This window comes from Scomber japonicus, chromosome 14 (genome assembly GCF_027409825.1).
Source record: "Scomber japonicus isolate fScoJap1 chromosome 14, fScoJap1.pri, whole genome shotgun sequence".
NCBI classification, from domain to species: Eukaryota; Metazoa; Chordata; class Actinopteri; order Scombriformes; family Scombridae; genus Scomber; species Scomber japonicus.
In genome coordinates this window covers 8,907,369-8,979,457 of record NC_070591.1, presented here as the reverse complement: position 1 = coordinate 8,979,457, position 72,089 = coordinate 8,907,369, and the positions used below count along the sequence as shown (strand labels likewise).

Genomic DNA, 72,089 nt, shown 5'->3' with positions numbered 1-72,089 from the left:
AGAACTGTAAAAAAAAAAAGAAATCAAATCAAAGTCACAACAGCTTTGTAAAAATAGGAGCTTGTCCAAACTCTATGATAGTTGTGTGTAGGTGTCACTATTTAAAAAAAAAAAGTGTATCTCTGTATGTGTGTTGCAGAGAAAATGCATGCATGGATCAAAGCTTGTTTTTTCCACCAGGGTTTCATAACGTGGTCGATCCTTGTCCTCACAGAGGGAAGTGAGTGTATGAAAAAGATCAGAGATGTGAGGAAGCACTGCAGCCATCTGACGCTCAAACACTGCCCGTCCTCAGCTGCCAAATCTATTGATCAATTCAAAGTAGCCGTTCGGAGAGTCGGATCTGAGCACACACAGGCTTTACACCATCTCTAACAGTAGAGGATGTCTTGTGTTGTCGACTGTCTTAATGTTAAAATCACTAATTGGAAGTTTCTAGAAGTTTTGTAGAAATGATCCGAAATATCAGCCAAAACGCCTCAACCATATCTCCACTGGGTTATTAAAACTCCAATTTATTGTTGTCAAGTTAATTGCTATTGACTGAGGGAGATGACAATGCTCATTTCCACACATATTTGCTTTCATTTATTGCTAATTGCAACATTCTGTATGGACGGCACTCTGTTAAAAATAATCGGCTGATTCATGTTGTGCAGCTCTGGTTCATTTGCAGTCAGAGCAGCAGAGTAAGAGTCCCTGCTCCCGCAGCTGGTGCAGGCGTGCACTCAGGAAAATGGAAAGAGCTGATTTGATCTTCCCGCTAATTGCGAATGCAGGTTTTTAATATTTGAGATGCTGACATTGAGATCGTTATCCCAAAACAAAAGCTCTTAAAGTATCATATGCTTTGGGGTTGTCCTTTCCCAGCCTCTGTAGCCATGTGCTTCCTACTTCATACTCAGTCACTCCACATATTAATACCAAATGGCATAGCAACATTCCTCTATTCATCCTTGGGTGTCCTTGTTGGTTGAGTGTACTACTTTTGAAACAGATATGAAGAGGAAAAGTCTGTTGGCATTGGTTCTGTTCCTTCAAAAGGTCAAGTTCACAAAGGTTGAGCTGAATGTGAAAGCACCACCGGAAACAAGGTTCATTGGTTGTGGCGATTCAATTTATAAAAGGGACACACATGGTGTTTTGTGTGATTTTCTGTAATCTTTATACCTTTATGATGTTGGATGTTTATGTTAAATATGGTCAAAGCTCCAAAACCTTTGGTGAATGTATGTAAAATGCTCCCTGTAAGTCAAAAATCAGGGCTTCAGCCTCCTCTGAATCCTTTGCTTTCAGTGTTACCTTTACTTTCTCCTCGTGTTAACATCAGATTGTTTGACCATGCCCACAAACAAGCTTTCTTCTTTGTTGCTGGAAGTCCATTCAGAACAGAGTGGGCTCAAGGAAGGGGGGACTTAACGAGACAGGAGCTTAAATGGCCTGTTTCAGAAAGAGGCTGAACTGAGGGGCTGCATAAAGGACCAGTATATGATAAATAAGGAGTTTTTTTTAACTGTAAATCATGCAAATGTATTCCAGTAGAGCTCCAGAATATAAATATAGAAATGTGATATGATTTGTCCCCTTTAGGTTAACTAACTTAAGTATTTATAAATTCTGTACATGCAACATCTATTGCATATCTGTCTGCCCTGGAAGCAGCATCCCTCCCCTGTTCCCCTTTGTGAGATTTCTTCCAATCCCTTCCTGTTTTTCCTTGTTCAAACAAGGCTCTAATTATAGAGGATGTGCTACACCTGCTACTGCTACATCACCTGCTTCCCACACTGTGTCTCCCTAACTTGTTGCCACTCCCCCAGTGGCTCTCTCCCTCTCTCCCCCCTGTGTGTGTGATCGTTTGAGTGGAGACAGGTGTGCTGGACTCGGACCAGAGCCCCACCGGCTGCAACGCACTCTGTAATCAAGACCTCCATGAACACTCAGCCAGCCTGCCAGATCTACACTGTTAGATCATAGCCTCTGCTCATCCAGGCCACACTTGCAGCCATTTTTGCCTGCAGTTACCCAGTTATCCTATCATGCCTGTTTTCCCTAGCCTGATGCTGTTTCTCCTCTCCCCTGTAGTTCCATCAGTCCTGTCTCCTGTCTGCTGCCTCGATAGACCTGCTTCCCCACCCTGGACCCCCCAATCTACTTAACTTCCTCAGATCCTAATCTGAACCTGTTTACCTCTGCCCTAATCTCCCTTTGCCCCTGCAACGGCCTCAGTTCCTGTTTCCCAGATATCAGCCTGAGCTTCCCCTGGGCTGTACCCCATCTTCTCCACCCTGCTTTATAATAAAAAACCTTATTCACCATGTACCTACCGCTATAACTGAGTCTGCACTCGGTTTGTCTTGCTCCACCCAATGTAACAGAGTGTTGTATTGCTTTTTATGTAGTAATTCAGATAAAATACCAACAAATGCAGCAGTTATATATTGCATTAGTCCATGAGAGTGTAAAGCCCCCTGAGGTGATAATTTCTCTATGCAAATATAATGGACTAGTACAGCCATAATGCATTTCTTTGTTGTTGATCTCTACTTCATTGAGCTCTGGAGCAGGAAAACAGGTGGCATTTCTTTTATATTGTGAAAAAACTATACCATCCTCCACAAAAGGAACAGGCCATGCACCTTTCAAACTTACAAGGATGAGTGTTTGAAAGTCAAGATAGATTTTCAGTGGAGTATTTTAATATGGGAGAAATCCACTTACCTTGCACATAATGGTTTGATTTATACCATTTATTTAACAGATCAATTATTTCCTCCTGGAACATTTCTACAATGATTCAGGCTTTAATATGTATGACTCTTGGAGAAATAATTACCAGCAGTCATCATATAAATGAGCATCAGGGTAGCTGTCACACAGAGACTGGGGGGGGGGGGCAGACAAAGTTCAGGGTTCTGGCTGACAAATCAAAAGTCAGATCGTGACACTTCTGTTTACATTGAGTCAATGGGCGGAAGATTACCACTGAGCCTCTGGGATGGGGCCATGGCATGAAGACAGTGTCTGTGGATTTGACAAAGAAGGAAGCTCTCAGTCAGCAGCTCCCGTGGGAGCGGGACGCCGCGACAGACTGAATGCTGAGAGGTATTCAGAGAGTCAGACACCTCTGGCACTTTAAACACTGACTGAACAGCTGCTCGTGTGTTCGTATCACATCGCATCACACTGATAACTGTGTGCAGTGTAGTGATTCATTACTCCTCCAACACAGCAGGAAAACTGAACCACACAATCATTTATCTATATTGTATGTTTGCTGTAGAATCTCACCTTACAGATGTTATGCTCTTATTTTTAAGTTTTTATTAAAATGAAGAAAATTAATGTGAGGGGGAATGCATAAATTAGATGTACAGAAAGAATGTAATATATTTAGGTGACGCTTGTATTTCCATCTAAAAGGAATACTGCACTAAATCTTGTGTTGCACTAAAAGTGTTTGGCTTGTTTTTCGGTTTCTGGGTAAAGGTGAAATAAACTGGTAAAGAAACTGTTCAACATTTTCCTTTTTTTGAGAGAGTTTAATAAGATGATAAGAACATTGATACCACTCTCATTGTCTAATAGCATTATCATGTCTGTGCACCAAGTATGGAGTTGGATCTATTAGGCGATTAGCTTAGCATAGCATAAAGACAAGAAGCAGCTAGTATGCCTCTTACTGTATCTCCGTATCTTTGATTTATACAGAAGCAGAAATGTAAAAACGTCACCCACATTTTTCTAATGTGAATTACAATTAACTTCTAACGTCTAACAAAGGCAAAAGGAAACTAAAGGACAGTCATTACATTTTTTTAGAGGTTAATAACTGTCTAAATTTGTTGAAAAATGTTGCATCTGCAGTCTGCATAAAAGTACATACACTGCTGATAGACAAGACACACGCCTGATGTGTTTATGCATGTTGTGTTCATAAATGCATCATAGAAATCTCTTTAATCTTTACCTGAATCTGCACCAAAACAAACCTGCTGAGATGGAGAGATCTGTTATTTCTTGGCCTGCTGTTGAACTTTCCAATAAGTTTAATTAAAAATGTGTTCAGTTGAGAAATCCTGCTAACAAACAAATAAACAAACAGAAATGACCGGTACCGAAAAACATAGTCCCCTTGGTGGAAGTAATAACTGTTGAGTGAAGCTGAGAAAATGGGCTTCATGGGCGTCGTTTGTCTTTCCAGCCAAAATCAGTAAGTATCAGAAAATGTGTTGATTTGCTCACTGAGCCAACAGAGGTTATTGTTTATCCTTTATCCTGCTGAGTGCTAACACACTGATTAACAAACATGACAAAACTAATTTTAGACTAAAAATAAAAACTAATGCTCATTTCTCCCCCTGCAATATAATGAAATAACACTTTCACCATAATGAAAAAGTCTGAGATGAATGAGAATAAACAAATAATGCTCAGGTGAACTGACTCTGATGTTGTTGTGGCTGCAGGTGCAATTTGATGGGAAGCTGTGGACATGAATTGTGTCCATGGTGCAGAAAAGGTATTAATAAATGCTGGATTGTGTGGATATATACGCACAATACGTTTCCTTGTCACATAGAGACAATGCTTCCTGTCAAAAGAAGCCAATAAAATAGAAGAATTCATTTGATGCAGCAGAATTGTAAAATCTTTGCTGAGTGTGAATTTTTCTGTGTCGTATCTGGAAGTCTGGTTTTAAAACAAACCTGTTCTTTGATAAATTTGCAGCCTCTGATCTGTAGCAGTTTTATGCTCATATCAAGCTGTCTTGATGTTATGGAAGCCCTGCGGAGTTCTGAGTTGTGCTCAGTAAAAGTCATGGAGAATGGAGTAAAAAAGAAAAAAAAGAGAAAAGATAAGAACAGAAGAGAAGAGAAGAATAAAGAAAGAAAAGTGAACCACAGCACAGCTGGAAAATGTGTGCAGTAGTGGTTATTGGAGTATGCATTCATTTTACAGTATTCAGGCTGAACTGTGAATGAATAAAAGAAAAAAAAAAGAATGCCTCAAGCTAAAAACTAAGTGTTTTCTTCTCAGTGTGCTTACAAAGAGATTTCCCTAACTAACCATGTGGAATGGTTTATTATTTAGATGCAAGGAAGATAAAACACAAGCAAGACTCACACATGAGATGATGCAAATGATGAGAGTAAACACACAGTGCAACAACAATGGATGCAGGTGTTTTCACTTTCCAAAACTACACAGGTGAACTGACAGGTGTGAAATAAATTGAAACTCTTGACCAGAAGGCAAGTGTTGAGCATCTCACATAAAATATTAAATTAGTGCTGGATTCAGGAAACTTTAACACAGTACAACACACAGTCCATGTTCTTACCTATTTGTGTCCTTGTGGACTTTTGCAACATCATCATTAACCAAGTACAGTAAAACAGGAGGTGTTCTTGCTTTGCCTGACTTGGGGTAGCCCTGAATGCATTTCATACCAACGGGTGGCAATAGTGGAGATACTGAGACTAGAAACTGTTAAAAATGTAATCCAAGCACTGCTATTGTCGTTAAAATAAAAGAAAGTGACCATTTAGATGATTAAATACTTGATTCACTTATTCAAATAATGCCTGTTTGGAAATTTGCTCTGACATTTTCAGAGATTTGATGACTCAGTGGTTAACGTCCATCGTCATACCGAGGAGAACAGCCTTATCTCCTAAAACATGTCTGGAGGGAGTCTTTAAGCAGCGGTCTAATGCTGTGTTCATGTCATATCGGCATTACCATAATTCTGAGTTTCTGATGTGTAAATACTGTTTACGGGAACCTCTGAGTCGTATATTTGCCTGGAAAACAGATTTTTCTGAAAGCTCAGATATATTCGACTAAGCACTTTTCAAAAAAACCTGAAAACCAAGCAAAAATGGATGCCTCATGTCAGTCAAAGTCTGTCTTTTAATAATATTAAACCCAAATTTAAAGGATAGAAATATAATTTTTTCAACGTTAAAAGTAATTTAAACCCTCAGTAAACCAATTCAGTTATCATAAAACCTTGATGAGTTGTCAGATGATGTGAACGCTCATAAGTATTTATCGCTAATTGTTCTGATCGATCGTGCATAGTGTGAACATGACAATATCTGTATCTATAGTAACTGGTTATCCAGTCAGCGCCAGAATGTGCTGACTAATTAGAAACACATCCCTGACTGTAAAACAACTTTTTGATTATGCATGTGAATATAAAGTGGCACTAGGGAAAAAACATTAGTGCTGTGTACAGTGCAGATGTGTTCACTGCCAAGCAACCACACATTAGATGAAGCGGAGGGGATGAAAGATGAGGGAGGCTGACTGTTGCAGTGAGGGCAAGTTTTCCGTTTAACAGAGCATCACACACAGGAAAACTCAGAGGTCATTTTTCCTTCAGGCGCTCTGCGGTGTCAATAAAGACTCTTAGAGGTCTTTTTCTTGATTTGCTGAAATCTGTCACTGTCCAGCAGAGTTCAAGGCTCTGGAAAACAGTAATCCATCACTGCCTCTGCTCTCTGGACACTTGGCTCTGACCTTGAGCCATAAACAGCATTATTGATGTATTATAGCAACTGAGACTGAATAATTACACAGAAGAGAAGAGGACATTTAGCACACAGCCTGGCTGGCTCATGGATGGTTATAAATATGGATAGAGAGGTGTGATTTTAACATGGATACCACTGCAAAACTGATTATATGCTGAGTGGAAGTGCAGTGTGGGTGGTGAATATGATGGAGCTGGAGCACCATACTGGTCTGGTTTCCATGCATAGCTGTCATCCTGAGCCCCTCATCTGTGTTTAATGAATATGTCCATGACTGCAAATGTGATATATGAAACGCACCATGAGCGATGACTGTGTGACAGAGTGATGGTGTTACAATGCAATGCTGAACAAGATGGTTTATGATCTGTAAATTATGCACAGGCTGTGTGCTTCATCTGGGTTTAGTCAGATGGAAAAACATCTAAAAAATGAAAAAAAAAAAAAACCCACACGTTAAAAGGTGAGAAATGGACGTGATTAAGCACCATAACAGGTTAAGAAGTGGTGCGAAATGGAGTGTTTAAAACATAAAGCTCAATGGCAGAAAAGAGGGATATGTTGTAACAATGGTTTGAAAATGGTTTTGCATGACTCAACGTTGCCAATGGAATCCATTATTGAAGATGTTAGCGGACTACGGCGGCCGTTCTACAGGAGGAAGCAAGCTAAATGTGGGGAATATTTGATACCCAAAACATACTGTAGATTACTGAGAATCTTTTAAGTGAAAGATTCATATAAAAGAGGAAAAAGAATGACATAAATAGCAATACATGAATCTGTCATGGCCATAGATTTAAATTATAACTTTAAGGTTGGGTTAGGGTTAGGGTTAGGCCAGCGGAGCAGGTGGACCCAAACATTTAATTTGGAGGAATGTATTGTTTTATCTCATGGAAATAACACACAAAACATTCTCATTTGTACTTGATTAATCTTATTCTTATAATAGCCAAATTCCATATTCATAAATGTAAATTTACAGGTAAGAAACCACGCTTAATTGCGTTTAGTGATGAGATCAAACAATACATTAATTCAATTAAATACTCCCTAAAACCAAAAGCAATTAAAACTGTAACACATTATAGTGTAATTTTAACATATATCCCCATAATCCTGGTGTTGACATCTAGTGGTAATATGTGCATTTTCTTTACATATAGATTTACTTTTCTTTGTATTTGTTATATATTTCCCAGAATGCTGTATATAGTTTTTTCTGTTGTTTTTGTTTGTTAGTTTGTTTCAATAAAAAAAGAGATGGTATGCAGGCAGGATCAAGAACAGAACTATTTATCAAAACTCCAAAGGAAGTGGCAAATTGAGCAAACAACTCAACAGAGACTTAACTGAAAACTGGACTTAAATACTAACTATACTAACGAGGAGATGAGGTGCAGGTGGGAACAGACAGGGAGCAGATTAACTGAGGGAAACAGGGAGCAGGGCAGGGATAAAGAGCTTGATGCTGGGCAGGTGTGAAGGGAAAAAACTGTCTGGGGAGGAGCGCAGGAACCCCAAAGGACAAGCACAGAGCAAACAGAAGACCTAAACTCAGAAGATGCAATCCTCTAGAAAAAAAGTTCTGCCATTGTTATTTCTTCTTCGTGTCTCACTAGAGCTACGTATGGAGTAGTGACAGCAACACTGCCCCCCATGGTTTCCGGTGGTACTGCTCCGTTTGGTCCGTATCCGTAAGCTTTATGGAAACGTGCAGAAATACGGACGAAATGAACGTTGAGCATAAATGGGCCTTTAGACTGAGTAAGCTCACAATCAAATCTATTTATTTACTTTACTTTACTTTCTGCAAGGCATAATGACAAAAAAGGCTCCTCTGGGATCAAAATGCAAGGAAACAAATATGTAAGTATAGGAGACAATAAAAGAAACATCTCAAATCAGCCTTTTCCAGCACAGCCCAGTAATACCAATATAACAGGTAGACAAGGTTGAAGAGAACAGTAACCAAGGGAGCCAGAGCCATAATGTGACGGAAAACTGAACAGGTTCAATAACCATGAAGAAGAACTGGAATTAAACATCCACACAGAGTGAACACAGGGAGCCATGACAGTTGACTCTAAATGCTTTGATACCCATGAGCCTCAGCACCACCTTTGTTACGGACAAAGCCAGACAGAGGCCTGAATTGAACCTGCAAAATCTGAACACTCTGTCATTGCAGTCGGGAACAAAAACAAGTGAAATTGCCAAATATATATAAAGTAGTCGGCTCACTGTTGTTCCAGACAGTTTTTTAAGATTGGTGATTGGACTTTCATTACCAAAATCCACCATGTGAGTTTGGTGTTGAAATCTTTGATTACTTTTTTTTATGTGTGTCCAAACCTCTATTTTTCACTTTTTAATCAAAGAACTGGATATTTTTATTATTTATTAACAGTTTTTCATCTTTTGCACTCATGATTCAACCCAGGAAAGTTTGTTCTCAGAGCCGTGAGATGTTTAAACTTCAGAAAAATAATAGGATTTTTTACATCTGGACCCCTGCAATTCTGAAAAATAACCCCTACTTACCCTCACATTTTCAAAAACAGAAGTCAGCAGTTCAAATTAAGCAATATTGACATTATAAGTGAGAAAAACCCCATGCAGATGTGTTTTAAAATCTGTATAAATACATTATATAAGTCAGCTTTAAGAGTAAGTAAATAAATGGAGCAGTATTCATCCCCTTTGCAAGTTTTCATTGATTGTGTGTTTTGATATTGTATTTTTAATGATTCATTTTGATCACTTTGGAGATATGACTTTTCCCCGCCTCTGGATTAGTATCAAAAAGCCACATTGGATCAACTTTAAGTAAAAATCTAATTAAATTAAGTTTTACAGCATGTTGCTGCTGCAGAACTGATACAATCAGTGCAGCTTTTCATTCTCTCATGTTTTGTGATAATTTAATATATGTAGCCAGTCAAATAAAACAGATTAATCTTGATCATATAACTGTTGCTCTCCTCTGATAGTCTAAATCTGATTAGTGGCAACTGTGAAATGAAGCTGAACAGATACAAGAATCGACTGAATGGGGCTATCTTTATGGTTCCTATGCTTATTTTTGGATGATTTTAATTCACTCATCGCTTCCTTTTGTATTTTTTATTTTTAAAGGTCAGCCTGGTTAGTTATGAGATGTTGCTCAGATAATTAAGTCCAAAATTAAACATATGAACCTTTGTTACCATGGTATTGTATCTGCTTTATGAGCTCTTATATCAAAATAGCCCCTTCTCTATTATTTTGTCACCACGGATAAACCATGACATATGTTAGATAAAGCAGTGAGGTACCGATGAAGAAGGTCAACCCTGACAGAGGGGTATATTTATAGGATTTGGAGGCAGATGAGTGCCTCTTGTCTGGGTTCAGGTTTTGGTTATAGCTTTTTAATATAGCTTTTTATTCAATGAACCAGAAAATCCCCATGAGTCTTAACTCAACCACAGAATTTAGCCCTGATAAATTTGAGTAAAACTCCAGTTTCAGATGAGATCGCTATAATTACAGTAGAGTAGAAAGTAAGAGTCCTCCAGCTGATACGACCTCTCAAGAGGCATTACCATGACCTCAGACTAATACCGCTTTTAGTAAGTAAGTACTTTAGGAAATGATAGAAAAATAGTCCAAGTAGAGAGAAATGCTGCAGTGAAACTAATATTTGTGCAGACACTGATGAGAGACTCTAAATCCAACTTTGTGGATGAAAAACGGTAAACACAAAAGAGATGGACTCTATCGCACCTCTGGAGAGTTTGTTACCAAAAGCCGTCCTCTAGAATTGTTATTATGGCATTGCAGATTACCCGAACATCCCCCCTGGGTGTGTTTTCTCTCTCCAACACAGACTTGCCCACGATTATCTCAATTAAGGAGTTTTAGGCAGCTAAGCACCCGATGTGTGAGTGAAACTGCATTAATCTCATAAATATTCCCAGCAGACCCGTGGCAATTTGGGACACAGTGGTTTTTCAGAGGGGCCTTTTAAGTTAACTCTAAATAAGTACTCTCATTTTAAGATCTGCATGGGGAAAAAAATGAGAACGCCAAAGTGAGACAGGACAAACGCTGAAGAGAATAACCTGAAACCAAACCCAGTAAATGTGTAGGCCTTTTTTTTCCTTTTAAGCTGCTGCTCATACATTTAGTTGTTTGAGATGTTCTTCTAAGATTGTTTTAGGGTTGCATGAGTGCTCTAGATTTGAATAATACAATGCATTTTTTAAAAAAAAGAATAAGACTGCAGATTTTCTAGATTGTGGAGAGATCTACCTAAGTCTTGTGTTTGTATCCAAGGCTACAAGTATCTTATCCTCTGTGCTGTAGACCTCTGACCACAGAACTACTCTCTGGAGACTGAAAACATGATTGCTGTTATTCTTCTTCAGAGCCATTTCTAAACAGACTAATGTGCACAAACTCTTTGCGGTGAAGGAACATGTCACCCAGTGCAATAGTTTAGCTTACTGACAGGTTTTTAATAGTTTTTGGAGGTCTAAGGCACAGAGGAATAAGATATATCAGGCATTGGATACACACACACACACACACACACACACACACACACACACACACTACTTAACACGCACGCTGTTCCGTCTACGGGACGGGACGGATGTTAGGAGGTAGCCACAAGTTCTTCTGGATGTTTTAAACACCAACCCTTAAACATATATACTCATGCCGTACATCGTTGGAAAGCTTAGATTGTCCTGATTCATTCAAGACCACTCATGACTAATATGGTTGCTCACAGCCGTAATAGTATTAGCGATTAGCTCGGCTAGCCCCTGAGCTAAGTAAGAAAAGCTATAATGCCTACATACCTTCAAAGTCTTCTCTTTATCCACAACGATCATCTTATGACTCAGGACTTTCTGTACAGCTCGCCAAGTATCCATTCTGGTGAAATATGAAATCCGTTTCCATAAAACTTTCCTCAATATGTCCATGTATTTAGTCCAACACGTAACGTAATAACAAATAACAAACCATATACGGTCCGTTTACGTCATTTCCTGACCTGCGCGTCCATCTCAGAGTACACGTGACTAGATGTTTACGACCGTGAGCCTCTCCTGCTTCTGACGACACCACACACAAGCCAATCGGTGTTTAGGATTAGGCAGTACATGCAGAGACATTGCTGCTACTCCCACTGGCGTTACAATGTAATGTACCTCGGTGGTTTCAAGCAAAGTCCTTCTGTCTCTGTTTCAAGTCAGTTACAGCGAGGGTATGTTCGCTTCCTGTCTTCAAAATAAAAGCACCAACTCTATCGTTATGGTTTTCTTAATAATAAAAGGCAACAGGTGTTTTATTTTGTGAAAATGACCGGAAGTGCGTTACTCGCTACGGCTAACTTGAGTGGCTCCGAATTCGCAGGAACAACACTTTAAGCAGATGTTATTTGGACAAATTAGCGTCACATTGTGGATCTAAAGGGATACTTTCTCGCCTAAAAAGGTTAGACATGTGGATAAAGTGGTATATTTACAGAGTTAGAGCTAAAATAAAATCCGGCACCGGACCTGGCAACCCGACTGCTGGAATTACTTTTTGGTTGTTGCGACTACGATCTCGAGACATTAGATGGCGTTGTTCTGCTCATTCTACATATTCTACCTTTAGGGGGGGGGGGGGGGGGTACAGTAGTGGGCTGACTGTCACGCTGTGCTCTCTGGCATGCCGTAGGTGGGTAACCATCACACTGTTGCTCTCTTTGCTTTGAATAAAGTTGTAGGGGAAAAAAAGCATCGAGATGATGACAGGAAATGTGGAAATGAGCTCCTGTGATTCTGTTCTCATGTGGTGACTCATGTTACCACCATCTCTTACCCCACCAACAGCTGCATCAAAACAACAACAAAAAACGTCGCCATGAGCCAAATTTGACATGGTGGGTGTTTCGCTTGAGCAGTCCAACCTCTGGCCCCCGCGTGCTGCTGACCCCTGACGACTGCACTGTCAGTGTGCAAACAGAGGTATAGTCCACATTGCTGTCAGAGGGGCTTTTTAACAACGCTGACCAGCTGACATCTCGGACAGCGGGATCTTGACTGTGACTCTGAGAAGCTGAGAAGTCTTTTAACATCAATAAATGTCACATTCATATTCTGGGTGCATTTCCTTGCATGATTATGATGGATGTACAGGCGACGCAGAGCCAGAGGTCCAAGCTGTCCTTTATATTCAGGTGCTTTTTTTTGGAGCTATTTCTGTTTGTGGTCCTGCATTCCCATGAGATCTCTAATCAGATAGCAGGCAGCTCTTAATTATTCAGATAGTGTTTGAAGGAGAACACGAAACACCTCTTCTGTTCATTATCTCTTTATTAAGTGCACATATTTTGTTTATATTGAAGCTTGACCTCTGCATTGATTAAGCAGAAGGTAAAAAGCATCAGTTGGGGTTCGTTTGGTGGTGGGTTGAGAATGTGTTCATAAACTTTTTAAAGGAGTATTGTATCATTATTTAACCAGGACATGTCTGTGCTTTATCGAGATGCTCCAATGCTTCTTTTCTCCCCCTTAAGCCTGAGTTACTTCCTGTTCCCCTCTGGTTACGTACAGTATAGCTCAAGTGCCACTCTGTTGTGACCTTTCTGAGTGAGATTAACCTTAAACCCTCAAAACTGCACAGTCCTTAAACCTGAGTCAAAGGTAATATGTTCATGCCAAAATGAACTCTCTCCATCTCGTACAGACATAAGTTGTCAGTCTCATCATTTTCATCATCAGGTATTATGTAAATTATGAGCTGACAGTTCAATACAAAAAAACTTTAGTAATTACTATGCAGCTCCAATAAAGCTTCAACCATCACACACATGCAGGCAAAAACTCAAAACACCTCCCCACTGATGAAAAAAATCCTAAAAATGTAAAAAAAAAAAAAAAAAAAAAAAAAAAAGGACAAAAGATACCAGCACCAGCAAACAAAACTGACTCATATCACAGCAACAAAAAAGTTGTAAAATCTTCACCAAAAGGCTAAATCCAGAACAGAAATGTGGAAGGTCTTAAGTTTTCTCACGTTTTACTCTTTATATTCCTAATGAAGAAATATTAAAAACACTGCATATGGTTACATATATATATCGCTCTCTCTCTATATATATGTATATATCACAAATGTGTATTAGTAGTATTTAGGTTATATTTTACCCCAAAAACCAAACAAAGTGGTGGTAAGCAAAAGATAATCGTTCTGAATCCAGTCTGAACCTAAACAAAAACCCTTCTGGTGTGATCAAATCATGCCTCTGTTATTCAAATATTCCCGTCTGATGGTTGAATTCAAGCATATATTTCATATTTTGGTGTAATTCAAAGGTCAGAGTTGACTTTTGTTTTCCTTCCACTGGCCAGATGTGCATTCAACCAATGGAAACGAAATCAGACTAACAAACTACAACACTTATATTGTTTGCAGTTTGTGATCACTTTCATTAATTAATTTATTACTTGCATTACAAATCATCCTTTTATGTCACAGAGTGTGAGGAAATGTCAGTGAACAGAAATGCCCTGTGACTGCATCTTAAACCTAGTAGTAGTGTAGTAGTAGAAGTTGCATTTTTTTTCCCCACACCTTGCCCTTAGGGACTCTGTGCATGCCTCTTTTATTGCCTTAAAATGAACGCAATTTCTCATAACAAGTGAAGCTCACATTTTTGGTGCCAGCTTTATCATTGTAATCTAATTCTAATAATCTCATTTGTTCATTTGTGGCAGCACATTGTCACAAAATCCAGGTTTTGTTGGAGGAACATAGCACTCATATAATTGTCTTTTCTTCTAATAACTGAGATGATGATCTTGACTTATGATCTGAATTATTTTGTGTGTGTGTGTGTTAGTGTGTGTGTGTTAAAGGGGCGGACAGCAGGCGGTAGGAGGCCTCCATCACGTATCAAAACTGTGTCTGGGTGTTATCATTCCAGCTTGGAGAGAGGCTTGGAAGAATTAGCTTGACATCTCCGGCACCTGAATGCTTCACAAAGCAGCAGGCGGTGAAGTTTATCTCCTCTCTGCAGACAGATGCATATTAATAGCCATCAGAAATGTCACAAGGTGAAGGAAAAAAACCATAACCGAAGGCAACTTTTAAAGGGCCAAACACTCACAGATGTAAATGCATGTAGTTTCAGCCTCATTTAACAGAGAAATAACTGATTCAGAGTTGATGTTATCTATTGATAGAGCTCAGAATCTCTTGTTCAGTTATTCAACTCTACTTTGCAGACTGTTGCCATCGATGCTATTGGAGTAAATTGTATAATCAATCAAGTTAATAATCCATTAAAACTGCAAGATTGTAATACACTCGACAACAAAGATAAACCCGCCGCAGAAAAAGCATCAAAGCTTTTATTTTCACTGAACAGACCTTTGTTTGTTACTAAAATATCTGTACAGATTAAAATCTTACAGCATGTCACTCACACTCACTGACATCACAGTTATTATGCAGTGCTGTAAATGTCATTCTGTTGTTTCAGTTCAGAAGAGGAACCAAACTGTTGCCCAAAAACAAGAAATTCATTCCTCAAAACAGTTTAATATGACATTCAGTAAACAGTTGGTATTGTATAAAGCTGCTTCAACGTCCTCAGTCTGTGTCTTCGGGTCAATGATGTTTTTTTGTGTCTGTGTGATTTAGTCAAATTTAAAGTGAAAAAAGGTGAAAATAAACATATGAATAACTTGCATACATTCTGTTTTTGTGGATCCAGCATCACATTTCTGCTTTAAATCCATTTTGAGAGAATATATTTGAGGATTATGGCAAAAAATGTCTCAGTGGTGTAACCATAAAAACTTTGTACCAAATAATTCAACTTGCTTAAAAACACATAATTCTCAATGATCACACACACATGATCTTACATTATAACTTTTTATATTAAATTAAGGTAATGGAATACAATTGTTCTAAATATTACATTTCATCTGGGGAATCATGTCAGTCAGTCAGGTTATTATTCACATAAGTACACTTAAATACACTGGAAGTGGATAAATTATTTAATATGTCTCATTCTTTTGTGGTTACACCATTTGACATTTTCAGGAGCATTCAGTCTAACTTTTTGTACATGTTGATGCTGCTTTTGAAACATTTTAAGATATATTCTTGCCAACCCTTATTTGTCACTGACCCATTTATTAATATGACATGATATGATGATGGTGTTTTAACTGAAGCTGATTTCATTACAGGTCTTTGCTCTCATTTGTTATTTCAAGTGTTTGATGTCTGGGTAAAATCCAGATGTGATTTAACACACTTTTATTTTACACATTGCAACAAATAAATGTTTAACAATATGATCATGTGACTGCTAAGCATCAGGTCGTCATGTATCACAGTAATGTTGATGTGTTAAAGGTCAGATCAGAACATTTGAATAATTCATATTGAGATTATTTGATTTTTGGGTTCATGAGTGTTTCCATACAGACACCAGCTAATGCAAAACACCCACACACTCACTGATGGAGGAAATTTTCTGGAAAAATATGTTTTGGATGCATTTTTATGAATGCTTTTAGGTCTCTATGAAAGTGCTCGTGCGAATTTTGTGCATTTTTTTTTTTTTTTTGCATTACATTAAAATTTGGCTACAGCAGTTTTCACATGAACAACCAATAAATGTAAAATAATGAACAAGAGTAGAAATACATGTATGAAATATGGAGTTTTTCAAAATTAGTATCAAACTTGAGACTAGCAGAGAGTGGATGCACCTCTTACTGTCTCTTTCTTTGGTTGCCCCATTGAATAATATTCTGTTTAGTATTTAAATGACGGCCATTCCACATAAACTTCACAGCTCTCCATCAGTTAATGGAGAATCATTTTGTTTGCAATCTTTCACAAATGCATGGCTTCCTGTTTATCCGCCTATCAGACAAGGAAAGGTCAGTGTTTAAATGACAAATTTAATGCTTCAGTTGGGATGAGAGGCTGCGGATAGAAAACAAAGGCATGAATTGTTTTGTGGTGTGCAGTAACTACTATTCTCTGGAAAAAGATTAAAAAAAAAAAAAAAACAAAAAAAAAAGATAACAGGCAAATAAATATAGAGTAACATAAAGAAAGAGAAGTGAAATGAATAAAATGCAGGTAGCTGAGAAAATGAGAAATACATTTTTACTTTCTCATAGTTCACACTGGTGCAAAAACTGGATATTGAGTCTATCCGCAGCGTCCCGACAGCTTTTGACATGAATAAACTTGGTTCACTCACTCAAAACAGAAAATATTATCCGGAAAATGTATTTAAATCGCAGGGAAGCATATTGCATTCACATGAATAAAAATTTAAAAAATCTGTTTTTTCTGAGTAATTTATTTTTTGGTCTGTTTTTCTAGGTAATTAATTATTTCTGTTTTACTGACTAATTTTTTCTCTCCTGTTTTTTTGGCTATTTGTTTCCCTGTTTTTTGGAGTAATATTTCCTGTTTTTCGGGGTAATTATTTTTCTGTTTTTCGTGGTAATCTTTTTCTCTGAATTATCGAGATACTTCGAAATCTCGCGAGAACAGCCAAACTGCAAGTGACTCCACATATGCCCAGTTTCTGAGCTTTTTGGTGGGACTTTGGCTTTTGACCATATGCAATTAGAGAGAGAAAAGGCAAAGAGGGAGAAAGATATATATAATAACAGTAATACCATCTATATGACTTAAAGACAGGACAATCTCCCAGTGTCTTAAACCCAGATCAAAGTAAAATTTGGTTAAACTAAACAAGCAGGTCATGTTTGCTTCCATTTCATCGAGCTCTCAATAAAGAGTGAATGTGTCCAATGTTTTGAATGCCCTCTAAACTCAGAAAAAAATAGCCCAAAAAACAGAAAAGAAAGAAATTTAGAAAATCAGAAAAAAATTCCCCCGAAAAACCAAGCATAAAAAGAAATTACTCTGGAAAACAGAAAAAATTACCTCGAAAAACAGACCAAAAATTTTTACTTTTTTTTGTTTTTTTTATTCAAGTGAATGCAATACACTTCCGTAAAATCGTCACAGACCCTCAGCTGTTTTAACTTTCATACCAACAGTTTCATGGAAAATACGTTTCAGTAGGACAGAGAAATACAGATCGATATAAAGTCAGACTTTTAAGATTTACATCATCAGATATTTACAATAGTTCCACAGACGGTATTGACGCATTGTAAATCCAACACTTTGTTCTAATGCATCTTTATACAGTCTTTACAAAAATACAACCACGGACGCAAAAATGAAACTTAACAAAACAAAAAGACAGAAAATGAGTGTATAGTTCTTGTTTGTGCCTTCCTGTCTTGTTGAGCCACTGTTGGGTCTCAGTTTGTAGTGTAAAGCACTGAGGCTTGACAAGGCATCTCTGTCTCTGTCCGTCTCCTCACACATCGAACAGGCTGAACCTCCGCCTTTAAATAAAATATTCCTTTTGGCTCTCGCTCGGAGCATTGTGTGAGCTGGTCTGGCTGCTGAACGGCAACTCTGGGCCCTCCTCGGGTTTTACAGTTTTTACCTCCTGGCTCTGACACGTCCCTTTCCTCCTGTACAGGAAGCGGCCCATTATGCCTAATGCTGACACGGTCACGAAGATCACCACGGCTATCACTCCTGTAAATGAGAGAAATGGAAAAAGTTAGTGCAGCTCAGCAGGGGAATATATAGACCTTCTTTACCCCTATTATTTTATTTTTTGCCATGTTGAGGAATTCTGTCTCCCTCCAGTCAAAAACAATAGTGATGTTTTCAAAAAAGAAGGCAAGTTCCTCTGTGTGCTCTTTAAAACTGACTTTAAGAAAACTAGTTTGGAGTCAAATGAAGACCACTACTCAAAACTTGAAGCCTCTAATGCACAATCACCTTGTATCTAGTAGTTAAATATTTGAAATGAAACATATTTGCATATTCATAGGTTTTATATTTTTAATGAGGGAGAAGTAGCAGATGCTCCTTTTAAGGATGTTTATAATTTAAAGCAGAGGATTTTTATATGTCCTAAAACATGTGAGGGATCTTTAAAGAGCAAGTATGGGCCAATAAAACCATATTAACAAATAGATGTATTACTGGAAAACTAATGAGCCCTCTGTAGATTTTCATGTTTGAATGTTTTTCCAAATTTGACTCACAGTGGATTAATTATGATTTTTTTTTTGGTACTGTAATCAATCGAAAAAAGGACTTTCACTTCATGTGAAAACAAAAGTTAGAAAATTGCATGAGTCAGTATTTAGCATCGGCACTGTTATTACATCATTCATTACATTACATCATGTGCAGAAGGATCTGTATCAGCTTTTCTTATCTGGAGATAAAGTTTTTCCCTAATTTTTCTTCACAAAACTACTCAAGGTCACGTCAAGTGTCATGACTTGGAATCAATATTGTTTTTAAGCTCTACCTCTGTAGCTTTGGCTTCAGTTTATTGCTGTAAAATAAGTCTTCTCACACACACACAGACAGCAGCAGGTTTTCCTCTAGGGTGACTTTTTGTTTTGCTTCACTCATTTTAACCCCGTACCCAAAATGAAAAAAAAAAAAGTTTCAACCAGAAAGTGCACGGTGTAATAAAGCAAAAGTCTAAAAATTCCCATTGGGTGATGTTAAAGTTCAAGATATGTCAAAATGTCATCTACTGTACGTCTGCTGCTTGTGTCCAATAAATGCAGCCTGGAAAAAAAACCTAAAATGTGAGAGAGTAACGACAGATGATTTGTGGCTTTGCATTGCATGTTGAATCACATATATATTTGCCCTGCATACAGTGGAGCTCATATCAATATAAGGTATTGTTTGTATGTACTGAGTTAAATGAGGGGTTAGATTATATAGCTTTATTGAGATTGTGCAATTAAGTTTGTAGCTATTATACACAATGCATTAACCCTTAAACAGACAATGTGCACCAGGAGATACAGAGTCGTGTTAGGATGATTGGTTGTTTAATTATGTGCCTTCAATTGGTAAACTTGAAGCTTGTGGTAGGTTTTTACTTTATCAGAAATAATAAAACTAGTATGTGATATTAATAACAAGGAAAAGCAAGAATGTATCACTTCTATTTATTAAATAAAACTTTCAACTGTCATGTTTTATACCTTAACAGGAGCTTTTATTAGTTGTATCTCCACCAGGATAGTCATACAATCATAAAATCCAAAATGCATCATAAAATATTTGTGGAAATGTTTTACTTCAGGTGCAATGAGATAACATGGCATCATCAAATTATGTTTTTTTACATCTCATTTTCCACTCCTGCCTGTTTAAGGGTTTAAATGACAGTAAAGATTATAGGACACTATTCAGAGATGCAACAGTAATATTAGTGATCAGTGCCTTTGTATATGCAAACTAACTAAAAACTATTTAAACAGTCTAAAAAAAGTAACAAAAAAGTAACAAACTAAAACAATCTAAATAATTATAGGTGTAACCCGAGTTAAAAATGTGCAATATTGGGTTGTAATAATAAATAGTAACAGTAAGAAATCCTTAGTAACAGTAAACAAGTGCAAACAGGCAATTATAGGCATAATGGCAGTGGTGGTCAGAGTGAGAGAGCACATACTTTGAAAAGTCACTTCCTGTATTGGTGGTTTAGTTGGTTGTTTATGAGCCTTGTTTGTATAGTGGGACAGATTATATCTACAGAATTAAATTGGAGACAAAACTTAACAAAAGTTAGTTTAATAGAGTAGACAATAAAAAAGTAGCAAGCGGTCAGTGGCTGAACAGGCAGCGAGAAAACATTAGATTGCTTTGACTCCATCATTAGTTGTGCAGTTTGCTCATTTTCCACAAGCTCCTGCGGGCAGTTTCAGTTATTAGAGGACCTCTGCACCAATGTCAGCAAAAACAAGTACAGCTATTGTACTTGGAAATACATTCTAATTAGCTGTGGTTTCCTTTGTGTAGTCAGACACAGTCATAGCACACAGCATGCAGATATCATGGAAATGACACAATATATCAGCAAATTAGTATTTAAAAAATAAGATTCTTCTGCAAATGTCTTCATTAAACATAAATATAAAATAGATAAAATATTTTGCAGTGGTGTGACAAAAATCTTCAGCTGTGAACATCTTTTCACTTTCAGTTTTCTATTCTGAGCTGTAGAAATCCACAGAGGTATAACAGAAAATAAATTGGTCTGAATTTTAAATGAGATCTAGACCGAGCCCTCGAACATAACGTCATCCCTGCTTGTTCTGCAGACACTCTCAATCTCATGATTGACGATACCGACGGTGTGACAGTGAAACAACTTGCTGTTAGCGTACCTCCAATTAGAGCTGAGTCACTCCTGATGGCATTGACTAGAGGCTGACCTGTTCCCACTGATCCAGACTGGCCTGCAGCACAGACAGAAGAAACAGACCGAAAAAAAAGAGAGAGAAAATAGAAATGAGATTAGACAGGAACGAGAAAAAGAAGGTGGAGGGGGGGAATCACGGGGGGGAATGAAAGGGTGACGAGAAATGAAGTTGAACAGATGAGGGGAACAAGTAGAGGAGGGAGGAAGTCATTAGTGCCATGAGAAATAGAAATGGAGCTGCTGAAGAGAGATGCTCAACAGAGACATGTCGAAGAGGAACAGGAATCATATAACTTAGTATTGTCAGTCAGTCAGAGCAGAGAGGCATATTCTCTGTGTGAGCGACCATACGGGAGAGATATCACAAAGGAGACTTTCTTCCCAGGTCTGTGCTACAGTAATTGCCTCATTGTGGTCATTAACCTGGTCATTACATCATCATAAAGTTTTAGAGGTAGCATCTACACAGAAAGGTGGACAATCATTTATAGTTATTTAAATAATCATTAATTTGAGTTAATTGCTATAATTGTACACCTTCACTGTGGGTCTATTGTGTTTTTGGGGTCAAGTACAGATTTCTGAAGGCTATAGAAGCTCACCCATTACATCAGAAAATCCAAATATTGCTAAAATCAGAGTCTGGGTGGAGCAAGCTGCAAACACCACAGCTGAAAACCAAACAACCCCCCTCCTTAAGCCATTCTGCCTCTATGAAGGACCATATTGATACTTTTCTAAGCTTTTAGCCCATCAAAGACAAATCTGTATATTTTACATCATTGTCAACCATTCTCCAAAGGATAATATGAGATTGATTGATTTTAGATTGATCTCCTATCTTCCAAGGAGCTATTGTTGTCTATGATTTCTGTCCACAGTGAAAATCAATGGGCAGAGACAATGGGCCTGGTCTAGGTAATCCATCATAGCGGATTCACACAACATCTTTATTATTGTGTGTAAGGTATGCCACAGCTTGTTTAAAAGGCGCCTTTTAGACTGTGCAACAACAATGATTGTGAAAGGTTATTGCAAGTCACACAGTGCGAGATGACAATAATAAAATCTGCGTCACAATCTGTGTCAATATAAGATGGCGTCTGTGAGATTGTGCACTTGAATGTCTGTTGGAAATTGTGGCGCTACGATGTAAATACAAATAGTAAATGAAAGCAGAGGCATGTCATCTGCGCTGGTTTGAAAATGTAGCAAAGTCACATTTCAGTCACGGTTCGTTTCACCTCTTGTGTGCCAAGGACAAGTTAATGTATTTTTTTTGCTAGACTTTTAAACAACTTAAATGCCACACTATTCAGGGCTTTCTGTGTGTATTCTAATTGGCTGGAGATGTGGGTCGTTGCAGCAGTCATATTGTGAGAAGTCAGTCTTAAATCAAAATTTGCCTCGGTTTGTCTTTGGTCACCAAAAGTCCACATTGGTCTCACTGGACATGTCTCACAGTATACAGTATCTCACAGTGCGATACTACATTTCTCTAATGATTGTCAGCTTTTGTTTCAGACTCCCCAAAATTGCACAGGACCCTTCAGATTTGAGGCTCTGAAAAGAAAAAGTGTCATATTTGTGGTGCATGTTTAGCCCTTTAGTTAAAATGAATAACTGCCAGTATGGTTCTTCTAACAATGGATAGTTTTCCACATGATAAACAACATGCATTTACTAGAAAAAGGGGAAAAATGAAACAAGATGGAGACTGATGACGGACAGCTAAAAGTGAAGACAGATGAAATTGTAGCTGAGTCTCATATATGTTTATATCAACAAGATATTACTATTTGATTTGATGTTTTATTGTTGTTATTACATATATTTGTAATTATTTGATTTGTTCTATGTAATCATATTATCTTCTGTAGTATTGTGTAATTTTGACATTTTTTAGGTGGAGGCTTTAAATAAGCTCATTTGGGTTTTCTGTCATTATGTCATTTTTTTGTGTAAATTTTAACTTGTGCAAAATAAACTACACTAAACTATTCATTTGCTCTTATTGTGGGTCATGAATGGTTGATGAATACTATGATCTCCCAGAGTGTTTATAGTCACTCTGTCTTGTTTTGCTCTTCTCACTAAACTCATTTAGACAGGTCACAGTAGGAAGACCACAGGTGTTTCCTACAATGACAAGTGTGCTGTGAAAAAGGGCTATTCCAGTCACGTCTCTGACACTAATGTGACAATAACACCAAATCAAACAACAAAAGTTCCCTCTGACCTGATAGGTGGTCTGTGGTTTCTGCTGCGTAGGGATTAGCTGAAGTGGAACCACAGTCGGACTGGACCAGTGGACCGGTGATGATAACTGGGCTGGTGTCTGAGTGGAGGAGAGCAGCTTTCAGAGGGCTGATGGAGTTAAAGAGGACGGCAGAAAGGCAACCTGCGAAACCTAGAGAGCCAAGCTGAGCTATCTCTGGATCCACCTCATCAGAGTCTGCAGGGATAGAGAGGAACAGGGTTATGTTTAGTAATAGACCTTAAAATCATATACTATAACATGCATCACATAATAACTCACAAAAACCTTAACCCATATACAAATCATTAAATCAAAGTATGCTGACAAGGACTAGCATAACCCTGTCTAATGTGTTAGCAGTGGCAGCGCTGCACCTGCATCAGGAACATCTCAAGGCCTCTCATCTTATTAACAACCAATTTCTTCGTCTGTCTCTGAAGGCGCCGTTCAAAAAGAGCCAAACTAGGTCATGACAAAGTAAATTACGGTGCTGTCATGTCTCTGTTACATGTCTGATCTGTTTAACAGTCACACCAGGTACACACAAACCACAAGCAGAGGTATTTTGGTTTAGAATAGCCCACCATGATGAGAAAGGTTAAACTCTATTTAATTAGACTAAAATCATCAGTATGTGCTTTTCCCTCCTCTGAGTCTTCAAGTGTTTTTATTAGAGCAGCTTGACTTTAAATGGCCAAGGAGAATCAGAGACAAACATCTAATTGTTGAACAGTGTAATAAATCTTTATGAAAGAATGAGAGCACTGTACTACACCGTTGCAGCTACTCCTGAACAAATAATACTGCAATGTGTTACCCAAGAGGGAATATATTATTGGTCCAAAGAAAATAAAAAATAATTAAGAGGCGAAACAAACATTGACATCATCAATGCACTACACAGTACATCATCCCAAAAGAACAACCTCGACGGTGCGATGACTTTAATACAATGTCTCCCAGTAGGAGAGCCCTATGTGAGAAGTTTGAGAAGTTGCTCACACTGTATATAAGTACAGAAGCAAACAAGAAAGAAAAAAAAGGCCTCTTTGTTGTGGCAATAAAGCAACTTTCTTTTCTACTTGCATCAAAAAAGTACTGCTGTTATGTTATATAAGTTTTTTTTTGGTTTGTGAAGTATGGATTTAAAACCACACAGAGCCCTAAAAGCCTGGTTTTAAATCAAACTGTGGACTTACCTGAAATACCAGGTAAAAAAAAAATGAGTCGCAAAAGGGAGTCTAAAAGCTCCACTGGAGGGCAAATGGAAGCCAGATGGACAATAACAATGCTGGTCCTTTATTCAGTCTGTCAGTCATTTCACCATTTTGATCCAGACAAAAATAACTAAAATATACTATTGGATGGATCGCCTTTACATTTCATGCGATACCCTAATATTTCCTCTAGCACCACCATGAAGTTTACATTTGGTGATTTTGGGTAAAATGTCTCAACAGCTACTGTGAAATTTGCTGCACTGATTCGTGTCCATCTCTGAAAAAAAAAAAACTGCAACAACTTTGATGACTTTACTGTGATGAAAGTTTGGAAAACCTAATCTCTGACCATCTCAGTGTGTCTGAGTGCCTCGCAGCCTGCAAAAAGACCCTATTTAGGTTTCTGCAGCTGTCTCACTCACCACTCACTCTGCCTAGAACCAGCGACCTGACGGCATTGAATTCCACATCGGATGTCAGGTTGAAGTCTTCTCTGATGTTCTGGTCAATCTGAAAGGAAATGAAAGATATCACTTGAAGATTAGTTTCACCTCAACAGCACTGCTTGGTAAATACTTTAAACATTCAACTGATAGTACATCTGAAAATGTTAGAAGCTGAGGACTACTACTAGCAGGATTGAGGATGATAATTAAAGATTTTGAAGTGTATTTTAATAATAGGTAGATTCTTGATGTGTTGACGAAGAAGGAAACCACCACTGACACGTCGCACTTGTATATTTTAAAGGTTTTATTACAAAAGAGAACAGTGTCAAACATCCAATCTTGAGAGAGTCCTGGTCCCAATCTGAATCTCTCTCCCTACTCCAATTCTTACAATACTATATATAGTTCCTAAAAAACTCCACCTTCTAAACAAAAAGTCAATCTGGAAAAACAGCCCCTGTCCCCTCATTTATGACTAGTTTTAACAAATGGTCAGTCTGGAGAAATAGCCTCTGACTCATCCTTTATGGCTAACTTTAATCTTTAACCTAAGTAAACATCTGTTCAAGTGTCACAGAATTTCCCAGAACCAAGGACCAAGGCAGAACCGACACCTCAATTTCTCTGTATCTAGTTATTACAGTGTCTTTAGCTCTGATATTTGATTTCCAAAGTCATGAAGTCATGAAGTTTCTATTTCAGAAAATCTCGCACAGAGGCTGCGGATAAACATTTACCACTGTGCTATCAAGAGTGTGGCTATACAGAGGGTCGTTAAAACAGCTGGAAGGATCATCGGGACTGAGTTGCCGGACATCACAACCATCTCCACCTCCCGCTGCCTGTAGCTCATGCATGCTTTTTATTTTTATTGCACTTTATTGAATTGAATCTTGTTTTCTTATTTTAGTATTGCATATTTCTTACCATTATTATTTATTATTCTAGAGATGCTGAGCTGTCTCGTTCTTGTAACAATGACAAATAAAGTACTTATAAATAAAGTCAGATGTCAGATAGTTTCAACTGTGTATCATCAGGATAGGGTGTGCCACATCATGATTAAGCAAAGATTATTATTATTGAATCAGATGCCCAAAAGTTCAACATCATCTTCAACAGAGAACGACTTTAAGAGCTTTTTCTAAACTATCAACCACATTTCTATGTCTACTGTCTGAGTGCAGCTCAGGCTTTTATTATCTCTGAGTGTTTTGCTGCAGTCTTCTCACAGTTTCCCCCAGTGATTGTTAAAATGGACTGACAGAAAGTCTACTGTGAACACCAGGCTGACTCTGTATTTAGTATAGACTGAGGAGAATATTGTAACCTGATGTGTGTGTGTGTGTGTGTGTGTGAGTGAGTGTTTTACCTGCATAGACACAGCATCTGTCAGTCTGCTGATAGTAACAGTATGTAGCTGGCCGTTGGCGAGGTTTCTCACTTTGCTGCTCAGGATCTCTGCATCTTTGCTGCTGTCCAGTTTGTATCTCACCTCCAGCTTGTCTGTAAACACACACATCAACTAAACAATGCACTTGTACGTCCGTTAAGCACAGCGAAAGACCATATTTACTACATTTCTAAAGAGCAAAATCCTATTATTTATTGTTTTGTGGCCTATAAGTAAAGAAATAAAGACTGTAATTAATAAATATGCAGAAATTGGAGCTGTACAGGCACACTACAGTGTTTATTAGGATTACAAACAATATCATTGGGCATTTCTGATCTTTATATTTGAACAAGCACTTTCAATATTCAAGATTTCAACTTCTAAATTAATAAAATAAACATTTAATTTGCCTTAATTGCTAGCAGCTGAATAATTCACCAAAAAATGAATTCAATATTTGGAGAATTAAGGCTAAGTTTTACCAATAAAGGTATCCAGAATCAAGTTAATTTATATGATTTTCACATCATTTACGATGGATAATTTCATTCCTTTCACATGAATACCATCTGATGTCTGCAAGCTGTGTGGATGAGAGTGAGACACATTGGAAAGTTAGGATTTCCTGGAAAGCAGAGCAGTGCAAAAGCGCAAGTTTTTAACATTTTTACTTCATATGAGCATATCTTGGATAATAATTGTGAATGTTAATAGTCTAGTCTAATAGTCACCTGACAAGGAAAGGAGAGTTTGAGAGTCTTGATTCCTGCATTATTCATATTTTTCAGAAATAATTATTTTCAACACTTACTGATTACTGTTTGTTCAACATGCATTACAGCAGAACAGACACAGAAAAGTGGGAGGAAGCTTTCACACTGTAATGACCACGATTAAGAAGTCACAGGAGGTGACTACAGAGCTGAGAGACCCCGATGACTCAGCTGACATGGAGTTACCTCAGCTAACTTGTAGGTGTTTGGAAAAGTTGGAGATGGCTGAACTTTTCACCTTTTAACAACATCAGATTTCCAAATGTCCTTGTTTTTCTGCTAAAAACATTTAGTTCATATAACAACAATTTATTCTGGTGAGTTAAAAGTTCAGCAAGCATAATTATCTCAAAAGTTTATTAGTTTTCTTTGGTGCTTACCAGTTTCATACTGTTTGAGAATCAGAGGCTCTGACATTTGAAATCTGAGAGTCAGCTCGTAAAAGCAACCTCTAATCCTCCTTTATCATGCAAGATAATTACCACAATATCCATGTATATTGCTGCTTTGTCTTTAATTCTGGGCTTGATATTAAATAGAGTTCAGTAGCTTCTGAGTGCAATACATTTGGCAGTTGTCTCTTCAGCCTTTGATGTGAGAGGAAGGCATCTCTACCTGACAAAGAGTCAATTTGGTCTCAAATCATACTCTTTTTTGATATGCATTAATGACAAAAAATTTTAAAGGGGGCATTTGCTAGTCTTTGAGAGAAACAGAGTAACTATGCAACTGAAAGGGGAGATATTACTAGGAACTGTGATATATTTAAAGCACATTGAGTTGCCATTGTGTATGAAATGCGCTATATAAATAAAACTGCCTTGTCTTGCCTTAATGATATATATGCATATTGCTGTCTGTAGTCATGGCTTACAGCAGGAACGTTGTCAGAGGAATGCACTAACAAGGAGAACATCTGCTCACAGCTACGTTACAATACAGCAATAATGTAACTTTAACAAAAGAAAAAGAGGGACAACGATTTTCACGTTCACCATGATTAAGGAACTAAATTTAGATTAATGACTTAACATTCAAATAAATTGGAAATGAAGAAAACTACTAAGTCAGACATAGGGCTAAAATGTAAATGTTGATGGGCTAAAACCACCAGAATGACATGGTTAGCAATATATATTTCTTACTTTCTTGCACACACAAGTTATTTGGCTCTTACTGATGTGGATCTTTAAAAAGTGGGTCCTAAATATATATTGTAAGAATCAGCGGTGTGGCTCACTGATGTATTTATGAGTTGTTTTTGGGCAAAACTAGCTCTATAGCACAGAGGAATAACTTGCAGTATATTATGAAGTTTTTGGCAATAAGAAACATATACAATATCACCAGACTTTATGATTATGAAAGAAAACGCGTGTATAGTTATAAGGACACAATTTGCTTGTTTAAAACTTTAAGGTGACACTTCAACTGATGAAAGTGCAATTACACTATTGCTAACAACACAACAACACATCAAACGGGCTTCTCCATGTGTTAGCGCTGAGTTTTATCACCAAAAGAAACCTGTTCCAGAGTTTTAATGAGGTGTATTCAGTTTAATACAGCTACCTGTCGACTACCTGATCACCGTGGTAACTCTAATGACCTGCTCGCTATCACCATCCTCCAGTCTGGGTTATTAAAGCAGCCTATTTACAGTCTATTTACAGCTATTCTAGGTGGAATGCCACTTATAATAGGTTTATCAGCTTCTTTTCCTTCTCCAATTCAAATGACCCCACTTGCCACTCGTCTGGCTGAACTCACGACAAGTTGATTAAACACTGCAGTGAACAGTGGGCGATGAGAACTGGATAAAAGAAAGGAGGATGAAAGAAAAGGAGTTGGAACATAAGAAGAGAAGGAGGGTGACGAGGAAGCTTAGTTTAGGAGCCTCAAACAGCTGCAATGTCTGTGCACATATCAGTGCTTTCAGTTTATTGTTGATCAGCAGGGATGTAATGTAGCTGATGCATAATGCAGTGAAATGTCACTTTAACTGCTTTGAAAATGCACCAAAACAACTATTTCAAAGTACTGGATAAGCCTTTTTAAATTAGTAAGTTGTTAAACATACATAGGCGTACATTTTTAACTTATGTTAGTGTTATTTTGATGAACATTATTAGTCTTAAAATCTGTCACCCTGCTTATACAGTCAGAAATGTTAGTTTGTCTTCAATGTGACATCAGTTATTAACCTTTTTTATTATTTAAATTTCGAGTTGGAATAATTACACTTCATTACATAACCAACAGTAACGAGGCTTTACACGACCCCTTCTCACAAAAGATCACAAACAAACAGCACAAACTCTGAGAAAAACAAATTAGGTTTTTAAGTTTTCATAAGGAAAAAAAAAAATCTGCTTCTTTCATGTTAATTCAGATCACTCATTAGTTTATGGGAATTAAAACCCTTATTGTCACAGTTGTAGCAGCATCATCGATGGTGCTACATGAGCCAAACCAGGTGTCTAGATACAACATAGTGAACATCAACAGAGAAAAATACAATACATGTGCTTTAAGGGGATCTGAGTGCTCACCATGTTTGTTGAGCAGCAGAGCTATGTACTCTCTGTAGTAGGAGCCGACATAGAGGAGCAGAGCTGGACTCTGGCTGGTCCTGAAGCTGAGGGAGATGTTTTCTGCTCTCAGTGTCATGCCAGAGTGGATGAAAGAAGGCAGGGCGTTGCTACTCTTGTTTAGCATCAGCTCCTTGAAGGTGTAGCTGACGGATGTTCCTGGCTTGAAGCTGGCTGAAACCTCTGCAAGAAGGGAGATAGCGTGTCGGAGCTTGTTACAAACTTTTGGTAATAGAAGATGTCTCATTCGTAGCTGTGTAGGACAGATGGGAGGTGTATGCTTGAATCTGGTTGTCAAAAGTTGAGTTTGACTTGCTGTTCTTTCTCACATTAAAGTTTTTTTTCTTAACCATTTTATCTGTATTTTGCTCAGACCCTAGAACTTTTTATCTTGTGCATACTGCAGAGTCACTTAACATTTCACTTTGCTACGCAGAAACAGCATAACAGTCAGGTTTGCATTTAAATTTGCATACATCTTCACACTGCATCTAAGTAACATCTCATCTCACAGGGGGGACTGTATGGTAGCAGTGACTCAAGTGCTGTATGTAGAGCGCCTCTGCAGCACTGACAGCACCTAATTAGTGAGCTGTTGAAAATGCAGCCATAGAAAAACCAGCTGACAGGCGAAAAGAACAATGTGAAATCTGGCTGCTAATTATAACACAGTCATGAGTTGTGACTTGTGTAGCAGATACAGTATACCTGTGGAGCTCCAGCCAACACAGCTGGGCTTGTTATTAACTGAATATCCGACACATCGACATAATTAAAGGACAGGACAGGTCTAAAAATCCGTTGGCATCAAACAACTTGTAGTTACGTTTATGCCATCGAGGAGATGTAGTAATGCACTCCAGAACAAACCATAAGATACATATATGTTTTATTATGTGACAACACTGTGGTCAGTCTAAGATCATGGTTTGGGTTAAAATGATCACTTGAAATGTGGTTTGTACTTCCTTAAAGTTACATAACCTTTGTTATCATGGCAATAGTAAACACCACAAAGTTATATATTTTTTTAAAAAATGCTCAAAGGTTGGAAACATGACACTTGTAATTGGAGGTGGGAGGCGTACAGAGGTCCACATTTTGCCATGCAGCTATCTATCCATCCACCCGACCCACCTCCTCCTCCTAATAAGGCAAAATCATCTCATCAGGTCACAGTAACATCATCTGAACTGTGTCATAATTACTGCACCCACTAGGTGACGTAAACCACAGGTTGTTTATTGCCAGCTTGATATTTAGACCTATACTGTTGTTTTTCTTGTGAGGACAGGCTGACAGCTGTTACTGTGCTGACACGATGACTCGATGTTCCAGTGATAACTTCAATAATAAGAACTTGTGATGTGCAGTACTTGGATTTAAAAAAATAAATAATCCAATGCCTCAGATCACAACAATCTGACAAGCTGTCTCCGTCAGGATACCCAAGCAGGTTTACTTGGATATGTTGACACTTTGGTGAGATAAATAATTGCTGCTACAAGTTCTTTCTTTGTTCAGATGCTGCAAATAGAAAATGATTTTGTTGTCTTTAACCTAACTTTTTACTTAATTAACCTCAGTTAGAAAAAAAACATCTGTAGCACACATTAGTATTGCATTTTATAAAGGTTTACAGACTAACATTTTTTAACTACAACATGCTTTAGTGAGATTTTGCAACATTCAGGCAAAAAACACAAATGTGGGAGTGAAAGGTTGAAACAAGATAAATAACCAGCCAACCATAAACTTAATAAACAGCCTCAAGTTATACTGTGTATCAAGTCTCCCAGAGGATGAAGATTATTAGCAGCTACAGATGGGCCATTCTGCCGAATTCGTGCCTTTTTCATCCTCAGGACATTACATGCATTCATATCCATGATAATTGTCTGTACATTATATTATACATGTATAGTATTATATTATTAAGCAAGGTGTCGTGCACTTTGTCCTCATTACAATTTAAAGATATACCATGTAAAACCGTAGCAGAAACTACCTTACGAAATAGGATTTTCACTCATCCCCACTCTCTAACTCTCTTCATAAAATTGTATTGTGTGACTCTGTTTTCAATTTAGTCATAAAATAAAATGTCTTATTGGGAATTTATAATATCTCAGTTGAATTATACATTTTAGCTGTGTCCCCAGGTTTTCACTCAGTCCTATTACCCTGACACATCCCCCCTCTAAAAATGTAGCATATTCCACAAGTCACATGATCATTTGGAGTTTTCTGAAGGCCACGAGAAGACCACAAGTAAAATCTCTCACTATGTTTTCTGTATTTTTGATCATATGACTGAGAATGTCAGTCTCAACATTCAGTCCTGTTACTTAATTTTTTCTTAGATGTTATCATGTTGTAATTAGGGTTGCAAAGGGGTGGAAAGTTTCCGGTAAATTTCCGGAAAGTTTCCGGTAAATTTCCATGGGAAGTTAAGCTGGGGAATTTTGGAAATATTCCAAATTGGAAACTTTCCATGCGGGAATTATGGGAATTATGGGAATTTATGGGAATTTATGGGGATTAAATGGGAATTTATGGGAACTGAGGGTAATTTAGTGGAAAGGTATCATCATTTGATTGATTAATTGGATAAAAAAAGTCCACCCCTTCATTAAAAAACATTATTTTAAATTGACGATAAAAGAAGGTGCACAATGTCGCTTGATGTCCCTGAGCTGTTGAAGTTATATTAAATTATACAATTATTTATAATTTAATATTAAAAAAACAACTAAATGTTATTATTCTTAATGGTTTCACACACAACTCTGAAAAAATACAACAATGTGTCTGTGAAGCTACACATACCTGAGGGGGATGTGTCTAATGTATCCTGGTGGAGATACAACTCATAAAATCCAAATATAAAAGATGTTTTTAAAACTATTAGTTATTGTTATTTACTTAGGTGCAAATGATATAACTAGTAACATCAAAGTTCCACTCCTGTCTGTTAAAGTGATATTTGCTGTATAAATTGTGGTTTATTTGGTTTTGATCAGTTTTATTTTTTCCAACATACGGCTAAATATAGCACTTACACATAAAAATATCCCTAAATATATTCCCATATAATGTCATCAAAACCACAGGCTCAAAAGTCTGGCTTCAAGTTGTGTGCTCTGGGCTCAAAAGTGTGGTCTAGGATTGTAGAAATCATCTGTGCATGTGATGGAGGAATGCACAGTGCATGTAGGGGGCGTGGTCTCAGATAGCAAAGATATTCAGCTGTACTGCATGATATCTGGTTGTTTTAGTCAGGATTATGCTAAAATATTATTTTACACAACTATATTTAAGTTCCCTAATAAGAACATACCTTCAGTTTAGTAAATTCCCAGTTTATTCCTGTTAATTCCCGTTAATTCCCATGGAAAGTTTCCAAGTTTGAAAATTCCCGGAATTTTGCAACCCTAGTTGTAATATACTTGGAGGTGCTTTGTGATCTCATGCTATTAGCATTAATGACATCAGGCTACATTTCATGTATTTGCTAAATGGCAGGAGCTTGACCATTGCACATTCTGAATTGATAAAATGCATGTTTTTAGATATGGTGATGAAAAAAGATCAATAATTAAGTTTAATTTTTAAGAGTTACAACATGCACCATGGCACCAATTCGGCAGACTGGCCCATATAACAAAGATGTGAGTTTGTAGTGGTGGGGTATGCACCTGTATAACCTCAGAGCTCCTGTGTATATATATATATTTGTGTATATATATATATAGTGCATGGGTGTTAAATTATTCAACTGTGTGTTTGTCTTCGTGACCTCTTTTAGTGTGCATGGCCTCTCCTTGTATCTCCAAGTGTGTGTTTTTATTTATAGACCACTTTCAGGTGCTGCACTGTAAAATATTCAAGAAAGATTTCAAAATATGTCATCACTCGTGGCTGAGTTGTGTGTTGCTTTTGAAGTTGTTTTTATATAAAGTCAGCTTGTTAGATTTCTGAACATGACATCAAGTTGACTTTATCATACACGCTTTGTAAGGTTTAAAACTCACCTATTAACTGTGTGGGTGGAGATGTGGGAGAAGATTTAGGGAGATTTGGAAACACTACTTGGAGTTTAGAGTAATTTAGCAAATGTGTTTGTATCTGACTGAATCTATATCTGGACCGCTTCCTGCTGCCGTATCTTCGCTGATTAGCCTACTATGCAAAAAATGTTTAAATGAGTTTGCTTTGGGGTAAAACATGAAAAGCCAACTAAAAGCAAATTTGTTCACAATGACCTACATTTATAAACTGGAAATTGAAGTTCTTTATATTTAAATTCATGTGAGTCATTTCAGTTACACATGGCTAATTATGCAGCATCTCTACCTCTGTCGCAGAAGACTCCGGTGTAAGCAGAGGGGCCGCAGTCGCAGGAAAAGCTGTTGGGTCTCTCCACACAGCGGCCGTGGTTCTGGCAGAGGGAGCCATAGCTGCTGCAGTGGCCCGGACATCCCGCCTGAACTCCAGGTGTGATCTTGGCCCTCTCCTCCAGATCCAGGGTGACACCATTCAGCTGCAGAGCACGAATACAACCCCGAAAGCCCTTCTGTCTAGATGCTGTTCCTCCTGAAGACACACAAATGAAGCACTTAAAAGTTTTATCTGTTCATCCTTTCTTTTTCTGTTTATGATTCTATGCAGGTTACATAGCTGCAAATGATCATTATTTCATCATTCATCATTTTCATATACTCCATTGATGATTTTTTGACTAAATTGGTAATATTTTAGTCGATAAAATATCAGAAAATAGTTAAAAAGTACCAATCACAGTTCCCCAAAGCACAAGTTGAAACTGATATTTAATTTACATGGTGGATTATATGAAACAAACAGATGAAAATGTTCTCAAAATGTTGAACGAGAGAATATTTGGCTGATAAATGAGATAAGCAATTAACCAATAATGAGAATTGTTTTTGATTAACTTTGTTATTTCATGAATTAATCCAACTTTATGAGTCTCTTTTTAATTGCAGAAGATCTTGGACGACTTGTGTTAGACTTTTTTTTCTTTTAAAACTATTATTCAACATTTTATGGACAAAATGGTTAATTGAATAATTGAGGAAGTAATGATAATCAATTATCAATGATGAAAATGATTGTTAGTTTTTAACGTTCCTCAAAAATGATTTTGTTTGGTGGAAAAGAGTTTGAAACACTGTGATCTATGTATATCTATACAGTAGGAGGGCTTTCAGTTCTTTAATGTGTCATTTTGAGTATTTACATTCATGTGTTATGAAAACCAACCATATTATGAATCTATCACAGTGAACAGCAAGTCTATATGATTTTCTATTTCCAATTTCCATCATTATTTCATGGTAATGCAGCCTAAGTGTTGATTTACTTGACAGGTCTCAAGTACTTCACATAACAGTCATATAACTTTATGAATAAAATATGCAAACATGAAGTTCTTGTTTGGATTATGTAACTTAAGCAGCTCTGTTCATACTGTACAGAAATGAATGGAAAGCAAATCCCATCATCTCTGTGATCAAATCTAGATGTGACCCTGACTGATATTTTTATTATTACTGTTAACAGCTGAACCCACTTTGCACCTTCACAAACAAAAATTTGTCACCAAGCTCACGCTGAATTTTTAAAAATGATGAGGTGATGAAACACAATGAAACACAAACTAGCTGGTGAAAAATTCATGAAGTTGACTTTTTATTGGCTGTCTGTCAGCTCGCTGGGCACCGTGATGATTCTCGCCATCTTGAAAGTTGGTGAGCTGTCAGTCTTTCTGACAGCCTCCTTGTCCTGCCTAGCTGTCTGACTGTGACAGGAAAACACTTTTTTATTTTATTTTTATGGACAGAATTTAAACTCCAAAATTATTGTTTTCTGACTTTCTGCATTACAGTCTCTAACTGTCCTCAGAGTTCAGACTCTGCAACATTATAATTGTCTCAGACTGCCAAACTGGCATCCTCAAGACTTGTATAATGGGATAAACAGCTTTCCAGGACTGCAGAGTTGATGAGGTTCATAGCATGGCCTGCTAGTTTCATCAGGAGCTGTCAGAAAGAGGACAAGCTTAACTAATGGACCGGGTTAAAACACTGTTTCAAGGTTACTGCAATGAAACTGACCACTACAAACTTTTCACTGCATCACCCTGAGGATAATTCAGGAATTTTCACTCAGTTTATGTATATAGATGTATTGTTTCTATTAACTCGGCTTGTGAAGCTGAATGGGTAAAAAATGATCTTAACACAGTCAGGGGAAGGATTGTTATAGGTTGATTGAACTCACTTGAATCTGTCAGTACCAATGTGGATCAACAAGTAACCAGAGCTTAGCTTTAATCTGCAGTTTTGCTGAAGTGTATAGTTTTTCAGACAATCTGTTTTTCTCAGGAGGAGCAGAAGAAACAAAGATGTAAAGTTGCCACCTCCCATGGGGTCAACAAAATTCTACTGTACAGTCATTGTGTGTTTGATGTGCAAAAAAACTAAAGAATATAAAGAGAGTTAATGAAAGATAAAGAAAGGAGGGCAAAGACAGAATATTGCAACAAGTCAAGAAGCTCTGAGGTAAAACAAGAATAAAAACAGTAACGCCAACTCTTGATAATGACAGCTGAGGCTGATATGTCTTCCAGAGAGAGATCGTAACTATGCGTAGAAAGAGAATGCATGAATATTGTATTGTTGTTACCTTTGTTGGAGTCTTTAAAAGGCTGCTTTGAATTGCATTACAAAAATCCAAACCAGCCCTGCCACAGCACACATACACGCACCTATAAATAACTGGCTGTTCAGCTGCAGGTGGATGTGCCCATCAGCGGGGGCCTCCTGTGTGGCGGCAGGGAGCTCGTCGAGATGGAGCGACGCCTCTTTAACATTCCTCTCGGCGCGGATGCGATGCCACTTGTTGTCATTCAGCGGGAAGCCAGCCTCCACGTGAACCGCCAGCGGCCCGTTACCCACGTCAAAGGAGAAGAGGACCTCTGTGGAGGCTGCGTCAGGGAATAGAGAAGCACAAAGTCGAGACTTACTGTGAATATTTAACAACCTTCAAGTACATTTTTACTTCCCATCCATATTGTCTTCTGCATGTTGACTTGTTCCAGCTGTGGAGAGACCAGGTGTCAATAGCCCAGACATTTTGTGCTTTCTATACCGTAATTCATGACTTGGTTTATGTGAATCTGTAAAGCATAACACAAACAGGACAAGATGGAAACACAAAGAAGAAAAAGACAAAAAAGAAAACTCTCTGCAATTTTCTAGTCAGCTCAAATCACAGTCAATATTGCTTTAAAATGTTGCCAACAAGCCATATTTTCACACTGAGCCGGCGCACATTACTCACTGATTTACTTGAACATAAAAGGCCCACTTTCTCTTATTGCCCCTTTTATCTTGTTACCCTTTTACCAAGGACCAAGCTCATTTTGAAGCCTTTATTCCCAGGAAGAGTAACACCATCTGTGAAGGCAACAAGATGAAGTTATTTTTTGCGAAGGGGAGCGCAGAGCCGGTTGACACATTGACACCTAAGGTGCACCAGAAGTTTGAAAGAAAGAAATATATTCACACTGAAATCATTTCTCGCTAAAGTGATGCAAACACAAACTGTCGCCCAACAGCTCACAAGGATGTGACACTAAAGAGCAGCTGTTGTTATGACAACCAGCTACAAAGACAGAGCGCTACTATGGCCAGCTACAAGGATAGAGCTCTTATGACCAGCTACATGCATTGTGCACATAAATGGGATTAAAGCCCCTGAAAACTTCACTTCAAATCATAAGTATTTCTACAGTATATAAGATTACACTTTTAACATTTTAGTTTTTCATGTTTTTGTTTAGCTTTTGTTTGTATTTCTCTCATTTTAAGTTTTTATTTGGTATGTCTCACCATAAGAGGGTTTTTTGTTAGTTAATGTTTTAATTTTGTTTAATTTTTTTCTTGTATTATGTATTTTTTTCTTTTATGTGCAGTAAAAATGAAATCTTAAATCTAAAATACACAGGATTAAATATTAATAAGCAACAATTCAAATCAAAGGAAACATCTTAAGGTGTTATTTATTAAGAGTTTAACACTCGACTAATCTACTACACCAGGACTGTGTGGCTGTAGTCTGACCACATTTTTTTTGATGGTGTCCAAACAGCTACCAAAAGTAATCAAATTTGGATTAAAATATAACTAAATCCTGATTGGCCAGGGAGGCGAGCACAGAGTTAAAAGGAAATACAAAAATATCTAATGAGAAACAACCAGAACAGTTCTAAGCTTGGTAGAAAACTGTGTTCAAGTAGGGCGTGATTACTCACAGTAAGAAGCTGATTGAGAAAATACATTTTCAGAGCCTTTAGACCTGACTTCTTTATCCTCACAGCTACATTTCTGCTGGAGTAACTTGATTTCTTTGCAGTTTATATTTTTGAGACATGGGAAGTATCACTGTAGCAGGAAGAAAGGTGATGTGTGTCTTCGTATAAATCTGAAATTCAGACATATGTACTGCATACAGTGAGAAAAACTGCATTTTCTCACTACTGAGCCTCTCTTTCTCTTGTTTATCAGTAAAATAAATTAGGCTGCAGCTTCATATATTACAAACAAACTTCAAATATGCCAGCACTGGATCAAGGGGAGAGATCTGACGACCAGCTGCAGCCTTAATCTGATTTCTTTTTGCAATCATTTGTCTGTGTGTGTGTGCATGCAAGCATAATCTATCATATGGAGCCACCTGTATATCATTTTCTAGCAGGACCAGTGACAATCTTTGGCACTTAATCAAGAGGTGTTAAATAAATGGCAGCTACAACAGCATGTACTATGTGAACTGCCATAAAGTATTACAGTATGATGATATTTTAACACCAACACACTATAATGATACAGAGAGCTCTAAAATCTGGTGGCTATAAAGGAAATGCACTGCAGCGGCGAGGAGCAAAGACACTCCATTGAATTCCCACTGGAGGAAAAATAACTGATGGTGTTTGCTGGAAAAGTGCATTTCTTTCTTTGATTTCTTTCGAGAGGGACTGAGGTGGAGTTCCATGAAAGGCTTGTCACCTCCAGCTGAGTTCAATCCAGATGAAACTTTTAACTCTCGGGGATAATCCTTCATGCTTAGGTTGTACTCGCATCTAAGTGCAGTCGGGATTAGACGTCTAACCTGAGAGATTTTACTTACAGCTGAGTTCAATCCGAATAAAGTCTTTGATGCCCAAGTTTTCCAGGAAGACGCCGGAGGATGAAGTGGTTTTAAACAGGAAGGAGATGTCCGCGCTCAGCTCTCCGTGGAATGTGGGAAAGTGGAGGTACGATGTCTCTTTGTCAAAAAATGCGGCGTTCCACACATTTTCTGCAAGATAAATGAAAAAGTTTTAGTCATGGTGAGGACTACATGATGATTGATTTTTGAAGTTTAGCTGATACATGTTTGGTGTGTCAAGTTTGGTGAGTACAGTACTGAGACATGACACACACACACACACACACACACACACACACACACACACACACACACACACACACAAACACACACACACACACACACACACACACACACACACACACACACACACACATCATTTCAACAAAAGCATGCACAAGGTGACATTGAGGGCTCTTGGCTGGACTTACTGTCTCCATGGCAACGGAGTGGTCCAACCCTGTATGCGCTTTCTGAGCCTGGCCGATGGACATCGCCCAGCACCAGAGACCTGACAGGGAGGGTCTCCTTATGGGTCAGTAGGCCTGAGTCATTAGCCCTGGAAGGTAGTGAGAGGGTGGAGCGGAGGAAGAATGAGAAGAAGAAGAAGAAGAAAAAGAGGCTGAATTTAAAGGAGAAACCAAAGACTAGAGGGGAAAAATAGTTTTATATCAAGCAGTGCAAGGACACAGATAAGAAAGAAGGTTTAAAATAAGTTTGATTATCATGATCATTAGTGGCACTAGATGAAGGAAAGAATAAGAAGAGAAAATCAAAACAAAGAGAAGAGGGATTTTAAACTAGATACACACAAAATGTCTCATTGTACTGGGCATGTTGACATCAATATCACAATAGATTAATCTGCCAAAAGTACTCTGATGCATTAAATGTGTTAAACTATCAGGGCTTAATTCCTCAGGTTTTGATAATAATGAAGGAACAGTACCATTCTGTGCGGTCTGCGTCACAGTTGCAGTGGTGTTTGGGGTCAACACAGTTCTTCTGCAGGCCGCAGGCACACTGCTGGGTGCCTGGAAGAGCCCCGCCCCAGTAAGTCTGCATCTGTCCTTCACCTGGACCCCCCATCCACCAGCTCAGCGGAGAGCCATCTACAACACAAACAAATACTCATCTTAGTCACTTGTGATGAAATGTTAATACGCTGGAGGCTTTCCCCAAAGGTAGTCACAGCTGTAAACTGTAACACCTCAACCTCCTGTTTTAAATTCAAAATATATGAGCGCCAGGCAGCACCATGATGTTGGTTCTATGTGGTGCCACAGAATATAAATAAGCCTTAAGCTGAATTCAAATGTCCACACTTCACTGTGCTTGCAGACTCGCAGACCTTGCAGACGCATTCCTGGGAATTCTGCGAATGCCAACGGCTGTCCAAAATCCACTTTTCATCAAGTCCACAAGGAGCCTACAGCAGACTTTTTGCATACTTCCAGAGAGTCCACTCAGTTTGCATACTTCACTCTAAGATATGGACCATATTTTCTTTTTTGTTGTAGAAATGTACTGATGTAGTGAGGCTAGATTATGTACATACTTAATACTGATAGCACTATAACAATGTGGATTGTTATCATTTATTAAACTAGATGGGCAAAAGTTTGTTTTTGTCCATCTACAGATTCCAAGGTCTTCTTTTGAGGATTTGCATTTCATGTAAAGCTAAAATATCTCTGAGCAATCTAGCCAGAGTTGTAGCGGCTGTGTGAAGCAGCAGACCTGCACATATCATGCATACGTTTCAAATATCAAAATATCAAATATAATATCAAAACCATTGAAAACCATTCAGAAAAAAGAATTTGAAATGAATTACAGGGTTAGGAATTTAAATTAATCTCCATAGAAACATTTAAGGTCTGAGGTCTTATCTCACAGAGCATTTTATCTGTCTGTGATCACTGTCTGTGATGTCTAAGCCTGCAAATCTGGAGGTTGGACATGTGTATTGAGCCTTACCTGGCATTTTGAGGAGGCGTGACTTCCTGCAATGGTAGGTCAGTTCCTGTTCGCAGTGCTCTGATTGGCTGATGATGGCCGCTAACTGCGCCTCCTCAGATATGTATTCAAAGTGAGCCAAGTGCTGAGTTTTGCTCAGCAAGGGTCGGACTCTAGTTAGTTCTGTGTTATTGTGCTGGATCACCATCCACGTCTTCTCCTCTGGTGGAGAGAGAGAGGGACAGAAAGAAAGAGAAAAAAACGAAGCATATGTTCATTTTTCATTTTTATGTGTGTGTGTATGTGTGTGTATGTGTGTGTGTGTGTTTTGGAATTTGGCTCAGTCAGCAGGACTGACAGGCAGGAATAGAGGCGGGATGAGAGAGAGAGAGAATGAGACGCTAGACATAAAACTGGTGTGTTTGTGTGGGTGCGATTTGATGAGTGTGTCAGCTACCTGTCATGTTGCAGTATATTAGCTGTGGTCTGATGGGTCCGCTGCCATCCACATCAATGTAATAATACCCCGATGTGTTCCCTTTGTGTTTGTACGCCTCGCAGGACTGCTCGTATATGGCTGAGGACAGAGAGAGAGAGAGAGAATGTTTTTGTTAGCCCCCTCTAACATCATTGAGATCCCACCAGGTGAGAATTCTTCTCTGTATTTTCATCTTTTGTGAGTGATCAAAGCCATGGAGTTAATTAAAAGACAGAGTATAATGCAATGGGCCCCTGGGCAAAGACAAATAAACCCCCTCCCCCTCCACTAATACACAGCATGTGCACCACTTGCAGTTATTTTGTTTCTCTTTCAGAATTTAAAAGTTTCTTTCTCAATTTGCAGATTAACTATGACTGCAAAGTGCTGCTATTTAAATGTAATTATGGTGGACAGGAAGAGAGATGCTTTCCCAAAGCTTTCTGCTACAACAGATCGATACTCATATACTCCTCCTCACATGCAACAAAATAATAATTGGGGACTGAACAAAACACTGTAGTGAACCATTGAGAGGGAAACTGTAATTCAGGTTAGTTTTCTTTTTAAAGCAGGTCTCCTATCAAACATTTAAATTACTTTAGTGAATTCTATGTAGGCATGCTGTAGCCTAAATATTCACTTGACAAACAACGTATAACATTAATTATTGAGCTTTACAGGTGCTGGTAAGTACTTTTTGTTACATTTGGTAGAGCCAGAGAAGCAAATAAGCATGAGGTCAGAGAGCAATAAAGGTTGAGAAACCCTGAATTAAAGTATTAGTTACTGTGCTGACTGTTGTGGGAACCTGAAAGCGAGTTATTGATCATCCTCGCTTCACCTTTGATTCACTTGTTAAATTTATTGGCTATATTGAAGAAAACCTTTCAGCCTTGACACATCTGCTTAAGTGTTGTGAAAACACTGTGGTTGTAATTTTTTACCTTTGGCACAGACAACAGTACTTCTCTTGGGTCTTCAAAGCAAAGTACTATTCGGTTTGGTCTGCTTTTGCAAAATAAAGTCCTTTATAGTTTCCTAAATCAAATAAACACTTACATACAAACAAAAAAAATATTGGGTGGTGAACAGGCAAGGAACTAACATCTTTCTCTAAATCTGCCTCTTGGCTATAATTGAAATCTTTCTCACTTTTCCGTCTACTTTTTAACCTCCCTAGCTGTCTTTCCCTCTTTGTGTCGTCGAGTTTTTTCTGGGCTGAGCGCTTACACAATGATGATTGGAGGAGAGAGGTTGCATCTTAGCCCGACCTTTTGCCACAACAATGTCTGCAGAGACACGACGTTAAAAAGCAGCAGGTCGTCTCATTATAGGTAAAACAAGTGCAAACATACACACGGAAACCACAGACACTATATACGTGACCTTTACATAACAAGGCATCCGCCTCTTACAGCTATGGCAGGTGGCTCCACTGTAGCCGGTGCTGGAGCAGTTACAGTGAAAGGTGCTCCATGACTGACTGCAGCTGCCTCCATGTTCACAATGACTGGCAGAACACCTGAGAGAGAGAGAGAGAGAGAGAGAGAGAGAGAGAGAGAGAGAGAGAGAGAGAGAGAGAGAGAGAGAGAGAGAGAGAGAGAGAGAGAGAGAGAGAGAGCGAGTCAGAGAGAGAGAGAGCGAGTCAGAGAGAGAGAGAGAGAGAGAGAGAGAGAGAGAGAGCGAGAGCGAGAGAGAGAGAGAGAAAGGAGAGAGAGAGAGAGAAAGGAGAGCAATCATTTAGCCTTTATCCAAATCCTCCCCTTTACCTTTCCTCTTGTTGTAGAAGCACCATCACTTTACAGACTTATGCTACATTGTGGTAAAATACCTGCACAATAAAAACACACAGTAGAAAAGACTGACACAGAAAATATGGATGATAATCTTTATCAATATAAATATATCTTCTTCCTGTTTTAGATATTCACAAGGTTTTACAGGTGCTAAACACGGTGTTGGCGGCTCTCTGTTTTGAGGACTGAACCCAAGCAGTCAGAGGGGGAGGGTGAATTAGAAAAAGCACAGCAACAATTAAGAGGAGAGGATGACTCACACGTTTGTAAAAAGATGTGTGAGCCTGAAACAAATATATGCTTTGGACAAAAATACAATAAAGATTAAATTTGTGAACAATTAAAATCACATCAGACATCATTAAGTGTTTGCCAAAGGTTAGCTAACAGTTAAGCTGTTTAAATTACAATTATTTTGAATTTAGCGTCAGTTCTTCCAGATGATAGAATAACATCAACTAACATCTAAAAGTGAAAACTGGAACTTATGAGGTGGGATTTGAACTCTGCTGAAGATAAATGTAATTTATAATCCACAGTCACAACCTGAACACCTTTACTTTTCACAAGATTCACAATCTAACTGTAGCTTGTTTCTGGCTGTGCTGATTAATTTATCATCATTATAAAAGGATATGTCACCCATTGCAACAGTATGGATCCCAGCAAAGTTATATGGCACAAAAGCACAAGCTATATCAGACTCTGTGGCTCTCATTGTTGGTTATATCTTTAAAAATAGTGCCTTGATCATTCTGAGGTTTCAGAACTAACTTTTGCCTACATTTATTTACATAAGAAGCACAGAGTTGAACTTTTTATTGTTTTGACTGCATGAATACCAGATGAGAGATATTCTTCCATTTCTCCTTTCAAAACAGTTGTCATGATCCCTGCAGCATGGCACTAAATGCACAGAAGTGAAGAGGTGTGTGTGTGTCTACATATGCGTGTGTGTGTGTGTGTGTGTGTGTGTGTGTTTGCTCAGAAATGAATCCCTACAACCACAGCCGAGGCAAAGACTGCCACTTTGGAGGTAATGCTTACATAAACCAGTGGATGTTTATATGTGTGTTTTCTACTGTGGACACGACATGAGAGTTAGTAGCTGTCTCCCTGTGCTGCTGAATCCAACTCACACACAATTAAACACATTTTACCAAACTCTGCTGCAGTTTTGTTTTTCTTTTCTCTCTTTCAGTGTCAATCCAGTGTCGGGACAGACGCCGAAGAGGAAGGAAAGAAAAAAAAAGACATGGGAAACAGTGATTAGAAAGAGACAAAATGATGGAGGTAGAGGAAGAGAGAGAGAGAGAGAGAGAGAGAGAGAGAGAGAGAGAGAGAGAGAGAGAGAGAGAGATCCAGGAGGGGGAATTAAGGTTGAGAGAGGGATCGAAGAAGAGGAAGGAGTGAGGGAGTAACAAAGGGGATGAAGGTGGGGGTGAATGGAGCTCAGCAGTGGCTGGGTGAATTTATTCGAAGGGGGGGAAATAAGGTCAGCAAATTTGTGAGAGATTTGCAGAGAGAGTAAATGAGAAAGAGAGGAGAGAAGCATATATTTTTAATCTTTGACTTGTTGGGGAAAAGTCTGACTCAGCAGATTTGTCTGATGGTAAAGTTTGTCTTTTAGCATCAATTTCACTGCTTTCCTTTAATCTAAAAAAACAAACAAACAAACAAACAAACAAACATGAAGACATGTGCAGCATTTTGTATTTACTCCACCACTATGTGCTTCTAAATAGCATAATGCATTAGAAAGTCTGTCGATCCATTGTTGCCTCACTTATCTGTAAAAGGGAAGAGACTTTTTCCTAAGCCACAGGGTCCCACGCAAATTTCTGTGCACGCATGATCAGTCAAGCAGCACTTATTTGGGGAAAGTACACTGTAGGTTGCAGGTGAAGGGTTTGAATAGTGTGAATCAATTTTTCAACTTGACATTTTATTGAAACTTATGCTGCTTGGTGGATAATATGTATGCCATTTGCCAGTGGGCTCTAATGATTTGGAAAAAGGTCTAATGTCATGTTCTGAGAGGAATGCGCTCTCACACAACAAAACATTAAACTGACATGGTGGAATTTGTCTTGACATTTTCTGCAATATAGAAAAATGAAAAGACATATTAGAGGCTACAGTTTCTTCATTATTTGATGATAAAGAAATGTCAAGAACATTGATTCTATGCAGTGGTGGTAACAGACCAACAGACCTTTCAGTGCACAAATCTGTATTGGTTCAACAGTTTTAGTCCCCATGCATTTTGAACTTCTATGGCTTTAACATCCTTAAAAATATTAATGCACAAGCTATTAACTATAACTATACTAAGATGCAAAAATCCAATTAACAACAGATGCATGATGCAGCAGCTTCTTTTGTTGAGGTGTTTTAAATTAAATGTTCACCACTGGGACATTTGGTTGTTTGTGAGTTTGAGTTTTTTTTTAACATTCTGCCTTTATTCACTGCCTTTTATAATGTTCCTCATGAGTGCAGTTTCTGTCTCTCTTGGAGTCCCGAGCATACAAACAATCAGCAAAAAAATTATAATGATGATCATCAGGCAACGGCAGAGCGAGAAAGCAAACTTGGAAAATAAAAACTCTCCTTTGAACCAGCCAAACCCTCTATCAGCTGACACTAACACAACAAAACACAATATCCCCATTTTTTCCAAACTCAATCACACACTGAGCCACAGAGCCAATCAACACCAGGCAGATAAAATATTGGGTGTGTAAGAGTGACTTGGCAGCAATCAGCAGAAAAGGAAAACATTGTTTTGTCACTGTGGTTATTTCACTCTGATCTCGACCATACAATAACTCTAAATTGTGTGTGTGTGTGTGTGTGTGTGTGTGTGTCATACTCTTTCCTTAAGAAAACATATTGTATCACAGATGCTCACAAATAAATCCCATTTTCAAGAAACAAAAGAAAGCAAAACCACATTTTAGCCCAGAGGGAAGAAGCTGCACCTCCTATAAACAATTATAGGATTCTTTTCCTAGGAAGGAAACATTTTGTGAAACAGTGAAACTGGAGTATTGCAGCCATAATTCCCTTTGCATCCAATCTACTGCTGTCAAATAATCCATGTGTAACACCCCTCCACAGGAAACTATTCACTGAACCTTCAGTGGAAGATTAACAGGGGTTACAAAGATAGGATGGCAACAAAATCATATTTTCTCACAACATCTGCCAAAACACATTATATGAGTTGATTATATGATCCATAAGCAGTAGCAAATAAAACTTAATGGACAAATAAAGCTAAAACAAAACTAACAGTTGATTTAGCATAACATTTGCTATTTTATCAATGTCTCCTGTATAAATACTTTTAGGTCTGACCTGTCAATGATGCCACACATATCGATCTGTAGGTGACTGTAGTTTCCCAGCAGCCTCTGCTGCACCATGATCAAGTCCACTGGTTGGCTGTCTACAGTCAGTTGACGCATGCAGCCTTGGAAAGCTTTGAAGGGGTTCCTGCACTCCTGATGGCTCCCTTCATTAGGACAACCTGTGCAGCAGAGCAAAAACCATGATGTCCATCTCTGACCCCAACATCTCAAACCACTGTACCGATGACGTTCAAGTTTAGAGAAGTTAAACTTGACATTTAACATGATTGAAAGGCAAACACAGTGTATCAGCTTTTAGAAATAGTCTAATTAATGCATGTGTTCATTTGTATCAATGTCTTACCTCCAAAAAAAAGTTGACCTCCGGTGGTAATAACAAACGAGGGACTTGCGTGAGCAGTGGCGCCTTCATCTCTGTCCACAGCAACAGTCAGACGTCCTCGCCTGGAGATCAGCTCCACAGAGTGCCACTGGCCGTCATTCAGACCTGACCCTAAGGACACACAGGTATACTGTAAATACCTTTGACTGTCATGATGTTCATTTCATCATTTAATGCCATAGTCTTAAACTTTCTTTTACTATTTAAATCTGCAATGAATCTTGGCCAGAAACTAAACTTCATATGTGCTGGTTATAGCAAGATGTGCAGTCTTTTGTGTTGAAGTAAGTTTTAAGATGTTGTGAATGTGGAAACTTATATGATCTGGAGGGAAATTATATATGATTGCTGTACTCAATGTGGACATCAGAGATTGGGCACAGCTACTTGACAGTGCTGCTGGAGCTGGTTGTGATTCAGTGTGATGTTCAAGGACTCTTCACCAAGCTAGATAAATGAAAAAGAAATACTTGAGCCTAAATCCATTGGCTAAAGGATGCTCTCTTTAAAGATGCTGGATGTTTTATTGAGACTGACATTAAGGCATTTTATTTTAAACATTTCTGTTTACTAGCAACTTGTGCAAATTAGTTTTGATCTGTCTTGTTAGCTCTATGTGTGATAATGAATATGTGGTATAAAATAGCTTTTTTTCATTGTTGAAAGTGGTCAGTTTAAAGCAAAAAATACCAAGTACATCATTTAAATGAAGAATATTTCTGCTCATGCAGGGTTATGTTAGTCAGTTCTTGCTCTGTGGCATCTGTGCTGTGAATTCTTAGTTGTTAATCTAGACCTTAATGAGATGAAACTGGACATAAAATGGAGAGATTTTGCCCCATCACAGATGAGAGAATATAATTTAAATTGTAGGTCGCGGGTCAGACTGACCTACACTGAGCTCCAGCGGCGCCCTGCCCTGCTTCTGCACCTGTAGATGGAGCCTGGCTCTGCTAAGGTACAGCCACACCACACCCTCTTGTTTTGGTAGGTCAAAGGTCAGGAGTAGCCCTGCCTTGTTCCAGGTCCGAAACTGAAGCCCCACCGACAAGCCCGTTGATGTCAGTTCTGTCACTCCTGGCAACCACAGAAAACTCTGAGGGCTGGTGAACGTCATGGCAACAAAAACGGGCTCAGCGCAAGAAAAGGTCACATTGCCCTGAGATAGATGGAGAGGAGGAGAGGGGGAGAAGATGTGGAGAGAGAGCCATTATTACAGCAGAAGAGGGAAAACACGATAATGTATGAATATGAATTAATTTGCGAGGCTGCGTGGCGGTGCCCTGATGCACAGAGATCTCATCAGCAAGTCTCCTTAAAGAGCTAGAGACTATTACCATAATGATAATAGCCAAGCTTAGAATAAGCACCAGCAGATCAAACTTAAAGCACCAATGTCACCCAACAGCTCTCTAAGGTCACAGAGGAAGTACAGAAACAGAGAGTGAGAAATAAGATGCTGATTAAGCGCCTGGGAGCACTTGGTCAACTTTGTATGCAAGCCCATAGTTTGGAGAAGTGGTAATTACAGTAAGTCCCCTGCCGAAGCAGCAATACTGATATATTACATCCCAGGGTCTCTACTGGGAACACTGGATTTCTATTTTAGTAAACTATGCAGCACGCAGACACTTGATCAAATCAAAAAGCTCTTTGTGGTGCAGTTAAAGTGATATATGTTAATGCAGAATGAAGAGGAGAGAGCCGAAGAGATTCAGCTGTGATGCGCATTAAGTTGACATGATCCAAACACGCACGCACACGCACACACACACACACACACACACACACACACACACACACACACACACACACACACACACACACACAGAGAGAGACAGATGTGTGAACTTGCTTTCCCATTTTGAGCATTTAAATGCAGTAAATTGGAAGTAAATGAGGACATTTTTTTCCTTCTCTTTATCAGTCAGAAATTCATGTGCACTTAATTTAGCATTTCCCAGTTTCACTTCATTTATTGTTACTATGGCACTACTCAACAACAGCTGTCTGGTGAAATATAAGTAAACAAGTGATACAGTAGTAATACATAGAGGGCTCATAGATCTATTAGTAATAGTAAATATCGGGAATGCAGTGTTGGACAAGCTACTGAACATTAACTTCTCTCAAAAAGTAATTAAATCACTGCATATTAAAGTAATAAGTGAGTAGGGAAAGCAACTTTTGTGTTCCTTTAATGCAAAAACTCAATTTGGTTCAACAAGTTTAATCAACTTGGTTAAGAGTCTGGTGTGTTTTGCCCACAACTTCAGATCAGTTCAGTTAAAAAAAACAAAAAACGACTTAAAATGAGAACTCAAAGTTGGAACTGCAGCAGGAGTTCAGTGACAGTGATTATTAACAATATATAACATTATAACTCCAGAGATGAGGTTTATGTTTTACTATGAGTTGACTACAAAGACGTGGACTTTACAACACAGCTCTGAAACACAGTGAGGTCAGATTTATCGTGTTTGTGTTGTCTGTGCGGCTGCTATCTACACTTTTCACATAAGACAACCAAAACTAAAATACAGCAAGAAAGAAGAAAGAAAGTTAGTTTCAACACTGTTAAAATGTAAGGAACAATAAACTCTGCGATAACCTGTTATATAAAAATAACAAAACTATAGGCGGAGGGAAAAACACCCCAGTGGTAAATGGATCATGTTTCCTCTGCCAAGCACATTATTTTTCTTTATCAGTGTGTGTAGTCGGTGTGTATTATGTAGCTTCTGCCTTGGCCACTTTACCAAAGCAAAACAAAACACAGTGTGTTGAAGTCATTATCCATTTTCAAAGCTTGTTTGAAGTCAGTTTAACGCATGGTTAAGTCAAATGGATTATTTCCTATCTGTCATTATGTATTAATGCAGCATCAAGCAGAAGCATTGTTGCTATAGTTACCAACAACTTTATATATATATAGTTCCTGTGGTTACCTGACTGGATGTTTGTATGTTTTAGTATTTTTGATGGACGTTGTATAATAATTGTGTTTTATAAGAATATATGTGTTGAAATAAAATCTATGAATCTTTTATTTTTGTTGCTAATGTTGGATCTAAATCTATATAATACTAATTTCTGTTGCTTCACATCAATTCATCCAATGTATCAGATGTGTTAGTGGCATCCACCAAAATGCGTACTGCACATATCTAGTGTCTACAGTGTGTGACAAGTGTACATAATACACAAACACACACACACAAGCTTTTCAGTCTCATATTGTAAGCCATGTTACCTTCACAGTAACCCGCTGATCTTTCTGTTTAGCCAGGTCCACCAGGTTCAGGCTGTTATAAACAAGGTTTTCTATACAGCCGTGAAAGTCCCTGTTTGACCCGCCAGACCTCTGAGAACCAGGGCCTCGGTCTGCTCCTACACTCATCTGTACAGGGAAAGAATGTGACAAACACACACAAATAAAAAATAGAAAATAAAGTTGAGCAGTTTTTTTTTCTCATTATTTTTTCATCATATTTTCATCATGAGTTTCCCACCTACACACACACACACACACACACGTACCTGATCATGTTCCCAGTGAGTGAATCTTGGTGGGATCTGCACCCACAGTGTGCTTTTGTCCACAGTGAGGTTGAGGTGAGAGCCGTGATGCTCCACTGCGACGTGGTGCCAGTGTTGGTCGTCTAACAGGCTGCCCAGAGACACGAGATGGCGGCCGTCAGGAGAAGAGCTCCTGCCTGGAGACAAAGAGGAGGAGAAAGACAGAGATGAAAAGACGGAGGAAGATGTAGTGATGATGGTAGATAAAGGAGATGATGAGAGGAATCTAAAGGAGAAAGTTGATATCTTGAATTTTAAATATTCCCTATACATCACTAAATAAAATCTGCAAGATAGTACACAATTACATACTCAGACTTGACTAAAATGGGTGGATTGTTTCGAGCAGACACAAATGAATGTTGATGTCTGAAAACTGATATTCAGATAAGCTTATTTTCTTTTTCTGTCAGAGCAGGATAAAATATTTAAGTTTTTTCATTTGTAGAGATGTGTCTATTTTCAGTAATGTTTATTCATGCAAAGAATTTGACTGTGAAATCTTTGTATTGTCAAGAGCATGTTAGGAAATGCAGCCTAGTCTGTCCATCTCTCTTTGGGAACAAAATAAGCACAGTATTCCTGTCTACACTTTATGCTTAAACTGGCAGGGACTGCTGTTTAAATGTCTCCGAACTGCCTCTGTAGTGTCACAGTTTTCTGTTGGTGATCATCTCAGAGTCAGATCAACATCCGCAACTGAGAAAGTGCCGGGAAAAGATAGGTGATAACACATAATTAGTATTAAAGGGAGCAGGAAAGAGGTTTGAAAGGTATAAATAAATGACGGGAAATGCTGCTGGTTCTCCTCAATCCCTAAAGTGTTGGCAGAGAAGAGAACAGAGTTTCTGCTGAGAAAGGGAGGTGAAGACAGAGCTAAATGCACTCGGTCATTAAATATGAATTAGGTACCGTTTGAACCAGACAACGTTGTCTGAGTGGCAAAAGAAAGAAAGAGATTAGGAGACAGACAGAGACCAACTCATATGTGTTCAGTCATCAATCACCATTGATTTATCAGATGGATTCTTGCCATAGCAGAGGGAGAGAGTAGAGAGAGAGAAAAGGAGACAGACAGAGACAGAAAGGGAAAGGGTGAAGCACACTTAATCATCATTGATCAGCAGACTGATTCTTGCACATGTCACAGGGAAAGAAAAAGAAGGAAATGAAGGCAAAGTCAAGTGTACTTAGTCAATGCTGAATGATATAGACTGAAATTAAGTCCAAGGCTAGACTAGTTAGATATACTGCAGTTTGTAGATATGCAAGCTGTGATAATATAAGTGCTTTGGTGTAGAGTTCAACTTTGGTGAATTATGAAACAACTTTTGAAAGTGCTGCTGATCTTTGAGGGAATGAGGGAGTGCAAAATGCAAGACACAACTTTATTAGCTGTGTGTGCTACTATCACATTTTATGCATTCCCGCACTGCCGAATGGGACAGAACGCCAAAAAGAGCTTTCCTCTTCACATCCAATTTACCATGAATGAAAGTAGCCATGTTCAATGTATCACCAAGCTTTCAGCACGACTTATTTTATGAGGCTGTGTGGCTGAATTTAATTTAGGCTTTTTCTGGTGTGACAAGGCATTAAGGAGTGTAACAGCCAAGAGAACAGAAAATACCTGATGTTGTATTCCTTTCATGTATTTTAAGATGATATTTTTGTTATTCATATATACACTGCGCCACATTAGAAATTAAAATTGCTTAACTATAAAAATGCAATCCAATATTGATTATTAAATAAAATGTTCTAATGAAGAGCAGAATATCTCATATCTCATATATATAATATCACATCCTGAAGATAAGCAAAATGTTTGAACCCCTAAGTTATATATTTTTTAATTATCCCTAAAGATGCAGTACACAGTACATTCAGCCACTAGATGTCACACTATAGCGCCAGCATTGTAGACCAAAACAAATGTGTATGTTATTTACTCGATAAAGTTGAAAAAAAAAAAAACAACAAAAAAACTAGACTATTGTCCCTGAACTGAAACTCAGATCAAACTGCAAAATTAGGGATCAAATATGGATCAATATTATGTTACTGCATTGCCTATTTCTTGCCTAAGATGTTTTCAGAAACACATTTTTGTGAACTGTTTAGCTGGAATTCATAACGTCACCTTAGAAACAGATGTGGAGGACATGGAGGGACCAATAAGAATTTATCAGAATTCGGTCTGATCACATTTGGATAATCCAGAAGTGCTCCATAATTGTTTTATCTCCATTCAAATGAACAGGAAGGCTAAACTGGGTGGGTGACAGAAGACACTAATGCATCTTCTCTATGGGCCCAAATGATCAGGGTAACCTTATACCCAGGATTCAAACTTTTTTGGCTTCATGTGCCACTGAGCAACTTTCATAGGAATGAACGGAGCCCCGCCCAAAACACTGTGTCCACTGGAGGGACTCACATACTAACATGCATGCTCACATTTACTAACATTGCTGTGCAGCCAACAGGCTTTTAAAACAAAGAAGACAAAAGCCCGGACAACAACAACACATAGAAGAGGTTTGACTTCATTCACTGCTCAGGTCACCATTACTTCACTATATCCATACAGTACACAGAACATACTGAGGCTCAATGAAAATATGAATGTCTGTAAGTGCTCTTCATGTTTGCAAGAAACTTTTGGGAGTTTTCCTGTGTGACCTCCAGAATCACTGACGGTTCATTGAGGTCATCTTTAATTTTCAGCATGTATGCTCTGCATGCATTTTTTGAAGGGTCTCTTAAACTCTCTGGACTTATCCTTTTTTTATGACCCAAGAACCTGCTAAAAGTTCTTCAAAGCCTTTTTTTATTTTTTTACAGTGTACGTTCCCGTGTAAGTTGATTTCAGACAGCTCCCTGAGGCAATATCACCTAATCATCTGCTGTCTGCTCCTGCATTACGGCTCTTCGCTGTGACTCTAAATCAAATTTTGCTGGAAGACATTGACAGGTCTTATAAGATGACAGACTGCTGTAATTGTTTCAGCATTGTCATTTTATTCCGCTTAAATGGACGAAACGCACAACCAGTCAACACAAGAATTATGTGCAACCGCTGAACGTGCTCACAGGATAAAGATGTTTTAAAGAAGCCTGCCCCAAAAAAAAAATTAATTAAAAGGAAAAAGTTTGATATTGATTGCCACATTGATATTCCACGCTGAAGACTCTTTAGGAATGAGTTGTCAAATTGGAAAAAGAGGTGTTTCTAGAATTAAGACATCATTGTAATTGCTTTTTTCCTTCCGTTTTTCTCCGTCCTGACTGCGGCTGATCGGCTGTCCAGTCAATACAGTCATTTTTAAACTTCAGGTCAATCAGCAGTCTCTAAATATATCCACAGCAATAACTCCAGAAGGAAATTGTTTGACATTTGTTTCATGGAACCCTAAAACATTGAACAAGTAACTAAAATACAGGACCACTGGAGCCTCATAGACTATGCAGCTAATCAGCTTGTCCTTGTGCGTTACTGGATGCAGCTGAGGGCTGTAAAATTAAGCACATCTGGGTCTTTCTGACATGAGCGTGTTGCTCCTCGGATGAAGGCTAAGCTGTTTATTTACAACCCTGCAAGACTGAACACAAGTGAAAGACCTTCCTATATTTCAGTGGATAGAGTGTGTAGAATAACAAGGTTAGTCAATACTGCAGTATTGAACACGACACACAGCCCACCACTCACTGTGACAGCTAGGCTGACAGACTGTATCCAAAATGAGTCATCACCTGTGTGCACCAGGCATCTACATTATACAGCTATAGTATTGGATCACAACTATATGACAGGAATAATTAAAAGATTTTTCACAGATCATCATATATAAAAAATATATATTTATGCAGTATATATCATTAGTGCTAAAAAAGCTCCCAATGCTGTCAACAGATCCTCAATTTTCTACTGAGAATGAACAAAAAACTAAATAAGATCAAACCTATCTGTGCTCCAGACACATCTCAGGCAGTCTGATGCTCTGTTGTACAGTCCCATCAGCCCGTTAATACACAGAAGCTCCAAAAGGGATTGAAACTCCTGCCTGAGCAGTTTTAATATGACCACAAATCAATCATCTCCATTTCAACAGCTTCTACCTGAAACTCTGATCTTCACAAGGCGGCGTCTGCCAGCCCCTTTGGGAAGAATTTGAGACTTTGCCTCCAGGTCCATGAGTTAACCACATGGATAAACCCATCAGATCCGACTGTCACTTTAACCCTGCATGCTGTACACTTGAAACCTGACCTCTCCATCGTGCATGCCCACTTAGTTGGCACTTTTGAGTTTTAGGCACTTTAGATGTTTAGGTTCTTTTCCATTATGCAACACGCATCGATCAGTCCCAAATTTATTCTGCAGCATTTCAATGAACCCAAACATGCAGCCAGTCAGAGTTGTGAGGAACTATCTTAAGCCACAAGAAGAACAAGTAGTCCTGCAACAGATTGTTTGGCCCCCAAAGAGAGTCCTGATCTCAACATCATGGAGCCAGTCTGGGATTACATGAAGAGACTGCTGAGAGGTCGAAATCCACAGAAGAACTGTGGCAACTTCTCCAAAATACATTGACCTGCCAAGTACCTGAAAAACTTTGTGCAGTTGTACCGAGGAGAAAGTTGCTCACACCAAATATGGATTTAATTTAGGTTTCTTCTTTTTACTTCACTTTGTATGAAGTTAATCGATAAATAAAAAATATACCTATTTTTGAAAGCATCCCTTTTTTACTTTCAGTGCATAAAACCTTAGCACAGTACTGTATGTACACATATGTGAACTGTATTCTGCCTTTGTGCAAACAAATTCAGATCCCAAGTTACGAGATTAAAACTTGGGTTCCAACTGCAGTTTATCATTCATTTACATAATCTATATCTAAAAAACTTCTTGCTTCCTTTATTTTACAGAAGGGAAAGATTTTATTCTGTCTGCCTATCTGAGACCTTTTTCATTGTTTACCTAACGCAAGCAAAGCTCAGACAGAAGGCACAAGATGAGTAAACACTGTTCCCTGTTGGTATATTTACTCTCACAAAATATTCCAGTAGCAGAAAAAACTGAGCTTAATTATGAGCCAGTGAGCTACAGGACTATAAACAGACATTTTGATGAATGTATAGCAGAGAGGGAATGGGATGCTTTTGGAGAGAGTGCATACATTTTAATGAGCCGGTGTATTTATTCACACAGTTTGGACAGCTCCAGACAAACAGAGTGGAACTAAGTGTCTTCTGTTAAATGCTGCTGAAGGCTGCTTAGGGTACACAGGGGAACAAAACTCCCATAATGGATTGTTACAGTGGGGGCCAGACCAGCACACACTAATGAAAATCTAACTCAGGTAAAAGTGCAAATCAGTTAATTACCTCTGTTGTAATTTGCAAAGTTAATGTTTTAAACTTTTAAAGGGGCGCAAAATGACCTGGAATCGCGGCACACAGGCTGGTTTTACATTTTTAGTGCCAGCAAAGCACTGAACCAACAAAACTACTCATGGCACGCTGCACTGTGGATGACCCCTCTGAAAAAATGCACTAAGAGCTACAGTATGAGTTTATATGAGCATGTAGGACACATCTGTCACTTTAAATCACAAAACAAATCATTATGATTTGAAAAGTCATCATAATACAGTATTTATTTATTTATTTTAGGAGTTATTTTATGTCTCTATTATGGTAACAGTAGAGAGGAGACAGTTAGCGACAGGGAGAGAGAGTCTGGTGGCTGACATGCAACAAAAGTCAGCTGCTGGAATCAAAACACAGGCGTTGCAGTTTTGTGATATGCGTTTCAACCCGTAAGCTACTACTATACTAAATGCTGCTGTCTAGATTTCTGGTATAATATTTTTTTTATCAGCTTTCATATACAGATAAATCTAAATTTAACTGGTTTCAGAAAGATCAAATACCTTTGGTTGTAGAAAACTGCATCACAAATCTGTGTTAGCCTTGAACTGCATGTGTTTCCTTCTTGCTGAAGACATTTTTTACTGCCAAACATTGAATGTGCATTTAGTCACAAGACAAGTTCCTTTACAATGACAGCTTTACAACTGAGGATATAAGGTGCACCTTTTAAATAGCAAATACCTACGGAAAAGAAGGTGAATTAAAGAAAGTCAAATATTAGAGATTGAAATGGAGGGAATGACCCCATTTGAAAAGAAAATGTAAGAAGGAAGCCAGACAGTTAAGTATAATGACATATTTAAATGGTGGTGAACTCGAGGAGGCAGAAGGGAAAAGTAGAGCAGAGGGCAGAGAAATGTGACCAAAGCAGCAAATCGACTGCTTACTGTATGTCTGAAAAAAATATGAAGTGATAAATGAAATGGTGAGAAATACAACAGATGCCAACTCATGGACTATGAAGTGAATTCACACTATTGACAGATTTGTTGTCAACACCAAGCCCAGCACAGCAGAGATGAGTGACAATAGGAACTTTTCCCCTTCAACCACGAGGCTGTTCTCCTGCTACACCACAAAAGGAAAATACTGCACAGTCCACTGAATTTAAAGGACAAATCTAATCCATCAACTACAGCAGCAGTTTAAGATTTTTAATTACACATACTGAAATAATAAAAGTACTATAGTAGTCCTCTGGTAGGATAATCACTTCAGAAGTGTTTCTGCATGTGGTGTTCAGCACATGAATATGAACTTAGGTGAGCAATGAGTGCAGCTGAGTGTAAAAACTGGACTCAGCAGTTTAAATACAACCTACACGAGGAAGGTCCCACATGTACACAATGCCTTTAAATTGAAATATTTCTCTAATGCTTATCAGAGTAGTAAGTATTCCACCTCTATGTAAATCAGCAACAGCATGAAAAATATGCACATCAACAACAACCAAAAGAAGACGAGCACAGCTACAAAAAAGAGCACTCAAGCAATTTGGTGTTGCACAGATGAAAAAGAGGTCCACAGAGGCTGATCATATCCTGACTTTTACTGTCTAGCTTGGGTAAAGCTCCAAAAAACACCACATCCTTCTTTTACAATGATGCAACCTTGTAGAGTTTTTCATCAAGCCCTCCTAAATGCTGACATCTTTCAAACTCCACAGCTTCAGTTTGTAACGCAGGCTTTCTGTTAAAAGTTTTAAAGGATTAGGCTGGCAATTTTCTATTTTCGTATCGATTTTTCTTACCGTCAATAAATCTCATGTGTAGAGCCAAACCGACAAAATCATTGATACTTACAAGTATTGTGCGTGTATCTAAAGCCTGATATATTGGATTCCTCTGTGCTCCAAAAACTATTACGTAGGAGCCTAAACGGTGCCATGTGTTGGGTGACATGTTCCTTTATTCCTTAATAGTTTTAGGACTACAAGAGAGGTGTATGACACAAATGAAGATGTGTCAGGATTTGGGTACACACACAATACTTGTAATTAGACCAGTTAATTGTTGGTTTGACTATAGATGAGATTCGTTGACAATAAGAGAGATATAGAAATTGACAGCCTTATCCTTTAAATCTCTAGCCCAAGTCAAGACAAGCCTGATGGCATAATCTGCATTATGTTTGCAGACTTTGGGAAACCTTTCCAGAGTAAGCCAAGATATTATACAGCTGGCTGAGTAGAACTACTTGTGACAGGTAAACTGAATTTATAAAATCAGTTGAGTTTAATCCCCAATGCCAATGTGGATGGGACAAGTATAAGAACAGACACAAGTAGTCAGCAAACACCATGCTATTTTCTACCACTAGATCTCTGGGTGAGAAATAAAACAGCCAGGAAGATTCAGCAACCTCATAGCTTAGTGATATTACCAAGCACAAAACCACAGGCAAAATCAGAGCAAAAAGAATAAATGTAGGATATGCTCACAAGCTGTAAATACTTGATTTGGTGGTATAATCCTCTGTGTTTCAGTGGAGACTAAACCATTAAAGAGTTGATCCACAGGAAATGAATGACTTCTAATATAACAGATTCCCAAGACATTTGTATCATATGGAAAGTTTTCTTTAAAAAGGTGCAGTGTGTAGAATTTTGTGGCATCTAGTGGAACAGGTTTGGCAGAAACTGAGTATAATCTTCATACATTTGTTTTAATTAGTGTATAATCACTCTGAATTAAGAATCTTTGTGTTTCTGTTATCTTAGAATGAACATTTTATATCTACACAGGGAGCGTGTCCATTTTTCGCAAGTTTCGTGGCCACTGTAGGTTCTCCTACAGGCTTGGAGGGGTTTTCAATCTGCAACCTCACTGCTACTGTAGATGCCTCTAAATCCTACATACTGGTCCTTAAGGATAGTTATTACATGATCCTCCTGCCGGTTATGATGAGCATATGACTTTGACTCTCATGATTTCTTTTGTTCTCCCCTCAGGTGTATCTGATCTGGTCTGATTGAGGGAAAACTAATAAAGAGGGAGCAGGGACCTTGACTCACCCTCTTTTTACCTTCTGGCCTCGGCAGCAGCAGTTTGTATTTGTGACTGACTTGATTTAGATTTCTTCTTTTGCTTTATTTCTGTTAGATTTAGCTCTGTTGGTTCAGGTTAGAGGGAAGAACCATGATACTACCATTCATTGTAGGTTGGTCTGGGTGTCTTCCTTTCCTTTTTTACTTTTGGCCTGCCCATCAGCCTTCTATTACATGTTGTTAATTTGTTATGTTGATTCATGGTCACATTTATGGTTTATTAAAAATGTAATGTGTTCTGAAACTACTTGACTCTTTTGGGTTATGTTGGACCTCTTTGCAGATGCCTTTCTGGGGGTTCTAACAGTAGTACACACTTGACAATATTTCAAAGTAAATTACATTCACTTAGCTTGTTTGATAATGCAACGCAGCACCGGCATGACTGTAAGCAATCATGACATTGTGTGTGTGTGTGTGTGTGTGTGTGTGTCAGACCTCTTCGGAGGAGCAGGAGAAGCTTCCCTTTCTCCAGCTCTAGAGTAAGGCTGTGATCGCGCCGTCCCTCTGCGTGCAGCAGTGTCCCAGAGTTGCTCAGGGTTTTAAATTTCAGAGAGATGCTCTCTCTGGTCATCGGCCATGGTCTGGGACTCAACCTGTAGAAAACGCTGCTGTGGCCATCGAAGCTCAGCACGTCAGAGTCTGAAAAAGAATAAAACCACACGTTACTTTGTCCTCTGTACTCATGTATAAATATTACAGAGGTCAGGGGTAAAATCATTACTCTGAACACATATTTCAAAGGTACCGATGTTTAAATTGTTCTATTATTTCTCTCACAATTGAGGCTATTTTTCAAAACACATGTATTTAAATCTCACTCATCAGTCTCTTTCCAGAGGAGTTGAGAAGATAATGTTCATGAGGATTGGGATTCAACAGACTCATGTAATCATAAATCATTTCTCTGCACCTTGAACATATGATAAAAATATAATTAGATATTCAGAAAATGTATAGATCTCTTTTAAGGATTTACACATATACCCTCATACATAACTAAAGAATTGTAGAGAAGTACAGATTGTACTTCTAACTTTGCCGGGTGATATTATCCCATTTTCATCTTTTTAATAAACTGAAAGGAGTGTTTTTTCTTTTTTAAACATTCTTTTCTGATATAATGTATTTTTAGCATGTTTTTTTTTCCACTGGAGGCATCACGTGAAAAATGAATCACTCTGACATACCTGCTGCCTCTAAACAAACCAGTACAGGTAATTGTTTTAGTCCACATCATCATCTACTTTTTTAAAATCTAGACTATATATGAAGAATTACTTAATTGTTTAGTTTGGATTTTCATCTGATTTTATTCTCAGAGTCATGATCGACATGTAGAGATACCCAGAGTGACTGATTACTCATAAATGAAATGTAGACACTTTGAAGAGCTGGTCTTTTAGCTTGTCTCTGAATATGACAAGTAGATTTATTACAGGCCACGGAGCATCTTTCATGTTTTTCAAAAGAAAAAGATACACACTAATGTTGCTCATCTTGATGCTATAAATCTCCCGCCTACAGGATCTCCATCGAAGCATCAAATTAGAAATGTCAGCTGAGATGCCTCAATTATTACATTTCAGTGGATTTTGGACATTTATTGCTGACAACAGTATAAACCTACAAACTTAAATTGTTTACAATTCAAAGCCCCAAAGGTCTTCTTCTTTACCTTTTGGATGAAATGAGGAAATGTTGCCAGCAGCTTCAGAGTCTAATTAAAGTCAATTTTGTTCAAGTTGAAAGGAATCATTAAATCAAATTGAACCAACAGGCAAGCACTCTATTGTAATATGTTATTTTTTACCCATTACACTCTTGTTTTACTCGCATCAGGGTTGGATAAGGGTTAATCATTTATTTGAAGTTGTTTAGTCCCTATAGTTTTGTTATCACCATGTCATTTTAATTTTAAAAAAATAATTAAAAACTTTGTTTTTCTGTTGCTGGGGGCAACAAAGTAATGAAAAAACTTTTTATACTAACATAACCTCTAACAGACATATTACTTCAGCCTGTATTCATTTAACATAATGAAACTTAATCTGGAAACCAGCAGAAATAGGAGGCGGCAAGTCTTCTATTACTGTCATTTCCACAGCTGTTGTGTCCTCTGGTGCCTCCTTCTGTCTTTACTTTACTTCTCGCGCTGTTTCTGGTTTTTCTGCTCATTCCTTACCTGCTCAGAAAGTGCCAGATGGGCCCCTACTATACATCACATCCAATTAGTGTGTACATTGTACACACATACATATATATGAGGCATGTTTCTATCCATCTTTAAATTCATTTTTTCCAATTACATACTGATAATTAAATCTGATGTGCCGTAAGTTTGAAAAAAACAGATGCCAAATAACACAAAAAGTTTCTGTGTGGATAAAGACAAGATGCAATAAAAGCAAATGAAGATTCTGAATAAACAATGACATGTACTGTAGACAAAGTGCTCATGTCTCCCTGTTATATCCTCCTACTCAACCAGAAAAAATGAAGAATAAAAAAGGAGGGCTGTCAGGTACCATGTTGCATGTTTCCCCCCTTCTGCAACAACTGATAAAAATGTCAAAAGGATATGGGTGGATAAGAGAAGACAAATTCATTAATTCAAATAAAATACTGTGAATGTCATGTTAGATAATAGAAATGCCACGATGTATCAGAGAGTAACCAGTGCTTGACTAATTACATTCTCCTGGTTGAGTCTAAATTACTTAATATAAACGTAAGAGAGTATAAAATGTCAACATGGGATATAAAACAATATACAATATAAAGACTGTAATGAAAGTGTGATATGAAAAGTAATTATTTTCCAACCAATTTGAGACTTTTTTTTTTTAAACAAAGATAAAGTCTATTCAAAGATCCACTTACAGGCATCTGTTAATATTCTTTGAATAATAATTTGTGTCAATTAGGATTTTTTTTTCACCACAAAGTTTGATTACACGATCAAAAAAAGCCTCCAATACACACACTCTGAGAAATCTTGTATCCAGCAGTCAACCTTTTGAAATTGAAAATATTTGCATGTTAGTAATCATTCTGTCACATCCTGTCTGGACTTTCTTTTTGTGTTTGTTTAGTTCTTGTTTTATTTTGAAATATTTCCTCCTTGTGCTTCTGTTATCACTACTTCCTGTGTTTTCCCGTTTCCCCTGTGTCCCGTTTATAATTATCCCTTAGTGTCGTCTTGTCCTTCTTTGCTCTGTGTTGACCCTGTGTTTCCACTTTTTATGTTTTTCGCCTGCACATCGTGATTAAAGACTTTTATTTCAGTTATTGTCTATCCTGGTTTTAGTTTTTTGCATTTGGGTTCACCTTCTCCGCTCTTCTTTGTGACATATTCTCCCTCAGCTGCTGAACACAAAATATCTCATATTTAAAGTAATTTCAATTCCATGTAAACTGTATGTGCAATGGAGGTTTCAAGTTTCTACATGACACTTGTATATTTAGGAGAAACCTGATAACAGCCTTTTAGTGTCAAACTCTGCACACACATCATTTTGCACAGTGAAGGTCAAGCATTCACTAACAATGTGCAAAACACATTTTTGAAAGGAGGAGAAATATAAAAAAATTGTAAGAACTGTTTTTCCCACCACATTTGGCTTAAAGAGTTGCCTGGATGGTTGCTGGGTTTATTGTCTTATGCATGTCTAAAAATCAGATTAGCAACTGGTTGAGAATGTGCAGTGGCTAGAATTTGACATAAATACTGTAATCTCAGCTTATGCCTGTAAGTGAAGGAAAGGGTACAAAACCCCCGAAACTGACTGTAAAGACATCCGTAGGTCTCCAGTCTGAGTCCAATCCTGCCGTTGGGATTCCAGTCGAGTGGGATCAGGCGGACGTAGCGAGCGATCACTGGATGTTGGAGCTTGTGCTGGACCACACTGTCTGCATTAGTGTTACCTGAAAAGGCCTGGGGGAGGGGGGGGGGAGAAACCCAAAACAAAACATCAACAGTAGCTAAATTAGTTTTCTGGCTTTCCACTCATGCACTTGTCCATCTTTCGTTTGTGAGACACCATAAAGATAATTGTGTAAAAAAAAAAAAAAAATCCCTCTGGATCTTGATTGTAGTCAAGCTTACTACTAAATAAGTGAACATGTTCTCTTTCATCTCTTTATTGAAGTTGAACTGCACTCCCTAGGGCTTGTGTGAGAAGTGATACGTTTGATTTTCCTCTTAATGAAGGGAATATTGTGGAGATAGGACCACGTTCCTGCTGAATGGGTTCTCAATCAGGTAGAAAATTAGATTTGTGAAGCACTAGATGTAGTTTTATATGTATTAGACGCCTTGGTAAACACTTGGTCCATAGAGAATACCATTTATTAACCTCCTCGATCCTAGAGCACTCTTTCTGGATTTTTTTTTATTTATTACCTTTTTAAGCTTCAGTTTGAACTTGATCTTAAGCCTTTCTTTATCATCTTTCCTTATAAATTCTATACTCTGCCTCTCCAATTTTACTCTCTGTTCTATCCAGATAGTTCTGCTTTTAGTAAAATACAATTATGAAAGTAAATATTTTGGTTGGTTTGAGTAAATGAAGTGGCTGCAGGATGGCTCAGTGCATTATGCCCTTCTTCAAATGGAGGACATTTACCCAGCTGAAATGTCCTTGAATAAACCACTGAATCCCTTTGAGCTCCTGGCTGTTGCAGCTGATCCTAACCTCTGGTCTTTTCATGGAGGTGTGGAACAAAGAAAAATATGTATGACATTAAAATCTGCATGTGTTTGTTGTGGTCTTAAATGAGGCTAAAAGTTTAGTATTGCAAAGAGACATCTGCATATTTGCATGTCCTGTTGTGATGATTCCTCTGAAACACTGAGTCACCTGGATGAATTGTTAAAATCTGGACAATTTTATTCGATATAATTATTTTTTAACAATGTTCCCACAGCTTTGAACAGCCGGGTCTGTCAAAAAACAAAGTCCCAACTGCCACAAATGACCGTTTCCTGCTGAGAAGGCAGAGGAGAACGACGTCTAATTTAGTTGAGGTATTGGATTTTGAAATATGACCTGAGTCAATACGGAAAATCCTCCAAAGGGAGAATTTAACTGCAGAGAGAAAAGGAAAGTAAAACAGAGGTGCTAGATTGGAGTTAGAGTCTGAGAGTGAAGCAGAAAAAAGTTTTTGGTAAAATTACATATTACAAATTATGTAAATGAGGCTCAGATGCCAGGAAAACTTTACATGACCAAACTCTTCATCAACTAGCACCAAATTCAGATGAAATGCAATTTTATTTGACATCAACTCTACTTTACTCATCCTTTATCTAAAGACACTAGATTCCATACTATCTACAGATTATGTAATTTACAAACATCATTTTAAAGTTGCAATACATGACATTCAGCCACTAGATGTGGCACTATAGCACCGACATCTCAGACTAAAATGTATGCGTAGTTTATTCAATAAAGTTAGAAAAAAGAAACCTCAGTGCTGATCGTATAAGAATCATGATTCCGCACATTGCCTATTTCTCACCTTAAATGCTTAAAGAAACATATTTTAGTTTACTGTTTAGCCGGATTTTTGGAAAATTTGTGATGGGCTACCAAAACAAAGGACAGAGGAAGCTCAGATAACAGCACACACAGAGGGAGCGTGACTTCATTCACTGCTCAGGTCACTATTACTGACATCCAGTGAGGCTCAATGTCCTTTATTGCACATTTAAGCGAGTAAAATGATGACTAAATGTTGTAAAAATGTTCAAAACAACTTGATCTAAAAAACAGTTTTAGATCAAGTATTTCTCTTTAACATGAAATATTCCTGACTAAGTAAGCAACAATCAAGGTAGAGACCTTTAGTAGTCAGCTAAACTGCTTTATCAGGACTGTATTGATTTGGTTGGATCAGATTTGATTAACATAACTAGCACCATAATCAAACCAGCCAACAACTGTCATCACATTTCGATTCAAATGTTGCTAAACTATATCAACTTTCTCTGTCTGACCCCTGCCTACTTCAAACCATTGAAAGACCACAGACAAACACAGAAATACAGAAATCTTTCCTGTTAAATGAACAAAAATGTGTTGATCTAAAAGACCACATCGCTCAAAGTAAGAAGCTGATTGAATAAACAGCTTTACAGGCTCCTTTTTTTTTTACATTTACGCCTCATTTCCCTAAGAAAATATATGGGTAATGAAAACAAATGATCCATTTAAATTGCTCTTGGTAAAGGTTCATGCAATTAAATCGATAAAGGTAAATCTTGCACATCCATTACCTCAGTCTGCACACCTTCATCTGCTGCCTCCTCCCAGCCCTTTTCCACTTTTGGCTCATATTAACATTTTAATATTTCAGTTTATTTAATAGAATCTGTGTCTTCACCTATGATGTATTTCCAGTCCCTTTACCTCCATTAACAGCTAAGGATGCTATCTTCCCTGATTAGGAGAATATAATATGACCAACACCATCTGCTCATTCACACCTTTGCGGCAGCTGCGAAGAGAGAAAGAACTGAGAAGATGAGAGAGGAGGGAAAAATTAAGAGAACAAGAGAACATTTCTCAGCTTCACAAACTCTGGCCTCTAAGTTTAAAAGAGAGACAGGTCCTAGAGGAATTGTGACTGATGAAGCAGCTCAGCAGTCAACTCTGTTCCCCGAAAGCTATAATAAACTAGGCTGACTAATATGTGGCGCTTCAGAAGGACTTTTGAGACATGCTGCGGATTTATGCCAAGTGTGAAATCAACAAGCTTTTAAGCCGCGAGAAGCTCTTTTCTGTTCTCTCTCTGAAGGAGTCTTAGCCTGACATTAGTTTTACCCTCGCTGTGAGAGTCTTAACTCTCATCAACTCTAAAGTGAAGCTGTTCGTCACAGCATCGCTCTAATACGGAGAATTTTCTGTCTATAGCAAGAGCTGCGAGGAAAGGCTTGACTGCCTCTACCTTCTACGGGTAATATGCTTCACATGTTGATTATGAAAACCCATGGGCAAAAAATATTAAAATGTATCAGTAAATGAGATTCTCATTCTTTTGTATTTAGTACATTTGAATAAACTTGAGGTTTGTTCTTAAAGGTGTAGTGAGCGATAATAATCCAATACATTATTTGTCAAAATTGCCAAATCTCTCCTCACTCACTATCCGCTAGATGTCCCTTCTCAGTGCGTGCTGAAAAAATAGTCCGGTCTCAATACACAGACAAAACATCAATGCTCCAGCCAGAGACCGGGAGCGTTCAAGCGTGTTTACGGTCAGACAGAGGGGGAGGGGGGGTTACGTAGTGACGCAGTCGGAGCAAGAAATGTCTGGTACAAACATAGTGGAGGAGGAGAGGTGACCAAGAATCATCCAGAGGGTAGAAAGTTAGAATAACATTTAATATAAAAAAAGACTTTTACCAGACAAGGACCCGCGGACCCTCCAGTGTGGTTTTCTAACGGCGGAGGGACCGACGGAGACCCGGTGAAGGCGGACGCTACTCTGCCGGACAGGTGGGTAACATTAGCTCTGCGCTGCTTCACATAAACTGTAACGTTACCTGCTGACGTTCAGCTCACTATCTAGTTAGTCAAGATATGTTGTTGTTGTGATGTTAGCTGTAAAGTAGCAGAGTTGTTACTACAGCTGTTTGATGCTCTGCACGTTAGCGTCACAGCTAACATTAGCAGCGTGCTAACGTAACCTATAACGTAGCTGCTGTGTAGTTGCTCGCTGTGCATCTGGTGTTTGTTCACTGCTTTCAAAGTGTTTACAGTCATGAAGACATATAAACACAGGTCACAATAATCTCACATGAGATTGAGTTGTTTTGGTTTTCACTCAAATATCAACAACATTTCTCCTCGTTTTCCCCCACATCGCTTACTATACCTTTAACATACAGCTTGATGCAGCTGAAACCTGACTGTGCTTCTTCAGTGAGCAGCGTCCTTGGGTTTGTGAAAGGCTCTATATAAATCAGACCTATTATTATTAGTGCTTGTTTTGCTCATAATTCACAGGGTTAGGGGTTAGGGTGAGGGTTAGCCCATCTGATGAACTTAACTCATTATTAACAAAAAGAGAAAGGCCAGTGATGCTGAGCAGAGCAGATTCAGTTTTCCCGCTTTTCACTATTCTCCAAATTGTCTTCTGCTATCTGCACGATGATGCTTCAGGCCTTTTTATGCACACGTTTTAAAACTCATACTCTCTGCAGTGCCTTTTTAAAATAATTCAAGAGTATGTCTATTCAACAGTATGGTTTTGAGTGAACCTATTAAGACAAAACACTTGAATAACTTTTAATACAGATAAACATAATGTCAACAGTTGCATTTTATGGTAAGCAACATGACATGGGAAATGGGGAAATTACCATCAATAGTAACCAATTTCTTTGCTTAAAATAATAAATATTTAAAATAATAAAATAAATAATAAAATACTTCCACAAAAAAGCTTCAATCACCAATTTCAAATCTGTAAAATGAAACCTTGTCTTTCTCCCTAATTGGAAATCCATAATTTATACGAAAACTATTAAAAACTATAAAAAATGTACCGTAAAGTCCATTATCAGTGTATGTGCACTTATGGCTTTACGTGTTCACATCTCACTTGTTGCAAATTGGACCACGGATAGCTGTAGTTGTGATATCACAAATCATGTTTTCACCTTGAACTCACATTTTAAGTGGGTACAGACAGAGACACTTTCCATTTACAGCAGATGAATGTGAAGACTTCAAGTGTTAAACTCCTCACTTATCAGCAAATTACATGCAGAATTATTCACATCAGCCTTTAAAGGAACATTATAATTGTAATAGTTGCAATTTTTGCACTCAAGAAATTTTGAATGTAGGAAAAGCGCAGGGGTAAATTATCCAATTATTGATGGCTGTATTCAATTTAGCTGCTTCAGCCATGGCTTAGTGTCAAGCCATCATTAATGTTATTGGTAACACCTGCCCTTTTCCCACAATGAAATGTCTTGAAAATAAAGTGCAGTTTTAGACTCACTTTTCTCCTATACCATCGTTAAATCTATTCATACACTAACTTAAGAGCTGTCAGGAGAGTTTTATTACAATGCACTTACCCCTATACTGTCTTCCTGTCGATACTGTTTCCAGTTGTGTCCTGTGTCGCTGAACATCAGCAGGTAGGCTGTCAGCCAATCAGAGCTGCCATAGCGACCTTGCGTGGCAACAGCAGCGATTTGGGTCCGCCCACCCAGGTCGACCTCCAACCACTGATATCTGTCTGAACTGTGAGGAGACCAGCCTCCAGCTCCTAGAGAGAGAGGGGGGGGGGAGAGGGAGAGAGAGAGAGAGAGAGAGAGAGGGAGGGAGGATGGAGTCATAAATGCCTTTGCAGTTTGCTAAGTGCTGACTTTTGTTTTTTGACACAAGTCATGTTAAGAGTTCTTAAAAAAAAGACAAATGAACCCACACTGATAATACCAGTAATTATATGACACTTTTCTCAAGAAAGTTAGTAAAGTGCGCTGGAAAAATCAAAAGGGACTAATCACTTGCTAATCACTGCATTAGAAAAGCCAAAGAAATTTTCAGACAAATGCAAATCCAAGTTTTCACTTGTCTCTTAAAAGAAGACAAATCTTACTCAACTTATTTCATCAGACACAAAGTTTTCCAGAGTTTAAAGGCCCTGAGCGCAAATGATTTATCAAATTCTTCCTTTGATGTTTAATTTGGAAGTCAAAAGAGTTTAATCTGTTGCTTAAGGACTGTTCTGTGCATAATATAAGCTGCAGCCGAGGCATTTATGGTGAACACCACAAGACTTATACAATATTAAAAAGTGGGCAGTTCATAGCAGACCTTCATATAATCTGAGTAGCAGCGCAGAGACCCGCAGATGAAAACGGGTTAAATAATTAAAATACTGAAAAGTGTGTGTGTGTGCGTTTGTGTGCAGAAGTGGAAGTGCTGAGTCATTACAAAGGGACATTTTGCAGCAAGGACACCATATGCACACATTTTGAAAGAGATATACTTCTTTTTTTATGTTTTTTAAATAAGTAAAATGGACATTGATTGACTGTCCCAGAGTTAGACAGCTAAATTTTATCAGCTGTCCCTGGGCAGGCAAATTTACAAAAAGAATAATAGCATCAAATGTTACAATTAAAACAGTGGTATTACACAATATACACACATAATGCATGTTAGATAATAATTGCTAAAAAATGTGAAAAGGCTGAGAACTGTGCAGCTCTGAACTGTGGAGTTAAACTGTTTTTCACTATTTCTGTATTCAGGATTTGTTGGGTGTACCTGAAATGGCACGACGATGATGGGTCGAGCGGGGGAGCGAGGTCAGTGGGGCAAACAATATTGTGCATATTCAGTGAGCTGCATAACACATAACACACACAATTCTTATAGGACTGAATGGGCACCATTTTCAGTCCAGTATCTTATAATACATTCACGCCCTAAACCCTGTATAAAAAACTTTAGCTGGGTGTGCAGTCTGTTTACTAATAGCTGCATGCAATTCTTTTATTGCCACCCTGGTCAAAAAGTCCTATAGGATTTTAATCTTTTCCAACAGGACCCTTTAGGATTACCATACTGTTCTTACTATACTACAGGAATCCTACAGGACAAAGTTATATTTATTTTAGGATTTGCTTAGTGCTTTGGAAATCAGTTTTTTGTCTGTTGGTCCCATTAAAGTCTCTTAGGATTCCTATGAATTTAAAAATAAATCCTTAAATCTAACTGCAATGAGATATTGTAAGTTAATTCTAAAAAAGCTAAGCATTCACATCCTGTTGCACACTGCAGTTAACTATGATACATTGTAAGTTAGCAGAGCAGTGTTTCTCCATAATGGTATTGTCTTTACACATAGTGCACAAGTGTTGCACATATAAAAAGGCACAGTCCCCTCTCCCCTCTGGTCTTACCATGCCTCCAGTATCTGCCCTGATAATGTAGAAACCTGGTAGCTCAATAGCACTATCAGGAATGATGTTAAGCTATGTTTCTAGAAAAATCATGAAGTACATTATGAAGTTGTACATTGGCAGGCTAAATATCAGGTAGAGCTGATGAGGCACTTATGGCCATAGCCATTAGTGCTCCTCTCTAATGCTAGTGAGCTAGTGAATTGAGTGATTTTGGAGTTATTTCAAACCTAGCTAAAGCGTCTGTTTACAGGTAAAGTCGGTATTTACTAAGAAGATATATCCCACTGCTACTTCATTGAAAAACATGTAATGATGATTGGCGATGAACAGTGGCTCCTATGGGTTATTCTATTTTTAAAATATCATCCATGTTGGTTGTCTTACAACTAAAAACAATGCCCCTTTTAAATTGTATATATTTAAAGGGAGTTTGGCATGAGTGTTATTATTTAGTGGCTCCAGGTATTAGTCAAACCCTTAGGTGTTTCCAGGGGAGTTATGATCTGTGAAAAATGCAACATTTCGATTGCATGATAACATAAATTACTCATCTTTTTTTTTTCTTTGGCAATATGGTATAAGCAAGATAATGCCCCCTGAGGTGTCCATAATCAGGAATTAACGGACTCTGCAGAGGCAACCATTTTCAGGCCTCCCCATTGTCCTTTAATTCCTGATTATGGACACCTCAAAGGGCATTATCCCTTACATAACTCACTGATGTTAGAGAAGTTGAGATGAGTTTTTAGTTCTAACCAAACTTTTCTAAAAGATAACTACTTCTTCACTTTTGGGTGACTTTGAAGACACATCTTTTAATTAATATTGACAGCCACACACTGGTATCAGTGTCATTGTTTTGTCAATACAATTTATTTTGGGGTGACAGGCAGCCATAGATTGTAAAAAAACATATTGATGCAGTATCTGTAGCAAAGTTGATTCAGAAAGAACTTTTGTATCTGGGCTCTCTGCCAGTTGAATGACTTGGTATCAGTAGAGTTAGAGGTTGAGGAAAAGCCTTCAGGGATAATGAAAGGAAAATCATTTGGTCCTTACTTTGTGCTTAAGCCTTTATATCTTCTCATAAAAGCAAGAGACTTTCACCAAAATTTCCACAGAAGCACATTAGAGGAATGGGAATTAGGATGTGAGACCCCAATTTCATATGGAAAAACTTTCTATTTCCGTAGAGTAATTGTTTTTTTTTTTTCTTCTTTCACACAGCCAAGGTTTTTTTTCGAGCCAGACTCTCATGAACATTAGAGGACTCATTTCCTCCAAGGCAGATCATGTAAATTTAGTTCCAACTTGGATGACTCAACACTACCAGAGAGTGTTTTGAACCTAACCTCAAGGTTGGACCCAAGTATTTGCCCGCCCAGAGGGTGAAATGTGATATAATGCGAATTCTTGAGCAGAGAGAAATTGGCAGTTGAGATTTCCATGTCCACATATCAACGGTTTCAGGGGAGGCTGAACTAAGCCGTACTGTAACACAGTGTTGGCTAAGCTGACAGCTTCATCACAGGCAACAGATGACTAACACAGTCCCTTTGGCCATCAATAACTCACTGACAGACAGATAAGAAAACACACAGACTGAAAAAATCCATGAAGGAAGACAAAAGACAGTATTTGTGACTACGTATTTCCTTTGTAGATATTAGTAGTCCAAGGCTTTTGCTTATTTAATAAAGTACCTTTCACTGGTACAAAAATACCATTAGGCTTTGTTAATAGAGCCCTCCATGTACAATCCCATCCAATTCATGTCCTCCTGAAAAGCCTACAGTTTGCACACAATTACTAGGTTTAATCATTTGAATCTGTTTGGCCATTTATCGAATAACAGCTGGCAGCAACATTTTTAATCCATTACATTTAATTCTACTTAAAAGCACTATCATCACTTTCATTTGTGATTATAGCGTTTTTTTAAATTGTTGTCATGGTAGAAGGTTTTTGGAAGTACAAATGAAATCCTAGTGAATTTATGTGTTATTTTCAGCCCATTCACTCTCAGTACACTAGCAATTAGCAATGTCCCAGTGGGTTATTTCCAATAGGAGGTGCAAAGCAGAAATTTAGACCCACTCCCTATGAAGATATACAGTGCTCACTCTAAATTACCACAAAGGCACACTGCAACTTTTAAAGAATACAAGTAAAATATGAGTTCCTAGTTTTGTATGCGCAATGCTCTCACGTGGGTTAATTGACAGGTTAATAAGACGACTGCAGAGTGATTGGAG

The 72,089-nt window shown here is 38.1% G+C and overlaps 1 protein-coding gene across 1 annotated transcript; it reads right to left on the bottom strand.

The window, feature by feature from the left end:
- Positions 1-18,000: 18,000 nt before the first annotated feature.
- Positions 18,001-68,064, bottom strand: LOC128372419 (contactin-associated protein-like 4). The gene is made up of 22 exons (XM_053332456.1): positions 67,993-68,064; positions 62,685-62,832; positions 59,334-59,537; positions 50,369-50,544; positions 50,082-50,228; positions 47,720-47,987; positions 46,790-46,939; positions 46,433-46,604; positions 42,689-42,795; positions 41,250-41,369; positions 40,814-41,014; positions 39,783-39,945; positions 39,265-39,392; positions 38,813-38,983; positions 36,390-36,608; positions 33,953-34,192; positions 29,558-29,779; positions 26,209-26,342; positions 24,810-24,897; positions 23,147-23,362; positions 20,873-20,944; positions 18,001-18,197 (listed from the first exon to the last, which is right to left on the bottom strand). The coding sequence occupies exons 1-22, from the start codon at positions 68,047-68,049 to the stop codon at positions 18,001-18,003; spliced, it is 3,600 nt and encodes a 1,199-aa protein (XP_053188431.1). The 5' UTR covers positions 68,050-68,064.
- Positions 68,065-72,089: the final 4,025 nt, after the last annotated feature.

Excerpts from the sequence above, each read along its gene's own strand:
- LOC128372419 (XM_053332456.1), bottom strand. The coding sequence starts at position 68,049 with ATGTTCAGCGACACAGGACACAACTGGAAACAGTATCGACAGGAAGAC. Across the intron at positions 41,370-42,688 it reads TGGAGCCACCTGCCATAGCT|CCATATACGAGCAGTCCTGC; the intron begins GTAAGAGGCGGA and ends CTCTGTCCTCAG. Across the intron at positions 20,945-23,146 it reads AACCACAGACCACCTATCAG|GCCAGTCTGGATCAGTGGGA; the intron begins GTCAGAGGGAAC and ends TCTGTGCTGCAG.